The sequence below is a fragment of the Quercus robur genome, chromosome 8, assembly GCF_932294415.1.
Source record: "Quercus robur chromosome 8, dhQueRobu3.1, whole genome shotgun sequence".
NCBI lineage: Eukaryota > Viridiplantae > Streptophyta > Magnoliopsida > Fagales > Fagaceae > Quercus > Quercus robur.
The window spans coordinates 20,379,490-20,451,578 of NC_065541.1; the positions used below are offsets into that span (position 1 = coordinate 20,379,490).

At 36.6% G+C, this 72,089-nt stretch overlaps 4 protein-coding genes across 5 annotated transcripts; 2 read left to right on the forward strand and 2 right to left on the reverse strand.

The window, feature by feature from the left end:
- The first annotated feature begins 21,863 nt into the window (after window positions 1–21,863).
- On the forward strand, window positions 21,864–30,519 carry LOC126694944 (COP1-interacting protein 7). 2 transcript variants are annotated; one of them, XM_050391500.1, is made up of 9 exons: window positions 21,864–22,226; window positions 22,345–22,521; window positions 22,945–23,057; window positions 23,912–23,964; window positions 24,059–24,111; window positions 24,217–24,369; window positions 25,398–25,666; window positions 26,753–28,533; window positions 29,050–30,519. In XM_050391500.1, exons 1-9 carry the CDS (start codon window positions 22,168–22,170, stop codon window positions 30,100–30,102), a joined length of 3,711 nt encoding a protein of 1,236 aa, XP_050247457.1. In that variant the 5' UTR covers window positions 21,864–22,167; the 3' UTR covers window positions 30,103–30,519. The 2 variants fall into 2 exon arrangements, with proteins under 2 accessions (XP_050247457.1, XP_050247458.1); XM_050391501.1 differs by lacking the exons at window positions 21,864–22,226; window positions 22,345–22,521; window positions 22,945–23,057 and having other exon boundaries at window positions 24,200–24,369.
- A 570-nt stretch (window positions 30,520–31,089) lies between these two features.
- Window positions 31,090–32,032, reverse strand: LOC126693932 (uncharacterized). The gene is made up of 3 exons (XM_050389986.1): window positions 31,821–32,032; window positions 31,567–31,670; window positions 31,090–31,412 (listed from the first exon to the last, which is right to left on the reverse strand). The coding sequence occupies exons 1-3, from the start codon at window positions 31,944–31,946 to the stop codon at window positions 31,115–31,117; spliced, it is 528 nt and encodes a 175-aa protein (XP_050245943.1). The 5' UTR covers window positions 31,947–32,032; the 3' UTR covers window positions 31,090–31,114.
- A 6,960-nt stretch (window positions 32,033–38,992) lies between these two features.
- LOC126694945 (uncharacterized) lies at window positions 38,993–41,398 on the forward strand. Its single transcript, XM_050391502.1, has 3 exons — window positions 38,993–39,265; window positions 40,468–40,673; window positions 40,889–41,398. Exons 1-3 carry the CDS (start codon window positions 39,176–39,178, stop codon window positions 41,145–41,147), a joined length of 555 nt encoding a protein of 184 aa, XP_050247459.1. The 5' UTR covers window positions 38,993–39,175; the 3' UTR covers window positions 41,148–41,398.
- Window positions 41,399–67,877: 26,479 nt separating this feature from the next.
- LOC126693933 (borneol dehydrogenase, mitochondrial-like) lies at window positions 67,878–68,901 on the reverse strand. Its single transcript, XM_050389987.1, has 2 exons — window positions 68,864–68,901; window positions 67,878–68,649 (listed from the first exon to the last, which is right to left on the reverse strand). The coding sequence occupies exons 1-2, from the start codon at window positions 68,899–68,901 to the stop codon at window positions 67,878–67,880; spliced, it is 810 nt and encodes a 269-aa protein (XP_050245944.1).
- Between the last annotated feature and the right edge of the window lie 3,188 nt (window positions 68,902–72,089).

The window sequence follows — 72,089 nt, forward strand, 5'->3', positions numbered from 1 at the left end:
AGAAGAGGGCTGGACGGCTAGACATCTCGTTCGGAGAAGATGATTTCGAAGGAACCATCCAACCACACGACGACGCTTTGGTGGTGACAGCCCGGATAGGCGGATTCCTGGTGAAGAGGGTGATGATTGATCAGGGCAGTGGGGCTGACGTCATGTACCCGGACCTCTTCGAAGGGCTCGGGTTAAGAACCCAGGATTTGGCGAAGTATAACACGCCATTGGTCTCGTTTGACGGGAGAATTGTGATTCCCGAGGGGCAAATCTCACTCCCAGTGGACATGGAGGGCAAGGAGGTTGCAGTTACGTTCATAGTAGTCCGATCGTTCGCACCTTACACCGCAATCCTGGGGAGGCCATGGATTCACAATATGGGGGCTGTTCCGTCCACCCTTCACGTGAAAGTAAAGTTTCCTACTGAGTACGGAGTTGTAGAGGTAAGGGGGAATCAGCAGGTGGCGAAGCAATGCCTCATAGCCGCGGTCCAGTGGGAAAAGGAACAGCTCGGCCAAGCTGAGCACGCCGAGAAAGAGACTGCATAGCAATTACAGATACCCCAGGAAAAGGGGGCGGACGTTGCCGAGGAGGTACTGAAGGTAAGAATTCTCCCAGATAGTGACAAATACTTCCAGATAGGTACAAGCATGAATGACCGGGAAAGGGCAGAGATGTTGCTGTTCCTATTGCAGAACATAGATGTCTTCGCGTGGAACCCGTATGAAGTGCCCGGCGTAGACCCCGAGTTCATTGTTCACAAACTCAATATGGACCCATCATTTCCTCCGAAAAAGCAGAAGCCGAGAAGAGCGTCAAAGGAGCACGTCGATGCAGTAAACCTGGAGGTCCAGCGGCTGAAGGAAGCCGGGGCCATAAAAGAAATATTCTTCCCGAGATGGCTAGCAAACACTGTCGTAGTAAAGAAGAAGAGCGGTAAATGGAGAGTTTGCGTGGACTTCACCGATTTAAACAGAGCGTGTCCCAAGGATCCGTTCCCGATGCCCAAGATTGATCAGTTGGTGGATGCCACGTACGGGCACCCGAGAATGAGTTTCCTAGACGCCTTCCAAGGCTACCACCAGATTGCCTTAGCACCCGAGGACCGAGAGAAGACAGCATTTATATCCCCGAACGCAAACTACCACTACGAAGTCATGCCGTTTGGACTGAAGAATGCCGGGGCTACCTACCAGCGTATGATGACAAGGATGTTCCGGGAGAAAATTGGTTGCACGGTTGAGGTTTATATCGACGACATGGTAGTAAAGAGCAGAAAAGAGTCGCTGCATACTGAAGACCTTCGGGGAGTATTCGAGATACTACGGCGACACAGGCTGCGCCTCAATGCCGAAAAGTGCACTTTCAGAGTGGGGGCTGGCAAGTTCCTGGGTTATCTGATCTCCACTCGGGGAATAGAGGCTAACCCCGACCAAATAGAGGCAATCAATCGCCTAAAACCACCGAGCAACCCTAAGGAGGTGCAGGTGCTCACCGGAATGCTGGCCGCCCTGAACCGGTTCATCTCCAAGTTTGCCGATCGCTGCCGGCCATTCTATCAGCTTCTAAAGAAGTGGAAGGGGTTTCAGTGGGACGAGAGCTGCGATGAAGCTTTTCGAGAACTAAAGGAGTATTTGGCAAAGGCGCCGAGGTTGACGGCCCCGGAACCCGGGGAGGATCTGTTTATGTACCTAGCAGTGACCAATCATGCCGTAAGTGCTGTATTACTAAGGGACCGGGGAGTGCAAATACCAGTGTATTACGTAAGCAAAACCTTGGTCGATGCCGAGACAAGGTACCTGCCTCTTGAAAAGTTGGTTCTGGCCTTGGTACACGCCACGAGGAAGTTACCACACTACTTCCAGGCACACACAGTGTTCGTCCTCACCGAGTATCCATTACAATCACTGTTGAAGAGATCCGACTTCACAGGACGGATTGCTAAATGGGGGACTCGGTTGGGATCGTTTGACATAAGATACCGACCTAGAAGCTCGGTGAAAGGGCAGATTCTCGCTGATTTCATCGCAGAATTCACACCTAAGAATGAAGGCCAGATAATCTGTAGTGCGGAGATTCGCCCGTGGAGGTTATTTGTGGACGGCGCATCGAACGCTATGGGGGCCGGGGCTGGTATTGTCATAATTACCCCTGATGGTATGCGACTAGAACATTCCTTCAGATTGGGGTTCAAAGCCTCGAACAATGAAGCCGAATATGAGGCCCTGTTGGCCGGACTAAGGGCAGTATTGCATCTGGGCGCCAGGGACGTAGAAATCTACTCAGACTCACGGCTGGTCGTTTATCAGATCACTGGGGACTTCGAAGCTCGGGATCCTCGAATGAAAGCTTATCTGAGTATGTCAAAGCAGATTATCGGTCAGTTTGAAAAGGTAAAGATATCACAGGTGTCCCGGTCGCAGAACAAGCATGCAGACTCTCTTGCTACGTTAGCCTCATCGGCTACCGAGGACACCCCAAGGCTTATCACGATTGAACTTGTAAGGGAACCAAGCATCTCTGTACAGACTGCCCTCGACCAGGCCGGAGTAGAAGTTGCGCAGGTGGCGGTGGCCGGACCATGCTGGATGAACCCGATCATAGACTTTCTTTCTGAAGATAAAGTTCCAGAGGATGAGGCCGAGGCTAATAAGATTCGACGAATGGCTCCCAGGTACTGGTTGTCTTCGGACCGAAAGTTGTACAGGAGGTCCTTCGCGGGCCCTTACCTCTTGTGCCTGCATCCTGAAAAAGTTAAGGAGCTTCTAACCGAGCTGCATGGAGGAGTATGCGGCGGGCATGCCGGGGGACGATCTCTAGCACACAGAGCAATGACGCAGGGGTTTTGGTGGCCACAGATGCAGAAGGACGCCGCCGAGTACGTTCGGAATTGCGAACAATGTCAAAGGCACGCCCCGATGATCCATCAGCCGGCCGGACATCTAAATCCTGTCAGCAGCCCGTGGCCATTTGCACAATGGGGGCTTGACATCCTCGGTCCATTCCCCCGAGCAACGGGGAACCGCCGTTTTGTATTGGTGGCCGTGGATTACTTCACAAAGTGGGCTGAAGCTGAAGCCTTGGCCAATATCCGGGATACCGACGTGAAAAAGTTTGTGTGGAAAAACATAGTTACAAGGTTTGGGGTGCCGAATTCACTAGTGACAGACAACGGGCTACAGTTCGACAGCAACGCTTTTCGGACCTTTTGCGGCGAGCTCGGCATCAAGAACAAGTATTCAACCCCGGCGTACCCCTAGAGTAACGGCCAAGCCGAAGCAGTAAACAAGACTATATTGAACGGGCTCAAGAGAAGGTTGGATGGAGCTAAAGGAAGGTGGGCAGAAGAACTACCCAGCGTCTTGTGGGCCTACCGCACGACCCCCAGGAGATCCACGGGGGAAACCCCATTTTCTCTGGCATACGGAGCAGAAGCAGTGATACCGACCGAGGTAAGCCTATGCAGTGCGCGGGTTGTTGGGTTTGACCCTGTACAGAACGCCGACCTTATGATGGAGCAGTTGGATTGGCTAGAAGAATGCAGGGAGGCGGCGACCGTACGTCTTGCCGAGTATCAACAGAAGCTAGCGCAAAGGTACAACCGAAACGTAAGGACCAGGGAATTCAGTGCCGGGGAATTGGTGTTAAGAAGGGTAGTAGGGAACATGCGGGACGTGGCTGCAGGGAAGCTTGCTCAGAGTTGGGAGGGACCATACAGAGTCACAGCCGTCGCAGGGGCAGGGGCCTACTACTTGGAGGACCTGGACGAGAGGCCGCTCCCCCGACCATGGAACGCCAACAACCTGAAGAAGTTCTACGCGTAACCATCGATGTAAGCCAAAACTTGTATTCTATGAAGACTAAGAGTATGATGAATTTTTTTGTCTTTGCTGTTTTTTCTTTTTACCCTGTAGCCGCACACCAAGAGGATCGCCGAGCAGGTGAAAACCTTACAAACAAAATCCTAAGGACAGAAACCTGACCCTCGGCTCGATCAATATCGCCGAGCAGGTGAAAACCTTACGAATAAAGCCTAAGGACAGAAACCTGACCCTCGGCTCGATCAATATCGCCGAGCAGGTGAAAACCTTTCAAACAAAATCCTAAGGACAGAAACCTGACCCTCGGCTCGATCAATATCGCCGAGCAGGTGAAAACCTTACGAATAAAGCCTAAGGACAGAAACCTGACCCTCGGCTCGATCAATATCGCCGAGCAGGTGAAAACCTTACAAACAAAATCCTAAGGACAGAAACCTGACCCTCGGCTCGATCAATATCGCCGAGCAGGTGAAAACCTTACGAATAAAGCCTAAGGACAGAAACCTGACCCTCGGCTCGATCAATATCGCCGAGCAGGTGAAAACCTTACAAACAAAATCCTAAGGAGGGAAACCTAACTTTCGGCTCGGACAAAATCACCGAGCATGTGTGAACCCTGCAATTAAATCTATGAGGGCGAAAAAATTGATTCTCGGTTAAAATCAAACGTCCGGACAAACGGAAACTTTGCAAACAAATGCTCGAAGGACGGAAACTCAATTCTCGGTTAAACCAAAACCTGATAAAAACCTGACCTTTTTTACAAAAACAAAGTCCGAATAGCGCTCTCAAAACTACTCACAGCTCCGCACAACAGGTTCTCGGGGGTACATTCTATTGAGCGGCCATAGCATTGGTGTGATTCAAACAGGGCACAAACGGATATAATTTCATTCAATCAAATTGAAACAGGAAAAGAAAACGGACTTCCAATTAAAAGGGTAAAAGCAAATTGTTCAGTCACCACAGCCCGGTGACATGGGCAAATAAAGCCAATAAATTAAAACAAAGGTTCAATCACCACATCCCGGTGACATAGGCAAATAAAAACGAAATAAAAATAAGCTAAAAATAAAATCAACTAGGGGGTTGAGTCGGTGGTGGCACTTCCTGTTGGACGATCAGGGAGAAAGGCTGGGCCTCGTCAAGAAGTTCCTGCACGGTCGGTGTGCTCGTAGCCTCCAGTTCCTCGGGCTCAGCATGAGAGTCTATTTGCTCAACCAACTCCCTCATACTGGCCGTCTCCTCCTCATCTGGAGCAGCCGGGACGTTCTGGATGGCTGGTACAGGACTCGGAAATGGAATCTGGCCGGGGTCTCTCAGCGGCGAATCTTCAGGAACTCCCATTGCTTGAAGAGCAGCATACCACCCGGCCTCGAAACCCATATGCCGAGCCCGAGCCACCACCGGCTCTGCGGAGTTCTCGGCGTCGGCGAAGCCCACGTCGTACCACTTCTGCTCCGCGGCCGCCAAGCCCGCCCTGAGGTCAGCTATCTCCTCGGCATGAGAAGTGTTGAGACTGAGGGCTTGGGCCAGTTTAAGTTCAGTCTCATTTTGCCTGGCCAGGAGGTCAGCACACCTCTGTTCGGCAGATGCCTGGCCAGGACCTGTCCTCAAAGGCGTGCACGTCCTCGGGAAGTTGGAGAGCTCCGGCCAAGGTTTGGGCAATGCGGCCGCCCTCGCCCTTATCCCATATCCGAACAGAGGCCGTTGATGGCAATGGTTTGCCATCCAGAAGGAACTTTGGCTCCCACGCCGGAGCCACTTGGGAGGAGGATGCGCCCCCCGTGCCGGCTTCGGTCTGCGGCTCGCGGATGACAATCCCCCCTGTTGGTCGGGGAGGAGTCCGGGCAGAGGCGTCCCCCGGGGCCGTGGAATGTGGCTCGGCCACTTTCTGTTTTTTCCGGGCACGTCCGGACTGCGAGGCTGGAGGAGGTTGAGAAACTGGACCCCGACCCTGGGTAGGCGGGGGCTGGTTGGTCGGCCGGGCACCAGGCACGAACCTGTCTAGGGTCATTGTTCGCCTTGCCACCATGCTTGCACCGGGCTGGATCGCTTCAGCTAGCAGGTTAGCCGCGTCTGTCACCTGCTGTTGATGCTCGGCAGGTGGATCCTCGTGATGGGTCTGCTCTTGGGCTTGGTCCCCTTGTTGTATAGCTTCGTGGGCTCTCTCTCTAAGGCGCCGGGATACTTGCTCCGCGGAATCGTCTCGAAGGGGAACTCGTTCGTCCGCGGCAGTGAACCGCCTACCAAATTCCCTCGCTTCCCCGGTGGTAAGCTTCGGCGGCAAGAAGTTCACGTACCGGACGTCTATGTACGAGAGCAGGGGGCTGTCAACTATCAACGCTTGCTTGAATGATTGCCAAGTGGAGTAAACCGGTTCCACGCCGAGGATCAGGTGTGAGGCCCGGAGTTGCCCGTCCCAGTGCACGTAGATCTCGGAACGAAGGACGAAGTTTAAGTCGTTGACGTGGACGGCTCTGAGGTCCTGAGTAAACACTTTGCCGTCTGCAGAAGAACAAATAACGCGTTAGCTTTTAACAATAAAAGATTTTCTTTTACTCAAACAACTATAAGAAGGGGAAGGTACGAACCCACTTCACGCCGTGTGAGGGGGCAAGGGATCTCCCCGGCAAACCAATTGCCGCGCACCCTGACAAACTCCCCGGCGGAGTTCCTGTTCGAATCGGGTAGGCACGATATCAGCCGTACCTGAGCATCCCTTGTCTTTAAGTAGTAATTTGTGGATTTGCTCCCACAAAGGCTGTACATTTGGTTAATATCATGGTGGTCTAGTTGTAAGTTAAAGGTATGGTTCAACTGGCCGACACAACTAACTACCCGGTAAAAATTGGGGGGAAGCTGGTCGGGGCACAGCCCATAGTAGGTAAGTATGCTTATCAGGAGGGGATCTACCGGGAACCTAACCCCTCCTTCTAAGATGGACATCAAAGGGAAGAAGGCCGTACCATGCCCTCGGTGGAGTTCCATATCACTCTCATGGCAGTAAGCCACGTCCACGTCACTGGGGATACTAAACTTATTCCTAAAGTTGGCCAAAGCAACCGGGGTGTCTAGAAGGTAAGAATAACCCATCTATAAAGCCTAAAACTACGAGAATAAAATCAAAGAAACAAAGCTGAAGGAACAGGAAGGGAAAAAGAGACTTACGTTGGGTTCTAAGGAGGAAAAGAGCGTTGAGCAAGCAAGCACACAGAAATGTGGTCGGCAGAGAGTAGGCGCTAAAAATCAGAGGCAAAGGAAAAGTGGAGTGACGTTTGGAGAAGAACTATTTATAGAGCCAGAAGAAATGGGGAAAGAAGAAACGCTTGATCAAACAATAAATGGGCACAGCAAGCGAGCGACCCAGCAAATGCCAGGCGTAACTGATTTGCGCACCGCTTCGGTTCACGAACCGTCAGGCAATAATGACGTCTGCGCTTGGCGCCGCGGAACGGCGCGTCTTTTGAGATGGCTATTAATGAGAAATGACAGCCAGAAGTCCCAGACTAAAAGATTCCCGAGGTCAAGAAGCCCAGGCAGCTCCTTGATTCTCCTCGGCAACCGAGTATGAATCAAGGGGGGGCTATTGTACGGCACCGAGCTCCCATAGCCCATACAGGCCTTGGGCCCAGACCCATCTAGGCCCCGGGCCCAAGCCCATACCAGCCTTGGGCGCAGGCCCGGCAGATAGTTCCCGTTACCTTATGCCCTTCTTAAAACTGCCTTAGGGCCAAAAACAAGTTTTGGTTATCAGGCTCTCGGGGTTGACCGGTTAACATTTCCCGGTATAACGCGTGAGTCAATACCCGGGAAGGTCATGATATGCACGGGAACGTGAGTCGCCGAACACAATCGGTGAAAATGGAGCCAAGTTCCAAGATCATAAATGCTGCACCGCCCTCTCACCTAAAACAGCCACTTTAACCAGATAATACTGGACCTTCAATAGCACTAACGATGAACATAATCATGGTCTCCCCACTAACATTGGCTATAAATAGAGGAAAGTTGGGAGAAGAAGGGGTTCAGAAAAATGGAGAGAAAATAGTCAAGGAGAGAACTTTTCAACTGAATGTTGCTTTGAGTCTCTCTGCCGAGAACGACCCATTGTAGGAAATCCTTAAACCCACTACAAATAAATTGTGAGCCCAAGGGATCTAAGGCCCAGAGTTCTTGTACTTGGTTCTTACACCTCTCTAAGACACCATAAACCCTAAGAACTTTCCTGCCGTCACTCCGAAGGCACACTTGCCTGGATTGAGCTTTATGTTGTAGGAGCGAAGGGTCTTAAACGTTTCTTTGAGATCCCCTAAGTGGTCTTCCTCCCTTCGACTTTTCACCAACATGTCGTCAACATAGACCTGTACATTTCTCTCAATCTATTGCGCGAACATCTTGTTCATGAGCCTTTGATACGTCGCGCCCACGTTCTTGAGACCAAATGGCATTACTTTATAGCAGAAAAGGCCCTAGCTAGTGACGAACGAAGTCTTCTCCTGATCTGCCTTGTCCATTTTGATTTGGTTATAACCCGAAAAGGCATCCATGAAACTTAGTAACTGATGCTGGGCACTAGAGTCAATTAGGACGTCGACCCGCGGGAGGGGGTAGCTATCTTTAGGGCATGCCTTGTTTAGGTCAATGAAGTCTATGCACGTCCTCCATTTCTCGCTAGCTTTCTTGACCATTACCATGTTTGCCAACTAATCGGGGTAATAAACTTCTATGATGAAGTTCGCCTCTTGTAGCTTGTGGACTTCTTCGGCTATAGCCTGGTCCTATTCGGGGGCAAATACTTGCTTCTTATGACGGATCGGTGGAAAGGAGGGTGATATGTTTAATCTATGTACCATGACCACGGGGTTGATTCCTGGCATGTCTTCATGGCTCCAAGCGAATACATCCTGATTATCTTTGAGAAAAGCTGTGATTGCTTGGCGGATCGCTGGACTGGCTAGAGTACCAATTCCGGTCGTTCGATCGGGCTTAAAGTTGTTGAGGAGTATTTTTTCAAGCTTTTCGACAGGCTCATTCACTGTTCGGTGTTCCTTTATGTTCATTGCCTAGAGGTGGTCATCCATCTCCATCATAGCTACGTAGCATTCGCGGGTGGCTACCTGATTTCCGCGCAGCTCCCCTACTCCATAATCATTTTGGAATTTGATCATCAAGTGGAAGGTTGAAGTTACGGCCTTCCATGAGTTGAGGGTAAGCCATCCCAGGATGGCATTGTAGACGGAAGAGCAGTCAACCACAAGGAATGTTACGTCCTCAGTGATTTACTAGGGGTAGTCGCCCACTGTTACGGATAATATGACTACGCCAAGGGGTTGTACCCTTGTTCCTCTTAAACAACCATGCGGTGCGTTCGTCGGAACTAGTCGCTCTCTGTCAATCATCATCTGTTAAAATACTGGGTAGTAAAGGATGTTAGCTAAACTACCATTGTCAACCAGAACCCGATGTGTATAATAATCCCCCACTCGTATGTTGACAACCAGTGCATCGTCGTGCAGGTGATGAAGGCATCAGGCATCTTCTTCTGAGAATTCGATGACAGGGTTGTTGATCCGCGACATCTTTGGCATGAAACCTGTCAGCTGGACATTGTGGACCATCCTTAGGTAGGTCTTACGGGTCTTTTTAGACGACCCGACAGTCGATATGCCCCTTACAGTCATTCTTATGTCACCTAAAGGTGGTCTAGGACTCTCGTTTTCCCGTCGGGGAGCTTGCTCTTATGGTGGGTCCGCTCTCTCCTTGCTGACGAACCTTTGTAGCTTCCCTTGCTTGATGAGGGCTTCGATTTGTTGCTTCAAGTCATAGTAATCAGTTGTATCATGGCTGTGATCGCGATGAAAGCGGTAATACCTGTCCCTAGACCTCTTGTTAGAATCTCCCTTCAGCTTGCCAGGAAAAGTCAAGGCTCCTTCATCCTTAATTTGCATCAGAACTTCGTCGATTGGGGCAGTTAACGGGGTGAAGCTTGTGAACTTCCCTGTAGGGGGTTTGGAGCGTCTGTCCTCTCGCTGATCTCTGGTTCTAGCCATCTTTCGCCCCCTGTCCTGTCACGGGTCTTTCTGCCTTTCCCTCTTCTTAGGCTTCTCTTCTCGAGCCAGCAACGCATCTTCCACGTTCATGTACTTGGTTGCCCTGTATAGCACATCCGACATAGTTTTTAGGTCGTTCTTGTATAAGGAAAACAAGAACTTACCCTTCCGTAGTCCGTTTGTGAAGGCAATCACGAGTATCTTGTTGTCTGCTTTATCGATTGAAAGGGCCTCTTTGTTAAAGCGGGTGATGTAGGACCTTAGCGTCTCATCCTCTCGCTGCTTAATGTTCATCAAGCATGCAATGGACTTCTTGTTCCACCTGCAGCATGCGAAACTTCGACGGAAAAGGGAATGAAGTGACGGATGCTGTAAATGGCAAATCAGTTCGATGGACCAAATCATCGAGGTCAGTAGACACCCATCCTCTAAAGGCATTCATCACAAAGTCCATCCATTCCTTCATCATCTGCATCTCAGCTACTATATGAGGTTGAACTGTATCAATGTTGGATGGGCAACTAGTGTCCTGTCGTTCTGGCCTGCTCGGGGCATTGCTACCTTATGACTCTCTTGGTTTCTTCTCTTAGCGCTAGTGCCTTCTTGGTCTTCCTCTTGGGTATCCATCACCACATTCTTCTAGCGCAGTTGTTCCTCCAGATCGTGATTCTGCTTGGTAAGGCATTCTACTGCTACTGTAAGGGTTTAGACTTGCCTCTCCAAGGCAGTAGGTCACGGTTTTGCACCTTGAACGAGTAAGTACCATGCAACTTTTTGTCCGGGAAGTAGTGACTATGGCTTATCTCTTGATCGCGTTTCCCACAGGCGATGCCACAAAATCTCGGCCCCAATGAATATCCTCCAAGCATTGGGGGCAATTTGGCACTAGTTTGTATGAAAGCTTAGACACGTGAGGATGGTCAGTAAGACACACAGATGATGACAAGTTCCGTAAGACCTACCTAAGGATGGTCCACAACGTCTAGCTGATAGGTTCCGTGCCAAAGATGTCGCAGATCAACAACCCCATCATCGAATTCTTGGAAGAAGATGTCGGACGTCTCCACCACTCGCATGACGATGCACTGGTCGTCAGCATATGAGTGGGGGATTATAATACACACTGGGTTCTGGTTTGCAATGGTAGTTCAGCTGACATCCTTTACTACCCAGCATTTCAATAGATGATGATTGACAGAGAGCGACTAGTTCCGACGAACACACTGCTCGTTGGTTTCAAAGGAACAAGGGTACACCCCCTTGGCATAGTCACATTATCCGTAACGGTGGGCGACTACCCCCAGCAAATCACTAAGGATGTAACATTCCTTGTGGTCGACTGCTCTTCCGCCTACAATGCCATCCTAGGACGGCCTACCCTCAACTCATGGAAGGTTGTAACTTCAACCTACCACTTGATGATCAAATTCCCCACCAATTATGGAGTAGGGGAGCTGTACGAAAATCAGGTAGCCGCCCGTAAATGCTACATAGCTATAATGGAGGTGAATGACCACCTCTAGGCCATAAACATAGAGGAACACCGAACAATGACAGAGCCCGTCAAAAAGCTTGAAGAAATACTCCTCGACGACTCCAAGCCCGATCGAATGACCAGAATGGTACTCTAGCCAGTCCAGTGATTCGCCAAGCACTCACAGCTTTTCTCAAAGATAATCGAGATGTATTCGCTTGAAGCCATGAAGACATGCCAAGAATCTACCCCATGGTCATGGTACACAGACTGAGCATATCACCCTTCTTTCCACCCATCCATCAGAACAAGCGAGTATTTGCCCCCGAACAGGACCAGGCTATAGTAGAAAAAGTCCACAAGCTACAAGAGGCGAACTTCATCAAAGAAGTTTATTATCCCGATTGGTTGGTAAACGTGGTAATGGTTAAGAAAGCTAGCGGGAAATGGAGGATGTGCGTAGACTTCACCGACCTAAACAAGGCATGCCTAAAAGATAGCTACCCCCTCCTGTAGGTCGATGTCCTAGGTGACTCTACAGCCATCATCAGTTACTAAGCTTCATGGACACCTTTTCGGGCTTCAACCAAATCAGAATGGATGAGGCAGATCAGGAGAAGACTTCGTTTGTCACCAGCCAAGGCCTCTTCTACTATAAAGTAATGCCATTTGGCCTCAAGAATACGGGCACGACGTATCAGAGGCTCATGAACAAGATGTTCACGCAATAGATCAGGAGAAATGTATAGGTCTATGTTAACGACATGTTGTTGAAAAGCAAAAGGGAGGAAGACCACTTAGGGAATCTCAAAGAAACGTTTAACACCCTTCGCTCCTACAACATGAAACTCAATCCAGACAAGTGTGCCTTCGGAGTGACTGCGGGAAAGTTCTTAGGGTTTATGGTGTCTTAGAGAGGTATTAAGGCCAACCCAAACAAGATTAGGGCCATAATAGAGATGGCCCCCGCGAAGAACGTAAAAGAAGTAAAAAGTTTAAATGGCAAGATCGTTGCCCTGAATAGGTTCCTGTCAAGGGCAATGGATAAGTGTCTACCCTTCTTCAGCAAACTGAAAAAGTCTTTTGAGTGGACGGCCGAGTGTCAGTAGGAATTTGAGGATCTAAAGGTCTACCTCTCTTCCCCACTGTTACTAAGTCCTTCGCAACCGAGGGAAAAGCTCTTCCTCTATTTAGTCGTCTCCCCTACAGCCATCAGCGCAGCCTTAGTCAAGAAGACGACAAGGTCCAGAAACCCGTGTACTACTCTAGCAGGGTACTTCGTGGTACAGAAGAAAGGTACCCGCCAATGGAGAAGCTTGCCTTCGCTTTAGTAACGGCAGCTCGTAAGCTCAAGCCATACTTCCAAGCCCATACGGTGGTCGTCCTAACTGACAAACTGTTACAACAGGTGATAAGCGATTAACACTATGGGCAATAGAATTAAGTGAGTTTAACATTCAGTACCGCCCTCGTACCGCCATCAAGGGACAGGTTGTCGTTGATTTCATAGCAAAATTCACCAACGGCGAAGGCAAGGGGGCAGATGAATGTCCTCGGTGGAGCATATATACAGACAGATCGTCTAACAAAGAAGTTGGAGGAGCAGGTGTCGTGCTTCTTTCTCCAGAAGGAGACAAAATTGAATGTGTGGTTCGCCTTGACTTCCCTACCACCAATAATGAAGCAGAGTACAAAGCTCTGGTGGCAGGGCTTGACCTCACCAAAGCAGCAAGGGCTGCCAGTGTAGTCATTCATTACGACTCCCAGGTCGTCACTAACCAAGTAAACAGAGATTACGAATGTAAGGGTGAAAGGATGAAAAGATACCTAGAACAAGTAAAGAGATGAGTGGACGACCTACAGGCCAAGGTGGTTCAAATCCCCAGAGGAGAAAACGAGCAAGCCGACCGCCTCGCCAAAGCCGTTTCAGCAGAACATATGACCGTCCCTGGCAACGTACTCTCCTTTGTTCAGCTTTCTCCACTAATCGATTTCGTTGATTCGTAGGAGATAGATTCTGAAAATAATTGGACCACACCATTAGTCTCCTACTTGAAAAATGGCGTACTACTAAATGGGAAAGAAGCCGTAAGAAAGCTGAAGGTTCACGCAGCACGGTTCGTTCTAATAAAGGACGTCTTGTACAAAAGAGGTTTCTCCCACCCATACCTAAGGTGTTTAGGCACTGAGGAAGCGGACTACGTCATGAGAGAAGTCCACGAAGAAATTTGCGGGAACCACTCAAGGTCACGATCGTTAGTACACAAGTTGATCCAAGCTGGGTACTACTGCTCCACCATGCAGAATGATGCCCAGACTTATGTCAAAACCCGTGACAATTGTCAAAGGATCAGCAATGTTATCAGACAGCCGTCCAAAGAATTGACCCCGAAGACAGCTCCATGGCCCTTTGCTCAATGGGGATTAGACATCATAGGACCATTCCCGGTAGCGGCACGACAGCTGAAGTTTCTCATAGTAAACATAGACTACTTCACAAGGTGGGTGGAAGCTAAAGTCTTGGCAACCATTACAAAGAAGAACGTGTGGAGCTTCATTTGGAGTTACATCATCTGCAGGTATGGGATCCGTAGGGTACTGATCTCAAACAACGGGAAACAATTCGACAACAACTCCTTCCGTGATTTTTGCTCACAATTAGGGTTTAAAAACCACTACTCCTCTCTCGCCCACCCTCAATCTAACGGACAAGTTGAAGTCGCGAACCGATCTTTACTTAAAATCATCAAGACTTGGCTCGAGGGGGCAAAGGGTATATGGCCCGAAAAGCTGCCAAACATACTATGGGCATACAAGACAACAGCGAGGACACCTACCGGAGAGACGCCATTTCGACTAGCATACGGGAATGAGGCAGTCATTCCAATCGAGGTCGAACTCTCAAGCTACAGGGTGGACAACCACGATGAAAGCAAAAACGACGAGGCTATACGTCTATAGCTTGATCTACTGGACGAAGTCAGGGCGATAGCTGAACAAAGACTCGCACGGTACCAAGACCTCATGGCCAAGCACTACAACTCTCGGATCAAACACAGAGACTTTCAGGCTGGAGATCTCATTTTAAGGAAGGTAATGGGCGCCGCTAAAGACCCTACCCAAGGGAAGCTTGGCCCCAACTGGGAGGGACCTTACAAGTTTACGTCGTGATAGAGGAAAGGCACCTACCACCTAGAAATACTAGACGGACGGAAGTTGCACCATCCACGGAACATTGAGCACCTACGGAAGTACTACCAGTAAAACTAATGATGTCGAAAAATCAACAGGAAGTCACACGGTCCTTACGTGCTCAAAACAATACTTGCATAATACAAAAAAAGAAGACCTAACAAAAAGCACCGGTGTGGTGCCAGCTAAATACCCTCCAAAGGTCAAGTTAGAACTTCTCACAACTCTAGAGTGTCAAAGCTGGGGGTGAATTATGCGTACCTTGGTTAGTGAGGGTTTTGGGGCTTTTATAGTAGTAGAGGGTTGACATCTCTTTCTTGGTTTAGAAGTCTTTTCCTTATAGAAGTCCTCATAAGTGTATTTTGCGAAATCCTTTCCTTGTAGGAGTCTTTTTTATTAACACTAAGTATGGGGCACAAGATATTTCCTTATAGACGCATGCGTGGAGGCCAAGTTATGGTCATGTCAGAACCATCAGTCTCATGCATCTCCTTCAGCTTAGTGGCGTCAGCTTTCCATCTTCGCCCCAAGCTAATTCCGTCAACTTAGAGCTGTAGACTCCCTACTGTTGTCACTTGTCAATGGACACAAGTAAGACCGATGGGTTTGTTTGAAACGTCACTCTATACCTTTCCATCAGTGAGTGTTCATATTTACAATTTTATCCTTATTAGTGTGTGTATATATATATTAAAAAAAAAAGCATTAATTATAGCTTAGAAATTACTATATTTTATTATTTAAAAAAAAATACTATATTTTAATAATCTTAGTTTCTTACAATAGTTTTATCCAAAAAAAAATTGTATGTTCTTACACAATTATCAGAAATTATGGAGGCATAGCATTGTTGAAGCATAAATCTACATATAATAATAGAATGCCAATTTTTTTTAATGCACTTTCCTTTGCCCATCCAAAGCAAATCCTATGATGTGAACACATCACAACTTATATTTCTCCTTTATCTTTTTGAACAATTGGTTTAATTTATTCCATGGTAAGGTACTTCCAAATCCTAGATATGTACACCATGCTAAACAATGACATGATGAATTGAATTGAAACTAACAGATGAAATGCTGTTTAAAACTAAAGGTAACTCTTTAAAAAATTGCAGATTAATTAATTAAAGTTGGTTGAAGCACATGCCACATTGTAATACATACTCCTTCGGCATATTTATAAGTCAACCAGAGTTAGATGATTGCAATTATTTGGATTTTTTTTTTTATATATTCTTGCACACATGAACAGCTAGGTCAACCTTTACAACAAAGGTGGCTTTTTTTTTTTTTTTTTTTTTTTATTTTTTTTAAAGTTGCCTCGGATAAAACAAGGCCACTTACCTTGATTGTGATTGTCGAATTTTGTATATATACTAGTGACCAAGACCTATCAAGGAAAAGAAAATTCAATAATTGGAAGAGAGAGGTACATTTACATTGTAAATATCACAAAGATAAAAAAAAGTGTCAATTAAACTAAAAAACACTTGATAAAACAAGAAATTGTTAAAGAATATATGCTGAATAAAGAAAATGACTTACTAACCAATTTTGTTGACAATACCTATTAGGTGAAAACAAAGACAATCTTTTTTCTTCAATGTTTAACTCCTGAAATTGAATGATTGGATATAAGGTGCAGTGGCAGAGTCCATGTCCATGAAGGCCAAAACACTTCAGTTAAGGGTCCTCCAACATTATTATGATGCTCGAATTATAAAGATTATCTGCCTCTATATGGACCCAGTCTTAATGTCTTAATTTGTAGGGAGGCTTAATTTGTATGTCCTGTGGGTAGTAATGGTGGTGGTTACAATTTCATATCAATGTTGAACTGTGATATACCAAATAAGATAGTCATAAATATGGACCCAGTAATGTCTCTGGTGAGATGGGTGTTTGGTCATTTTCCTCAAAGACAAAATGTCATAATATATCCAGCTAAGGAGGTGAGGTAGCTTGTTTTTTTCATAGTAAGATCTGCGACTTTATCCACCCACATCCACATGAGTATGATTGACGGTAATGTTCATAACCTGACCCATATTTTCTCCCTGAAATACATGCTTTTGTGGCCTGCATGCTTATCCTTGATGTGCCTCTTCTAGATCTAGTGCCCACTTAATACAACCATGAATGAGCAGCTTTGAAATCCTAGCTAGCTAGGGTGTTTCATTAAATGTGACTCTTTTCTTCTACCCAATTATACATTTAATCTATGAGGAGCTTTGAAACCCTATATATTGTGTGTAATTATGATGCTTAAAAACTCTTCCAACTACGTCACAAGCAATCGACACAGAATAGTACTAACTATATATATGAAACTTTGAGCCCTCTTAATAGAATAATAACGTTCACGGTTGAAATATGCGCAAAAAGGCTACCTCAATTTTTGTTATCACTTTCTTAATATATTATAGGATTTGAACTCGTTAATATATATCATGTGTCATCAATCCAAATGGGTGAGCTATAAAAAAAACCAAGAGTCCTTGTAATCAAATTGGCTTCCTGAACTATTGCCGTAATAAGAGCTGTAGGTACATTTATTTGTCAGAGCAATTGGAAACTACACATGAGGAACACCATTGGAAACTATAGACCTATAGCTTAAAAAAGAATAAAAAGATACCATAACTATAGTTTAATTGCTAGCCGTATTATACCATTCTTGACGTTATATAGTATGTATACTCTGTCATAATCAACATTAATTCCAGACTTGCATGGGACCTTTATTTATTTAAAAAAGAAAATAAATTCATACTTTGATTAATTGATCCCAAGGATATGCTGTTAGCTTTGCAGAAGGTGGCTATGGGATTGTCATTAATCATTTGTTGGATAGCGTTTGAGAAGATACGTAATTAATTGCACTTGGTAGAGATCCATAATAATTGATTCCTAATTGCTTAGGAAAGAAAGAAAATAAAATCAACTTCTTCCTATTCCCATTCTTAATGATTGTCTCATCTAAGTGTGTGAAATATATCGGATTTGATTTTTAAGTACACATTTGGAGAGAGTCTTGTATGGTTCCAAATTAAGAACAATCATCAAGGGCCCTCCTCTTAAAAGGTGTGGAGTCCTCTGATAATGATTTAGTTTTTGTTTTCATAGATGCTAATTAAATAGGAACCGACAATTTTGGTGTAATATCATAGCCTTATCTGCTGGCACAAGCTTGTTACATTTTATGAGAGCATTACTCCGTTGTAAAATTTAATGCAACTAGTATTAGACAATTATAGCCATCAACTCTTTATCTTTTTGGTAACGAGAATTATTAGGACTATTATAAATTTTAATATTTCAATTATACAAATTGATATGATAGTCTAAAATTATAATCATTATAAAAATAAATGGATGTTAGGATCTTAGAGTGTGGCATATTCCATGCCAAAGTTTTATTGTAATTAATTAAGCATAAATTACCTTGTAATTTTTATTTTGTGGGTCTATGTGTATTTGGGTTGAGGTACAAGTGCTAAAAATGGAATTGTACGACAATATCCAAATCTTCTATCTCACTTTTCTTGCTCCACTTTATACTCTACCAATTAAAACTTGCCTCATATTTACCTAAATAATTAAATACTACCATTAATTAATAATTGTAGTATTTAATGGTAGTATTAATAAGTCAATAATGGTAGTATTTAATTAATTAGGTAAACATGTGGCAAGTTTTTATTGGTGGAGTATAGAGTGGAGCAGGAAAAGTGAGACAGAAGATTTGGATTCTGTACGACATGGGATTTCAGTTGAGCGAAATTAAAGATGTATCTAGCGAAATAGCAATTGAGATAGCCACTTCACGGGAGCGAAAACATGAAACTATAGAGAATTTAGTTATGAGTTCCCCTATTATTCTAGTCTTTTCCCATCTTATATATAACTCATTTTCCCATTGAATTAAACCCTAAATCTTATCTAAGGTGTGAAAGAAACCTAGGAAAATAGCCATATTTCATGAAATGAGATTAAGACCATCACTACCTTTGAGCTGTGAGTGTTGATTAGAGCTTTGGGAAGCATTGGAACCACCATAAAATAGCTAAGCAGACTTGGAGATTGCAATTGGAGCTTAATTGCAGATCTGGGAGCTAGAGTAGTGAAAGGATTTGCAGAGTCAATTGCGAGCAAGAGTTTGGAAAGCTTAAGTACGTAATTACTACTTAACTCAAAGGGTTTTGTGAATAATATGTACTGCAACTATCTATTCTAATGAATCATTTTCGACAGTGAGATTGGGAAGAGGTTTCTTGCCTAGTACTCAAGTTTTCCTCTTTGATAGCACATACATTTGTTATGGTTGTGTTTTAATTGTGTGTGTGTGGATTTAAAATTCTATTTTTACATGCTTATGTTAATTGATTAATCACTTGCGTAATTGGACTTAATTGTTAAATTAGCCTAAAATTATCTAAGTCATAATCTAGCAATACTTGACACATGTAGTATGTAGTTACACGGAGTAATCTCTTAGTATAATCACAAAATACTAGTTAAAGATTTCAAATATATAGGAACTCTTGAATGTCATGAGAATGAGATTTGAACAAAAGGGACTTAGGTTGGATAGTTGTCTTGATATGGTTTTAGGGGCTATCTTTAAATATTTGGTTAGGTATTAATAGACTCATAGAATATAGATTAACTAATTAAGGTAGTGGAGACTTTTTGTGTGTGTTTGTGTAGGGGGCAGTTGGAATTTAGAAGCCATTTTTCATTGTTTGGTTTTCTACAAGGAGAATATGGCACCATATTTTAAAGCTTTGGGTTTAAACTAGAAAACTATACTAAATTTTAATCTTGATCCTGAGACTATGATTTAAAACTAATTCGTTATGGAAACAAACATGTTCATATCACAATGTTGAGCATTTTAATATTTTTTTAAAAAAATCATTTAAGTGAATTAAGTCATTAACTTAAATAATAAGTTGGCATATTATTTTTTTGCTAATAAGTTGGCATATTAATAAATGAAAAGAAGTGCAAGTTTCATGTGCTTAATGAGTTGAAGTGAGCAGAGTCACCCAAGGCTTAGGCCTAAGGCCCCACTACAAAAAGTTTCTACCCCTTTGTAAAAAAATGTCTCACCCCCATTATAAAAAGGTTCAAAATTTTATGATGATAATTTTTTTTTGTTCTTCTAAATGGTTGTACAATTTTTTTTTTCATGAGTAATGCTAGAAATGCTACAAATTTTATTACATAAGACTTACAAACTTATGTGTCACTAATTACCAAAAAGTAATTTAAACATTCACTAATTATGTTGTTAAAGTTCACCGATCATTTACCTCAAAAAAAGAAAAGTTCACCAATCACATTCAAGGCTTCTAAAATAATAGACCAATAAAAACCTAATCCAATTGAAACCCTAAACTACTTGAAAAAACAAATGTTGTAAATGTACTAGATCATCAATGATGATTAATATCATCTAATAGCTTGAAATTTTAATTTTTGAAAACCAATATCCTACATGGTAAATTGTCAACATTACCAACATAATCTTCCCCATAGCATCACCTTATATCTAAGATAAAGTAAACATCTTTGTTTAAAAAATAATAAATTTTCATTTCTTTTTTATTAAATCTTATGCGTGAGCTATGATATCTAATTCTCTATAGGAAATTAATTTTGGTTTAATTAGTATTAATTCATCAAATAATTCAAATGTACTTAGATTTATCGACTTTTGCCTCAAATTATATTTAGCCTAACTTGTAAGAAAGGAATTAGTGTTTCAGCAAAAACAAACTGAATCCCACTTAAATTTACAACTATCCAACCTGAGTTATTAATCACTTTGTTTGGATTAAATGGATTTGATTAGATTGATCAAGAGTGATAAGTGGATAAATCTAAAATATCAAATTGGCTCCAAGCAGAGTGATTCATAACTCATAATTATTATAAAAAAAAAAATTGGCATATTTATACCAAATAATTAATAGCTCAATGGAGTTGCTATTAGACCTTTAAATGTCTTTTCATTTTTCATTTTTATTTTTATTTTTTATAATAGAAGAATAGACCTTTAAATCTAAGGTCCCAAATTTGAGATTCCTAACTTGGAAACTAAAACTTTTAAAGATAATTGGTTCGATCATCTTTATACATATTTTTTATATTTATAATTGTTTTAGTGTTTGTAGTCTATTCTATAATATCTCCTTAATATTGCATCACATAGCATATGAAGCTAGAGTTTTGTATGGAAGTGGAAAGCCCTCATTTGGACTTTGACATGTCTAGCTACCACTTCCGTTTGGATTTTCTTTTATGCTTGGCTGAATCGAAAGATAGCCTTTTGTGGTTGGCTGATAGGCATGGTGTTATTATTCTTTGCCACTCCTCCACTCTTCCATTCCACGTTGACAATGACAAGGAAGCTAAGAACAAAAGCAACTGAGAGAGAGAGAGAGAGAGAGAGATCCCTTTCTGCTCTCTTGGATAACAAGCTTACATAATATGGTAAAAGTGAACAGAAAAAAGAAATAAAACGACCTCTCAACCACATACACCCAGACTAAGTCCTGCACCACTCATCATCATCTTCTTCTCTTTCAAGCACCTTAGATCCATTCCCTTTTGAGCTCTTTTAAACGAGAGCTTTATATATATAGATTTATTGGCCTTAAAATGGCTAGTTAGATATATTTAAGAAAAGTTCCTCAAAAAAGAAGATATATTTAAGAAAAATGCGAACTTTAAAAATGTCATACATTTAAAAAAAAAAAAAAAAAAAAAAACCTAGATAAGTTTTAAAATGTTATATTTATAGTGTGAGTTTGTCAACTGATTAAAAACTTGTGTTTTTGCTTAAATTATTTTCTATTGGTTGCATATTTGTTTCTTAAATAATCTAACTTTTACTTTTTTTGTTTTGTCTCAAGCTATGCAAATATAAGCTATTAAAATTAAGCAATACTTAATCGGACACATAGAGTTAAATATTAACTCTAATACCATATTAAATATGTTAAAATAGAAACTTTTAAAACTAATATATCTCGAATAAAAAATAAAAATAAAACTAAATTAACTACAAGTTAAAATAACATAACCAAACTAAGTACTACTAAAATGAAAAATTTAACAATGACCCCCAAATGATATATTTATCTTGAATTTACTAAGGAAAAGGGATAATTATCTTTTATTGTTTTGGTAATACAATCATACAGTGAGATCAATTCAATTGGTGAGTTGAGCATGGAAATGACTGCACCTACTTTTTTTTTTTTTCCTTTTTATGTATGTTTCTGTCTGTCATGTAAAGAGAAAGAGAGATGTAAGTGTCGGCATGTTAGAATGGAACCCACATCCTCAAAAGAGGACATAAAAAAATCGCCTTCTTCGTTCCTCGTTCCTCACTAACACTTGCACTCACTCTCATCTCAGCATCCCATGTGCTCAGCTTCTTCACCTTCTGACTGCCACTCTCTGTCTCTCTCTCCAACATCCATGTGCAACATGAAAAGAAACATAGTACTAAACCTACAAAAATTTAATGCTACAAACCAATGTGCTATGAACTAAGATTATGACCTACTGAACTTCATTCTCTCTATAGTCTCTGTCTCTATCTTTCACTCTTCTCAATGGACTCCAGAACTGTTCTTGACCATGTTCTTTTCCAACTAACTCCAACCAGAACCAGGTACTCTTTTTCTCTTCTATTTTCCCTTCTACGTTGATTGATGTGTGTTTACTTTATGATTGAGAAATGAATTATTGTCTTATCGTGCTCTCTCTATGGTTTCCATAATTTGTTGAAGATGTGATTTGGTGATTTTCTCTGGACCTTTGAACGAGAAGTTGGCATCAGGGCTTCTTGAACCCTTCATTTTGCACCTTAAAAGCGCCAAAGATCAGATTTCTAAAGGTGGATATTCCATCACTCTGCGCCCAGCTGGCTCTCATGCCTCTTGGTTCACCAAAGCCACTCTGCAAAGGTAAATTAATTCAGTTATACTCTATATGTATGTGCTTGTTTTAATGGTTCTTAGCTCAACCAAAGTCACTGCTGAATTGGGTATGTAAATTTGGTGGGAATTTGGCCTGTTATGCAAAAAGATTTGTCATGGGATTCAGGTTTTAATTAAGAATAATTAAGCATTTTGGGTACATTTTTTAGTATTCCAACTGAAATCATGGGCAGTTTGAATTTAAATGGAAGTTTTGGAATTTGGAGTATTTTTTTATTTGAACAGTTTTTATGAGTAAATCCCATAAAGTTGTTCTTGTTAACTAGTTGGCTGTTCAAGAATTTTTGGTTTGTGAATAAAAAGTCAAATAGTTGCAAATCATTGGGAATTTGTGTAACACTTGTCTTTTATTTGATTGATTATTTTAGTTTGTTTCTTTGTATGAAACAGGTTTGTGAGATTTGTTAGCTCACCAGAAGTTCTTGAGAGATTTGTGACTATAGAGAGAGAGCTTGTGCAGATTGAGGATTCGATTCAATCAAGTGAATCGATAGAGGCAGATGGTATGCTTAGAGATCGATCTCTTGTAATTATTCTTTGGATTTCTTCATGACCAGCGAATCAAGTGGATTCCTATTATCGTACTTTTTATTTAAATGTCAAAGTCAATTAGTCAGACCTTGAACTTCATTGAAGTCTGGTTTTGGTTGATGCCTTTGCTATTCTGTATTTTCACCAAATATAAGGAGGCATATTTGATGCTTGGGATATTTTCTAACCAGATCTATTGACGTAGACATCCTATACAAATATTGGAGGAATTTCTTGTTCGTTTTGTAATTTTCTGAATTTACTAGAAATGATTTCCCCCCCCCCCCCCCCCCCCTTGTTTTTGTGTATTTTCAGGAATATTTTAGTTAAAATCGAATGGTAAAATATTGCTTTGGATCTATCTAAAAATATTTTTTCTTGGAAATTAAGTGTTTTGGAGCCTTTAATTTGGCCCCTAACTTGTAAAAAGAATTTGATAAGTTCACTATCAATAAAATTTTCAGTCTTTTGTTCTGTATTTTTCTGGTAAATATAGGGATTAGTAATGTACTGAACCTTTTCTGGCTATCATCTGAGTCATCTATAGATAGTTTTTTTATTAAACTAGGTTATCTTGCAACATTGATATTTTCAAAATTTGGAAAACTTACTGATAGCTATTATGGATGTCACAACTTATTGGATATTAAAATATGGTAATTGTTTTTAGATTACAAAATGTAAAATTTGCATTGGAATTCATTGCAGAATGTTGGAGGGAAGCACTTTAATCTGATATCAAAATATGAAACCTGGATTATATTTCTTTAACCTGTAGATTGACTCACTGTATGAATGATTTTATCTACAACCTTGTAATTGACAGGAAATGTGTCAGCTGCTGATGGGCATTCCAAAAGATCAAATGCCTACTCCAATGTATGTCATCATTTTTATATTATTGTAAAATGCATTGTTTATCCTTTGAAGTTCTTACAAAGCATTAACCTTTTATTGTGATGGTGCATCTTAGTCGAAAGGTGAATCCAATGGAACAGGCGATGCTGTACCAGAAGAGAATTCCAAGTAATATATCTGGTTTCTATTGGTCGCATATAGTTATTCTATGTACTTAAATTACAACACATTATATTCTCATGCATTCATTGTTCAGCTGCTGGTAATGAACAGGATTCGTCTTCTACGTGTTCTGGAAACTCGGAAGGCAGCGCTCCGCAGAGAGCAAGCAATGGCTTATGCCCGTGCCTTAGTTGCTGGATATGAGATGGACTACATAGATGATCTTATTTCTTTTTCTGATGCTTTTGGAGCTTCACGTTTAAGGTATGACGAATGCCAAAAGGTGACTGAATCAAATAAATATCTAGAGATTAAACTGAAGGAAAACTGCTTTGTCACAACATATAAAAGAGGGAGCATTAGCAATTTACCACCTTTCATTGGAAAATCTTTCAATTCAATGCCTTCTTCTATTTTGATAATGATTTTTACATTAGATATTGACTTCACTTTTAATTGCATGGTTGTATTACTGTTGATTGTATTGTTAGTGAACCACTAATGCCTTGCAAATGGACCTTTTCATTCAAGGTCTGAAATCTTGGTAGCAAAGCTGACGTTGGCTGTCCCCTGTGTCAACTTTCCACTATTACAGGATGTTGTTTCTTTTGATCAAGCATCCTGTCTTTTCAATTATTAGAAAAACATTTGTTAAAGAGCAACCAAATCTTGTGCCCCCATTATTGACGTGATTTTCAGTACACCATGTAAGAGGGTCAATTTCCCAAAGCGGAATTATACAAAATTAGTCTAGCCTACTACGGAATTTGACATGGAGAGCCTCACTGGCTTACAGTTGACTCAGAAATAGTTTTCTTTTTATTGTTCATATTATTCAGGCTTCTTTGCCTTATGAAGGTGTAGGAGATTGGAGAACCTGGACCATTTTTTCCCGTAGAATGTAGTTATTGTTTAGTAGTATTTTGGATCTCATACAATATGAATTACAATGTTTCATTATCAGTTTTCATTTGCTCAATATTATTTGTATCTATCTTATTTTCTACTGTCATACTTCGGTTTTCTAATACAATTGGTTTAGTTGATTGTTCTGAATGATGCACTAAGGAGGTTTCTAGATATTTGTCAACCTTCTAATGATTATTTTCTCCTTAAAGGACAGTTTTATCTTCTTAAGATATTTTTCCTCATTGCAGAATTCCTGTATTTTCTATTTTAAATTGTGAACATTTTTTTAAAGTTTCCTTTCTTTTTTATTTTTTATACTTTTTGGGGGGAATAGCATTTAAAATATTGGTTAAAGAGTGTAATCTGTGTCTGGTTTCATTTAGGGAAGCGTGCATAAATTTCATCAATCTATGCAAGAAAAAGAATGAAGATAGGCTTTGGGTAGATGAAATTGCAGCAATGCAGGCATGCTCTCAGCAAGAATTTCCATACTTGGGAACATCTGGGATCATACTTGCTGGTGAAGATCTTGAAACTAGTCAGAATCTTATGATAAATGTTCACCCAAATGGTCTCTCTAATGGAAAACAGAATGGCTCCATGGATGCATCTGATTCAACTGCAAGTCATGGAAGTTTGGACAATAGCCAAGGTATGGTTGAATATCCAATCCCTCATTATTCTTGGAAAAAAACTTTCAACTTGTGAAAGAATGCCGTAAAAAAATTCTTAACAAGTGAATATTTCATAACACTAAAAAGAAATAAAGAAAAAGTTAAAATTCCAATAACACGTGAAACATGGGTTAATTAAGGCAGTCAGATTTTTGCAGTGACCCTCCTAAAATTGATTTGTCATAGGTTCAGACAGAGTGCAGAGATTAAAGTATGAAAATTCAGTTGTGTCATGCCCACAATGGCTATCATCATTGTCTAGAATGTAAGAACACCTTTAATCCTGTTTGGACAAGCCACAATCATTTGGTTATATAGCTATGGTACAATTGCAATCTATCCCTAAATTTCAAAACCGAGCAGTGGGAACCCTTTACTATTGGTATAAGCAGTTTGCCCCCTGCCATTAGGATTTTAGTCAAATTTGATGGAAAATTCAAATTTCTAGGGCATTGTAACTGCATCATAGTTTAAGAGGGGAAAGTGAAATCAACCCTTAAAAAAGAATGAAATTCCACTCCACCCCGCTTCTCTCTCTCTTGGATAAGAAACTAAGAACATTAATTAATAAAAGAGCATGAGGAATATTTATGCCACTGTTCAAGCCTCAACCCTGTTTTCTGTAATTTAGATCTACCATAGACTTAATAGATTATGAATTACACTTACTGACATGAAGTTTGTAAGAAAGGAATTTATTCCATCCTAATGCTGAAATATATTTATGCCACTGCTCAAGCCTCGTCTCTATTTTTCTATAATTTAGAACTACATAGACTTGATTGATTATGAATTACACTTATTGACATGAAGTTTTCATGAAAAGAATATATTCCAGCCTAATGCTTATCAAAACTTTATCATTTCCAGGTCCAAGCAATTTTACTTTTAGCATTATATTTATGAATTTGCATTCTCTTATCAATTAGTTTTACCTTTGCCATACTTTGTACAGAAAATGTTTTTGACCATAGCTTATGTTTGAATTGCTAATTACAAAGATACTAGTAAAGATTGTTCTCCTTTGTCGGTAACTGGTACATCTTTGAATCTGAAATATGCAGAAAGTAGCTTGCCAACATCATCTCAAACACAATCAACAAATGGGAGAATTCAAGCACCGATGACATGGCCAAACCATGTTCCTCAGTACATGCACAACTTTCAAGGTCCTGTATTTCCACAAATGCCCCCATATCCAAGCTACCTTTTTCCTGGTATGCAACAACATGCCTCTTCATATTATCCAGGCAATATGCAATGGCCTTCAAATGTCGAAGATTCTGGTCATGTTCTTGATCAAGAACTAGATGGACATCGGAATCACAAATCATCTAGGAATAAAAAGAAACATTCACACGGAAAAGTACTGGAAACTTCAGAGCAAGATCGCTCCACCGAGCCCAGTGACTCCAGTTCTGAGAGTGAATCAGATGAGGATTTGGAGCATCACAAAAATTCTTCTTCAAAAGACAAGCCACACAAAAAGAAGCATGGGAAGAAGTCCTCAAGAAAGGTTGTTATCCGCAATATCAATTACATAACCTCTAAGAGGGATGGAGAGGATACTGGCTCAGAGGGGAATTCATCTGATGAGGATGAATTCATCAATGGGGATTCAATCAAGCAGCAAGTAGAGGAAGCAGTTGAATCATTGGAGAGAAGGCATAAATCAACCTCACGTCGTCATAAGAAACATGGAGGGGTCAAGCTTCCTGGCATTGCAGATGGTCCAAATGATGATGCTGATCAGGAAATTAAGAATGGTGCTGCAATTAACTCTGAGGGAGGAAAAAGAAATGACCCCTGGGGTGCTTTCCAGAATCTTCTTATGCAAGAAAAAGAGTCAAATTATTCTGGTATAGAGCCAAACTCTGTTGATGTTCAGGAGGAATATTTTACAAATAAAAACTCTGAAGAGAGAAGTTCATTTGCCTTCAACCTGGAACAAGAGAAAGTTACCAAGCAACAAACTATATCGAGTGATTCCTTTGTTGTAACAGAGAGGAATACTGGAGTGGAGGGGAAAACTCACATTGGGAATTTTGAAGTTGACGAGAATGCAACTATTAGGAAAGCAGAAAGCACATATGAGGAGGAGTTATTTTCACACAGAATTGAAGAATCAGGGAATCGTCCCCATGCTGTTATATCTGATAGTGCTGCTGAATTTTCCATAACCAAATGTCAAGAAGAAGGAGATTGGTTCCTCAACAGCCAACCAGATAAATCAGCACATCAGGATGCAAGCAAAGATCTCAAGATGTTTGATGGTGTTTATGCTTCTTCAGTAGCTGTTGATGTTCATGCTGGAAAAAATAAAAGCAATGTTTTAGCTGATGACTCTTTCATGGTTCAAGCTCGATCATTTGATAATCAACTTGATTCTCAGTTAAGGACTGACATAAGCATGGTTCCAGAGATTGTTGGAGATACTCAATATGAATATGGACCACCAGAAATTTCACACAATAAGCCTGAAGTCATTGCTACCCATGAGCCAGATGACCTTTACATGATGCTTGATCGTGATTCAGCAACTGACCATGCTGGGGCATCATGGACTCCAGAAATGGATTATGAAAATAGCTTATTATCAAATGAAGTCAATAACAGGCATTCTGACAGTGAAACAGCTGGTGTTGTTGATGATAAGGTGCCTCCTAATAGTAAGAATGCAAAAGCCAAAAATAGTGGAACTCCTGCAGGAAAAGTTTCAGGTAAAGAAGCAAGGTCGAAACTTTTAAACGGATCCCTTGGAAAAAGCAAATCTGACATCTTATCAAGGAGCAAGAAACCAACTACTGTAAGCAGAACAACAGTTCCAAAGAGCAAATCTGAGAAGGTATTTCACAAACATTCAAGGTCCAATTGGTTCCCAGACTGAATGAGAGAAAGAAAGGAAAATATGACAGTTTCCTTTGTTTACTGTAACTTTTAAGCTTTTCCTTTCTTTTGTTTCATTTATTTCTGGGAACCAATGTGTACAGGAGCTCTAAATGTCCAATAGAATTTGAAATTGCTGATAACGTTTGACATGGAATTAGCCCAAGTCCATTAAGCTTCTCTTATCATTTGGAATTAATTTCTTTGGGAAGATTTTCCTAGAGCATGGAGATAATCTTTGAGGAATCTCATGAAATATTGTTTTTCATTACTAGACTCCAGTCATTTTGGATATGGCTTGGATATTTGTATAGCCTCGTGTCTGTGGATATGTTCTTTTAAATTCCACAGAATGTTCCATTTTCTTGAGATTTATTAAGACCTTTAGTTACTTTTGATTATTATCATTTAACTTGTTCTTTCCCTTTTCTTTTATAGTGATTTATTCACTCTCTTTTTGCCCCATTTCCGATAGGAAGAAGAGAACAGGAGGAGAATGGAGGAGTTAATGATTCAACGCCAGAAGAGAATTGCTGAAAGAAGTTCTTCAAGAGGATCTAGTACAGAAACAACCAAAAGGACAGCTACAGTGAATAAAACTGCAGTGACTTCTGTGAAGAATGAGAAACCTAATACTCAGACCCCAATCCAAGAGAATAAGAAACCACATAAGCCAGTCCTAAGGAGTTCCACCATAGATCGCCTTGCAACAACACGAACAACTCAGAAGGTCTCATTGACTCAATCAAAATCGGACCAGCCCAAAAAATCATCATTGAAGGCAAATGGTGTAGCTGCAACTAACTTACCAAAGAAGACTGCTGGTGCTGAGAATAAGAAACCAACTCCAAGCACACTCAAACCTTCAGATGAGAAAAAGGACCCCAAGAATTTAAATCAGATGCTTTCTTCTGACACTGATGTCCAAGCAAAGGATGGCATGGATTCTGTAGCTGAATTTCCAGTGAAGTCATCAGCTGCCCAGGTAAATCAAACTGATGATGCCCTTGATCTGAAAGACATTAAGGAGCTGCACGCTACTGCTTCTATTGAGAAGAATGAGGAAACTGTGAATTCACATAGGGATATCTTGGATGATGGGAACTGCAATGGAAATTCACTCAACATGGCCTCATCTGTGCCTACTGAAGATCATATTCTAACAGTGGCTCAGCAAGAAGGTAATGTTGACAGATCATCTCATGAATATTCTGTTCAAACTGAAGGAAAAACACTTTCTGAAGGTCCCCATGAAATAACTATACATCCTATGCCACCATCACCTGAAAAAGTTTTGATTGCTTCTGCTGAGAATCTAGAGGCAAACGGTGCAATAAATGAAAACTTTCAAGTTACACCTGAAATTTCAGAGATAGAGATCTCAACTCCACCACCAGGTAATGGAGCAGTTTCAGAGTCAAACAATTCCAGGAAGAAGTGGGACAGTGATGAGAATTCTACTAAAGCCACCAAGGGATTTAGAAGGCTTCTTATGTTTGGAAGGAAAAAGGCTGAAACTCACTCATGAACTGAACATATGTTTTAGTCAGATTTGAACTCTTTGCTTGCGGCTTTCGTGTTCATATTATTCCCCAATGCCTCTGGTTTAGATTATTGGTTATTCAAGAGCAAGAGGTAACTTACAAATAGAATTTTGTTTGATCATGCACAGCTGATGTGTGCCATGCAGCTGTTGAGCAGAAGAATGTTGATAGCATAATAATAAGGCTTCGGGTTTTGCTGCCATTGGAGGATTTGAAATGTTATTTATCCAAATTTGTGTAACATAAGGAGGGAATAAACTGGTAACCTCTTAATTTGGTATACCTTTTGATTTTGCTTTGATACACGCTTGGGAGTCTTTTTTGTATTTGTTTTGATTTTATTCAAAATTCTGTTGTATGTATTACAAAGTCTTGTAATGAATCATCCTTGGCATTCTTTATTCCTTTAGTAATTACTATTTGTTGGAAGAATTTATTTTGTCATTCTTCAATGCACTTATCAAAATGATTTTGTCCATCTGAATGTGTTGGGTTAAAATGGGTTCATTTTTTTTTTCCATATATAAATCTCAAGTTAAAGGATATATTTTGTCATTCTGCAATGTGTACTTACCAAAATGATTTTGGCCCGACGTAGAACACATTACTACTACTCATGCTCATCATGACATTCTTCTTGAACCACCCTCTTCTCTTCAGTGTAATCCAAACAGTTCACCTTAAAATTCTCAAACTTTGTAAACAATGAACAATTGTAAATTTAAACCCTAAACATTCCCTTTGAAAACACTAAAAGATGCTAGTTGAGCTAAAAAGACTCTTGGTTTGTAAGTCTAAAGAAAAATTCATTAAATTCATCAATATAAACATATTAAGAAATGAAAAAATAATGAATAATTTTATATTAACCAAAAAATGCTAATAAAAAATTTTCAATACCAGAGTCTTCATTTTAGGCTCTTCATACAAAATGCTAATAAATTATTAAAAAAAAAAAAATTGTTCTATGGTGTAAACGTAGCATTGCATGGTGCACTAACTTTGTTCAAAATCCCAAAACTTCAAATCAAGTGTGTGTTCTTTAGCTATTTCACTTATCAGTTGGAGCATCTCATCATAAGATATTACAAGTTTGCATAGGTTCTGCTTTATCTGAGAAGTCACAATATTTTCATGTCGTAATTCAACATTGGTGGTCTCAAATTCACAACCATAACGAGCTCTAAAAAAATGCCGCAACAAATTTAGCTCTGGCAACTCACCACATCTTGAGGCAGCAAATATCAAATTCGCCAAAGCTTGGCGAACATCAATTGGCAAAGATTGTACGTCCCTGCATTAATAAATCAAAGCCTTAGTCACACAATTTTGGGGTCGATTTTCAACAAAATTAATCCAAGGTATATAATTGAAGAACCTGTAGATTGAGAGAAATCCAATGTACCTCTACAGTTTAATAAAGTGAAGTCACAGTCATAGATAGGTACCTTTGTTCGCAAAGATGGGGGAAATTGGTGAAGATGCATTCACAGAAATCATTAATTTGATCATATGCGGCTAATAGATTCTGATCCTTGAACAGTCTCTCAACCTAAATATAAATTCATAGAAAAAAAATAAAAAATAAAGTATAATTTTCTTTTTTAAATTGCAACAATATAATTCGAAAATAAAGAATAAACAAAAAAATAAAAACTTAAGGTTACTATACATAATAAAATATTTTTTTTAAAAAGGGTACCCTGGCAAAGGCTTGATCTAGCTGGCCAATCTGGAGGAGTTGAGCAATATCAGCGCGTGATTGTCTTATAATTGAATCATTCCTTTTCTTTTGGATGGTTATACGAAGTTGAGCCTTCTCTATCATATGCTTGCTACAACAAAAGCATAAATGTTTGTGTTTTTTAAAGACAAGCAAAAGAATGAATCGAACGGAAAAAAGATCAAACTGCAGTGCTACTGCTATTAAAACAAATATTGATCCCATCAAAAAAAAAAAAAAAAAAAAAAAAAACAAATACTGAAAGAGGTTTAAATACCTTTATTTGTCAATAATAATAATAATAATAATAATAATTAGTAGGCCTAAATTACATAGTGTCATATAAAGTTAAGGCTTATTATTATTATTATTATTATTATTATTATTATAGAATTGTGATTTGACAAATGTCAAAACCTCGCCCATGATTTGGGGGTGGGTGACATAGGGGTGGATTTTACAAGTGTTGAATTAATCTTTATGTTAGTAGAATATTGTATATCCCGATGATATAAAATACCCACACCACCTAATGATCCAATTAAAAAAAATAGTGTTTGCATATACAAATAAGAAAGAGAAAGAAACTGAGAGTCTAGGACTGTAGGGAATTAACCCGAATTTCCAACCTATGAGAAACAAAAATAGAGAAAACAAACGCTAAAGAAAAACAATCATATATACAAAACAGTATTTACGTGGTTCGGCAATTTGCCTACATCCATGGAGTTGTAGGGATTTCACTATTATCAAGAAAAATTACAAAGTGTGGCTATAATTTTTCTCTCTCACAAAACACATCAGCAACACCCACAATAAACCCTAATCACCAAAGTCGGTTTCTATATACAAAACGGGCCAAAAAAATTTTCCCGGGGGCGTTGCCTTCGGACCCCCAGGAGGCTTGTCTATGAGCGTTTCAAATTGGGCCTACCGGTCCAAGCCTCCGCTCCATGGACTAAGCCTCAGTAAATCTCTCATTAAAAACAACGTAATATTATTCGGGTCGGGTCAGGTCGTCGAACCAGATCAAACAAAACTAAGCTCCACAAATCCCAACAAGGACAACAAATGTGAGAGAGAAAGTGGCGATGATGTCTGGTAGGCACTAGATAATCAACGGATGGCTGGGTGCAAAGCGATTTGTGGCTTAAGTGATGGTGATGTACCAAATCAAGAGCGAGAGAAATAGAGAAGGGAAGAGAAGTGAGCACAAGTGAGGGATGTGTGAAATTTAGGATTAATTTTGAAGATGATTCTGATTTTCACTACATAGTCAGGTGTGATCCCGACCTGTTTGTGTGTCCGAATCGTGTCCGTACTGTATCCAAACCAGAAAATTGATTTTTGGCTGCTGGATACTACTTGACACAATTGTGTCCGTGTTGGCACTATATTCGTGTCAAACACAGTACGTTTGTAAGATTGCCGTGTCCGTGCTTCTCAAAATACATCCAATGAATTTAAACCAGATTCATTATTTACAGAAAAAGAATTCTCATTTGAACTAGAATTCGTTGACCATCCCCAAAACATTTTTATACAAATATGTTGTAAAAAGTAGTAGTAGTACCAAAACTATTTTCAATAAGTCAAAAGATGCCAAAATTTTTTGTTTCACAATTATGAGGTGGTATGATGTGATTGAAAAAAAAAAGAAAAAAAAGAAAGAAGACACCAATCCATGTAAACGTGATTTTGCTCATCATAACCCACCTTATCAAAAGTTGTGCAAAAGAGTGAATTTTTTTTCCCCATGACATTACTACCACTCGAGATGTAGTTCACATTACCAACATGGCATATTTTCTTCTATTTCAAATATTAATACCTGGAAAATGCTTAAAACATACTACAAGTTTTAAGTACATTACATTAAAATTTTCAATTAAATTAAAAAAATTTAGACCAATAAATAAAAAATAATGTTATTTTTTTAGTGACAATAAAGTATTTGAATTCAATTAAAGAATCTAATGTACTCTACATGAGGTACTTGACCTAAATTTTATCAATTTTCTAAATATAAGGTTGACAAACTGAGGTGATAAAAAATGTGATTATGAATTTTAATAACATAAGTACTGAATATTTGAATAACTTATTTCTATTTAACAAAAATTGTAATATATCTAACATTGCTCTTAAAATCCACCGACTAATGGCTTGTACATTTGGTAAAATAGGTTTGTGTAATTAATTGATCTAGAGTATATATATATATATATATATATAAAAGAAAAAAGGATTTAGATGGCTCCTAGTCCTAGCGCAAGGAATTGTATATACAAGTTATAAAACAAATGCTCTAAAAAAAAAGCCATAAAATATATAATGGTTTTAAGCTCTCCTTGTATACAACAGGAAAGACTATCCTAAATTCCTAAGTCAGTAATTACAACAGTCAACAGGAAACAGGATTTCAGATTGTCTGTATATAACCATGCACATGGGTTGGGTGTAGAAGAGCAGCAAAAAAAAAAAAAAACATGGGTTTAGGGTAGGTTTGGGCATAAGTCATGACATTTAATTCCTAAATCTACCAACTTTGGACATGTGAATATATATAGTGAGTAACGACCAAAGAAATCAATGTGGTTTGGTTACGATTACTCCAATATATGTAGTTTGGTAAGAATTAGGAACAGCTTTAAGGGAGTGGGGTAAGGCCATAGACTCATACTAGCTAGGCTTGAGGAAACTTTATGAACTCATCTACATCCTACTGCAGAGTGCACATTAAATTTATCTTAAGAGTTCGCTAGACTTACTCATAAGTGGTTTTGATGAGCTCTAGATCCTGGATTCAGCTCTCACAGTACAAAGAGTCTATGAAGTACGGATTATTGGTGAAACATTGAGACCCTCGTGAGATTGAGATAGCCACGGTTCATTAAACCTTATTGGTAAGATGCTATTATGGTCACGTCTAAGTAGAAAAGTCACATTCAATCCTTTTCTCCTATCTTTTTTTTTTTATCATGTAAAAATTAAAATTAAAAATTAAAATTCTTATGCATTCACTCTATGAAATAAGTACTCTCTTACCCTAAAGAAAGAAAACCATATCAGAGTAGCATCTTTAAGTTTAGAATCATGTGAAGTCTCATGAATAAAAATTAAAATAACAAATAGAAGGATCAAGTAGAATTATTTTACCACTTGGAGGCTTTTTTCCACCTTGACGCTTTGGTCCATAGAAACGCCGCACAAAGCACACGAGACCACATTGATTTCTTTGTTTCTATTCGCTTAACTCAACTAAATTAAGGAATAAAAAAGATCATTGGTCCCTCTTCGTTTCAGCAAAAGAAGGAGATTCTTGGTTTTTCTTCGCTGTACACAATCAAAGGACTTATTAAGAAGAAGAAGCCGAATATGTTTTTTTTTTTTTTTGAGAAAAACTTTGAGATTTTGTTCTATATTTTGTTTTTTATTTGGAGAATTATTATAAATATTATCTTATTATGTCATTAGAATTTTAATTCGATTATGAATCTAAGGAAATTGCGGTGATGTGGCAATTTATTTTCGTTGTACCATTACCAAAAAATTCCATTTGATCAATTGTTTCCATGTTAGATTTTGGTTCTTACGTTTGAGCACTTATTGATCATGCAAATAAGGTAAGAGAATATTTGCAATATTTACAGGAACATTCTCCTTGATCTGCTTAATTAAGGTCAAAGAAAGTCCTATATTGTGTGAAACTTTGGCATCAAATCACCATATTATTTTGAGTTTGATTAGGATTCTAATAGCGGATTAGGATTCTAATAGCGTATTAAGATCAGATTTCGTTTATTCTTTTCCTTTTGTCTGAGCCAATATAAACATAATTCAAGGTTAGGTAGGGTTTTGACTTTTGAGTCCTTTTATTCTTTGGCAGGGAAAATCAAACAAACAAAACAAGATCAAAAAAAAAAAAAAAAACTCAAAACGATCTTTTGCACGGTATGAGTGCGAAACTTTTCTTGTTGAAAAATCTCTTTGTTTGGTTTTTTAATAATTTGATTAGTTTAATAATTACGATTAATTTTTTAGAACTTAAAAAATTTTCTTGTTCCCTTGTTTGAATATGAATTTTATAAATGAGCGTGTTGAGTCTAGCTTAGATTAAATAGGTTGGGTTAATAATGGGTTTAAATTTTCTTTTTTTTAAATGAGTAAATAAGTAATAGGGTTTTACAAATGTATATCCTTAAAGCATATATTAGTAAAACTATGAGTATGTCCTTAGAGCATGCATTATACATTAGGAAAATAAAAAACTAATTGATTTTCAGGATAACTTTTTCAATTTTCTATAAAAAGTTACCAAAAAATGGATGATTAATGTATATATGCCCTAAGTAATAATATACCTAATTCATTTATGACTCGACTCAAAATTTATCTAACCTCGATGCAATTCATTTTTCTATGAGTATTGTTAGGATCACTGAATTTGATATAATTTTATGCCACAACTCGAGACATAACAAATTATAATTGATAAATGTATGAATGTGTGATAGTGGATCATGTAAAGACACACTGTTACCAATCACACGCCAAGTAGAAAATTATGCTGAATTTGGTGGTATAAGTGTTGGTTTGGATACACGTCTGTGTTTTCAAACGCGCCTTTTTTTTTTTTTTTTTTTAAGCCACAGTTATTGACTTTCAGAGACAAAATTCATTGTTTATGAACCGTGCATGCACTGTTCACGCACTGTACATACACTGTTCACGCATTTAAAAATATTAAAAATAGGTTTCACGGTACTATTTACACATTTAAAAATTATTTTACTATAATATTTTCAGTTTTCAATTTCTAGTTTCAGTAAAAATAAGTTGTATCTAATCGGACAGTAGAGTGTGTTTGGATAGAACTTATTTTGCTGAAACTGAAAACACTGTAGCAAAATAATTTTTAAATATGTAAATAGTACTATGGGACCCATTTTTAATGAAAAAATTGATAAAAAATGAAATTTGTGGGTCCATAAATAGTACACGGCCCACTGATGGACAGAAATGTCAAAAAAAACGGCCAAACAGTATTAAACAGTACTCCTGTCCCCTGAAACGCGTGTGAAAAAAAAAAAAAAAAAAAACAAAACAAAACAAAACAAAACAAAACGCAAAACGCAAAAGCAAAACTCAGGAACCAAACACACACTAAGCATTGCTCTTTTTCTATGATATGTTCGGTCATTTGCAGATCTTTGTTGTAACTTGCAAATGTCCAAAATAGGTCCCCATCACTTCCCAACTCTTACATGGCATCATATGATTGGAGGAAATAGGGACCAATGAACTGTAGACAGACTGGTATTGCATGCATGCCAACGATACCCAAAGTTTAATTAATGACAGGGAAAGCCAACAAGAAGCAGCTGTGAAAGTCACTGAAAGCAAGGTTCCTTCTTCTCCTTCCAACCCCTTTCCCTCCATCACACGCATCCATCCATTAAACCCTCTCACTCAGCCCCGCCGTTGGATCTGTAATCATAAAATTAACAAATGCATTAAAATTTAATAAATAAAGAAAGCTGACCACCTTTATGAGCTTTACCTTAAAATAAAATGAAGCATCAGATCCCAACTCTCTTCTGCACTACTCTTATGTCTATTTTTGCTCCACCGACACTCAATAAAAAGTCATATCTTTTTTTTTCCTTTTTTTTTGGTGAGTGGACAACCAGTCACATCTTTACCAATCCAGCAATTGATGTTACTTTCTGGTGAATTATTAATTCGTTCATGTCAAATTTGCTAAATTGCCCTTCCATCTTACCGCTGCCTCTTCAAATATCTATAATACCCTTGCAACTAAACACCCTGCATTCTTGTCATTTTATTCTTGTGCTCCTTTTTTTTTTAATAAAAAAATATTTTTGATGGAAATCAAATCTTGTTTGATTTTATTGTCACGGATCTTTTGGATACAATGAAACACACTTGAAGTACAAATGATGTCACTTTCCACTAACTATTATTTATCTTTATTAGTTACATGTATCAAGGATTTAAATTTCACACTTCTAGTTAGAATTTTTGGTTGAATTGTATATAATAATTTTATAACCATATTTTCAAGAAACAAAATTGAGATGGGCCAAGTTTTAGGGAAAGTTTGTCATTATTTTTATTTTAAGTGTGCTTTCATTTCATCCAAAAGATTCATATTTATATATTATTGTCAGTTTCTTTAAGGCTATTTTTTTTTTTTTTAATGTATGTTAAAAATACTTAGTATCCTAAAAAAAAAAATATTCATATCATTCAAATATTTTTAGGCCAAATTGTCACTTTTTCTTTTACTATATTTGAACCTTAAATCTTTTTGTTAAACTATAAAAATCTTGCATAAAAACAAGAAATTAATTGTTTTAAAATCAAATTTGAGTAGCTAAGTAAAGTACAAAAATGTATCAATAATTTTTAGTTTTTCTCAAATAAGGAGCATTAACAAAGATTTTTTTTTTTTTTTTTAAAGCAACACTATTTTTAATTGACATAAAAAAAAAAAAAAAAAAAAAAAAAAAAACCAACAACAACAACAACAACAACAACAACTTAAACCTAATATGAAGCATAGAATAGATGAGCAATGCTAGTATCACGATATTTTATATAATTTTTACTATAACTTACCACATAACGAATTTTGAGTGGTAGGTGGTGTTTGGATTTAACATTTAGGAGCTATGTTGTGTTTTTTTTTTTTTTTTGGAGTCGTGATTGTTGACTTTTTCAAGTGAACAGTACACATCAATGGGTCCATGCACTGTTTATGAGACTCACAAACTTAACTTTTCAATAAATTTTTTATTAAAAATAAGTTTTACGATACTATTTACATATTTAAAAATTATTTTATTATAGTATTTTTAGATTTCAGTTTTCCAATGTATCCAAATGATTATGAAGAAAAAAATAATGGGTTTATCTAAATTTATATTCCGCTATTCTTTTTTTTTTGATGAATATATCCCGCTATTCACAACATGTGACCTAGTAAATTGCGTCAAAAATGTTATAAAAAGATGCTACTTGCCGTGTACGGTAAATTGATTGGACCTACTTTTGTCTTTGATGGGCATTTTGGGATTTTCAGTTTTGCAGGTTAAATGTCTACTTTCAGGAATTTGGTGTGAAGTTATTTTCTGTTAAAATAGAAAAACACATTGGCTTCTTCTTGAACACATTTCCAGTGAATATTTGTATATTAGAGATAGAAGCAGAGAAGGAGAGAGTAAGAACCAGTAGAAAAAGAAAAAGAGCAAAGAGCAGAGGTAGATCTGGTTCTAGTTGAGTTTTGGATTTGTTGAAGTTGTATATCCATGGCTTCCAAGTTGGTGTTGATTTCAGTCTTCATCTTGGACATCATTGCTTTTGGTTTGGCCATTGGTGCTGAGCAGAGGAGAAGCACTGTGAGTATTACTATATTTTTTTTTCATTCATTTCACTGTCTTTGTCTGTCTTAACTCAACTACTTTTTTGGTTACTTTTCTTGCTAAGCCATTGCAGTCTTTTTTTTTGGTGCCAAATTGGGTTGTGGATGCTTCATTGGTTTCTGGGTTTGTTGAATTTTGGTGATTTTCTTCGTGGGTTCTGTTTGATTGCTAAGAAAATTACAAGAAAATAAAGTTTTGAGTTTATTCCCAAAAGAAAATAAATAAATAAATAAAATGGCATTGCAATCTTTTTTGGTGTCTAATTGAGTGAATGCTTCTTTGGTATCTGGGTTTGTTGAATTTATGTAAGTGATTTTCTCAATGGGTTCTGTTTGGTTGCTAAGTAAACGTAGGAAAATGAATGGAAATGAGAATAAAAAAAGAAAATTTTGGTTGATTGAAGATTATTAAATTAAACCTGGCCTGCTATAATTATTTTATTTGTTACATTTTGTTGATTCCTTATGGTAGATAATTCTAATGAGAATTGAATTGTCTGAGTTATTTTGGACTTTAAGATATTTAATACTGTTTTCCCAAAGTTCTATTTTCCTTTCCACAGTTTCTCAATAACAAACAGCAGGTTGTGATTTTCTTGGCTGTTTTCTTAAAAAAAAGTATAAGATCTGGTAATCCAAATGATGTTCTCAGTCTGAACATTTTATAGAAAATACTACATCTCTCCTTTCACTCTCACACACAGACTCAGAACAATGAGACGAGAATTTTTCCATTTTAGTAATAAATCAAACATGTTTTTTAGCCTAGAACTCTACCTCAAATTGCTTCTCATAAATAAATAAAAAGAAGAAGAAGAACATGTTTTGGGGATTCTCTTCGCAGAAACTGAATTATGGTTTGAGAATATAAACTTGTTTGTGGTGGGTGAATAGTATTTTTCAGAGTAGTTGGGACTTAATGTTTAACAACCAGTTTAGTTAGTATTTAATGTTCTTATGGTTCTTTCACATGATGCTTATGTAAGTCATCTACCTGTCAAACAGATTTAATTCAAAGGTATGTATAAAATAAAAAGATACTGAAAGTACCTCCCCCAAATCAGAATTATAGGATCATAAGTTTTTCTGTTGCACTTGAAAATTGGTTTGGGTGAATGATATTGTTAATCTCAGCAGCTGAGTTGTTGGTTCCTAATAATAATAAAAATTCCTTGGCAGGCCACAATTGTCAAAGATAATCAACAAGACTATGATTACTGTGTTTATGACTCGGACATTTCAACGGGCTTGGGTGTGGGTGCGCTTTTGTTCCTCTTGGCAAGTCAAGCCCTTATAATGGTGTCAAGCCAATGCTTCTGCTGTGGAAAGCCTTTGAGTCCTGGAGGTTCAAGAGCCTGGGCAGTTATTCTCTTCATTATCTGCTGGTATGTGCCCATACCAAATCAAACATTTAATATAGGATCTCAAATAGACTTGACAATGTTCATAGGCACTATTAGCTGAAATGAGGATCATAATTACAGCAAAACTTAAATTAAAAACCCATATAAGTGTTATATCAAGCAACTAGCAAATTAAACTTCTGCTTCTTGCACTGTATTACATTGATGAGTTTATCTTATGAACTTTTTCCTCTCAGGTTGTTTTTCTTGATTGCCGAGATTTGCTTGCTAGCTGGCTCAGTTAGAAATGCCTACCACACAAAGTACAGAGGAATCATAGGTGGAGATTCTTTCTCCTGCTCAACCTTGAGAAAGGGAGTTTTTGGGGCAGGGGCAGCATTCATTTTCTTCACTGCCATAGTGTCTGAGTTTTACTATGTTTTCTATTCCAAGGCCAGGGAAAGCTTCCAGCAATATGGTAGAGAGCCTGCTGTCGGTATGGGAACCTACAAATGAGCTTTGTTAAGGTCATCAGTTCATGATCGTTACTTTGCAAATAGATGTGACCGTGTGGGCTCTTTGATTTGCACAGTCCATTGCCTGTGTTTGAGTTTCATCTCATGTAGTAGGTGTTCAATTTAGTTGGATATAGCTTGTATTCTAAGTTGATTTTCACGATATTTTTTCCCCTTGCATGCTGCGTATTTTTTGGACTGTCATATGCATATATCAATAATAGAAAGCCATTGCTTGTGTTCACATGTCAATGAGATTTTTAATGAACCATCAAACGGTTTAAATGCTGCATTGTAATTAAACAGTGTGAGATTATAATGATCATTAGAAGAAGAAATAGATTGTTTCTTTCACTATTCAATAATACTCTTGTAGTGATCACAGATAAAAGCTGCTTAGAGCATAAGTTAAGTTAAATGTAGGCAAATGATGAAACTAAAGAATGCCTTAAATTTTGGTTAAAGACAAGGCCAAGATATCTGTACTTGAATGGAAAGGCAACATTCGAAGCTAGCTTAGGAAAAGTACAAAACATATCAGTTAGCCTTTCAACAGGCTTCAAAGCTGCTTTGAGCCTTTGAGGCCTCAAGGGTTATACCCACGTCAAATTCAAACCTCTGCTCGGTTCACCTATTGAAGTGCATAGTCTAATTCTTAAATGATTTCTTTCATCTTTCCCTTCATGGGTCTTATTTAACCTAAACGAGTTTCCCCACAATTTTAGAACAAAGAGTCATCCATTCTTTCATTGAATTTCGCAGTTCCACCAGTTGCAGAGTTTATACAAAATATAACATAATTAGGCTGTTAACAAAAGAGGGATATTCTCTACTGATGCCCCAACCCATCATATCTAGCAGCGCAGCTTGTTGTACAAAAGAGAGACAATGAGTAGACTCTCTTATTCTATCTACTTGAACTTTACCCCTTTTATAGCGGTATACATGTTGCTGCTGAACCATCCATTGCCTCTCTAGTTGGCTCCTGCAATCTAAAACAAGATAAGACATACCAACCAAAGCAAAAGAGTGAGAGGTTTGGAGATATGTTTCTAGGTTAATAGATCAAATAAATCCAAGATCCCATGCCATTTGGAGCCATATCTAAAAGCCCAAAATGTTGCAATATTGTTTGAGGTGTAGCCAAATTAAGCCATCCTGATTTGGCAATAAACCCCTAGCCCATACTTTACCAGGATTATCTTGGGAGCTTCCATATGTGATTAAGAGTAATGAAAGGGAATCGAGGGGGATATGGTAGAGTATTGCTGTATTGGTTGAATGCAATCTTAATTGATTGTGTTTTGGTTGCCCAATTTAGGATGACATTGATCTATAATAATAAAAGTCATTTCACTATACAAAACTAGGTAACTAAGCAAAGTTCTTTTAATAATTGTAAAGGGTTCTTTTTACGTTTCTTTTTCTAAGAAGAAAGTTGGGCCTGGCGCTCCACAGAATGGGCTTCAAAGTACCATTTTGCCGCTACCAGTTTGTGCACAAACGTTGAATCCAAGTCCAAGGGAAGATGCTGCAAAATGGGTTTATCCTCTGTTTCTGCCGCAAAAGGAACTTTTCTCCTATTTCTGCCGCAGAATGAACTTCTACTATGCAATAAAACTTCCTGTTATGCAATAAAACTGTCTGCTGTGCAGTAAAGCTTTCTGCGGTGCAATAAAACTTTCTGTTGTGCATTAAAGTCTTCTGTTGTACAGTAAAGCTGTCTGCTATGCATTAAAGCTGTCTGCTGTGCATTAAAGCCTTCTGCTGTGCATTAAAGCCTTCTGCTGTGCAATAAAGTTGTCAGCTATGCATTAAAGCCTTCTGTCGTGCAATAAAGCCTTTTGCAATGTAAATGACTACTCTTCATTTTTTACTGCAGAAATATTTTTCTACTTCCTGCACATAAACAAATTTAAAATCCAAAGAAAATACCAATCAAGCAAATATTAGCTTACATGGGTTAGCATATTCTCAAATATATACATACACATATTGGTAAATATACTAATACGTATTCACATATACATCTATAAAATATATTTTGCAGAAAATGAGAAAGAAGATATATGTATATATATATATATATATATATATATATACTTATGGCAGGATAATGATTAGTTTGTATCAAAAGTAAAACACGTAATAACAAATAAATAAGAAAGCTTCAGTAGAAAAGGTTTAGCTAGTATAATAGCTAACACGATAAATATAATGAAAAGGTGTTACAGCAGAATAACTAATACAACAAGTAAAGATACCATAGTAGGACAACTGATGCAGCAAACGTGATAAAAACGTGCTACGACAAAATGACTAAATACAGTAGATATAATTTATAATGAGAGAAATCAAATATATTTGTAATCGAAATCAAGTATTGAATCTTCCCATAGGATAAGTAAACCAAAAAAGAACTCAAACCCCAACTTGAACAACTTTGTCATAGGCTTTTGTCATCAAAGTTGTGCATTTTGGAGAATAGGCCTAAATGGTTACTAGCTATTACTTTTGGGGACATCAAAGAGTAGGTTTGCTAAGAGGGAGGGAAAAGATGGTCTATTGATGCATGCCCCTATTCTTGTCGTTTTGTTAAGAGGGAGGGAAAATATGGTCTATTGATGCATGCCCCTATTCTTGCCGTATTTTCTCTTTTTTTTTTACCACTTTCTTTCTTTCACTCTGTTCTTTTTTTACTTTCAGTTTCTTACTACTCTCTTGCCGTGGGTTGTTCCCCATTTAGCCTTTTCTTTTCTTGGGTCCTTCTCTCTGGGTGACTCTCTCTTTCTAAGTGCCTCCTTTAGGTGCCTCCCCCCCATCCGGTCCTCCATTTTTTTTTTTTTTTTTTTTTGTCATGGTTACCTATTCCTTTTATAGTGAACTAATTCAATGAGATTTCTCCCTTTTACCCCTAGGGTTTCACCTACTGTTTTTGGTTTGTTGTGGACATCCCTTCAGGACTACCCACCAATCCATTGGTTGCCCCGACCACTGTCATTACTCAGAATACGTCAACTGCACCATTACTTCTTTCACGACAAAATTCCATTTTGTTTGTTCCTGCCGTATACCTCTACCTCTAGGTGACTAACTAATAAGGATTGGACTACCTCACTACCTAGCTCTATAGCATGCATCAGATGGTCCCAACCATCTATTACTTCTTTTGGGTAAGATACCATCCCAGCAAGGTATATTCCCAAAAGAACTCATGGCAGGAAACCAAATATAGAACCCCTTTTCCCCCCACCACCAAACTACACCCTCTAAATCCCCTTGACCGTGGGCCCACCTCCCTTGTATTGGCTAGGACAGATTGGTGGTGCTCCGGCCTTTCTATGCTTGCTCCACTGTCTTCTATTTTTGTCTTCTTTCGTTCCCACGCCGTTTCTGCCGTAACAGATTAGTTTTGTTTTGTTTTGCTGTGTGTCTCTGTCTTATTTCTTCACACATTTCCTACTGTGTTTGTCATTTCCTTTGGTTTGGCCTTTCTTTCCTTCACGTGATTCCTGTTGCTGACACTTCCTACTATTCCTTGTTTCTTTTCATCATGCTTTTTCATATAGTTTTCACACCTATCCTTTTATACAAAAAGATTTGGGCCTTTGTGAGCCAAATAATGTTAACTAGATCAAAAGGGTCTTAGACCCAATTTGTCTTGATCTGCCGAAACTATTCTGCTGAAGAACTGTATTCTACGGCAGATCTGTATTCTGCTGCAGATTTGTAATTTTGCTGTAGATCGCTTTCCCTTGCACTTCTTTCTTTGGACCTTTCTTACTCTTCGGTCTTCTTGGTGGGTCTTTGGGCCTTGATTTTTATTGGGCTTTCTTCCTCATAGGCTTTTGGATATGAATTTGCAAAAATAGGTATCAACAATAATATAATTTAGTTTCCTCAAATATATTTAGATTTAAACTAAAATTGTCACTTAAAGTAATGATTTCAGTTAAAAACCAGTGGTGTGTGTATAAGAATAATTTTCCATAAATTTGACCATATAGTTGCGTTGACTAATAAGTCACATGGTTGAATTTAATTGTGTTTAAGGAATGAAAACATTGTTTATATTATATTGCTCAATGTAACCAAATGGTTGAATTTAATTAGAAAACCTAAGATATAATACCTAAGAAACAATATCTAATATTTTCCCTTATTTCACATTTACCAGCTCTTTTTTTTGTTTTTTTTTGGAATCGTGCAAGGATTGAAAATTTCAGTCACACCATACCTTAGCTTTTCACTAAAGTTATGCTACACGTCCAATCCACACATATAATTGAGCTACAAGGTTAATTAAGAGAATAGTTAAGGTGTTCAAATAGCGAAACCTTCATTTCTCTTCTTCTTCTTTTTTTCTTTTTTTGAAAAACAAAAAATTCCCAGACATAGAGATTTTAGTTTTATCCCATCTGTCCATCAGTTATGCTGCCTGATCAATGAATATATCCTTTTATTTTTTCTTTTTCTTTTTTTTTTTTCTTTTTTTGAGAAAAAGGTGAGTGCATGGTGCATACAACTAGCAAGGCTAAGAGCCCATTTGGTCATGGATTTCAAAATTTTTTGTTTAAAATGATGTGAAAATTGTGATTTAAAAAGTGTTGTTGAAATACGTGTTTTTAGTGTTTAAAAAATAAATAAAAAATGTGTTTGATATCATAATTTAAATAACATGTTTCAATGTTCAAAAAGCAGAAATATGTGTTTGGTATTTGTGTTTGATTTAAAAAAATAAAATAAAATAAAAAATAAAAAATAAAAAATCTGACCAGGTGGACTTTGGGATTTGGCGTGCAGAGACTTTGGGATAATTGTGAGAGGAAGAGATGAGACATACCTGACCAGGTGGGCCGTTACCATTTTCAAGATAATTACCCAATTACCATTGAGAACCCTTGTTTTGTTGTTTAAAAACAGGCCGGAGGTGATTTCAAAACTATGTGTTTGAAAACCGGTTTTGGAACAATGTTTTCCAAACCACCTGTGTTGAAAATGGATGACCAAACACGTTTTTCTTTTGGCATAAATGTTCTTTTCGTCCCTACATTTTGGGGTCATTTCTATTTTGGTCCCTACATTTTCATTTTACCACTTTTAGTCCCTAAACCAATTAGCGCGTGTCATATCAGTCCTTGCCGTTAGCCAACTAACAGAAAAAGCTGACGTGGCTGACGGCACAATTAAAATAATAATAAAAAAAATTATTTTGACATTAAAAAATATCACATCAGCATTTAAATTAATTTAAATTAAATAAAAAAAATTAAAAACAGAAAATTACATGAAGTGAGATCTAAGAACATAAGAACATAAGAACTTGTTCTTTAATGTTCTTCTTAAATCAAGAAATAAACCCAGCAATGACATCAAATCCAGAATCAAAGAGCAAACCCAGAATAAAAGAACATGAACATCAAACCAATAGGAAAAAAGAAACATGAACATCACCAAATCAAAAAGCATGAACAAAAGCAAACACAGGAAAATGAAGATTGACACAAACTTGAGAAGAACATAGAAATCCAGTCCTAAAGAACATAGAAATCGAAACCCAGGCACGAGAAGTCAACTTAGAGAAAATCAAAAACCCAAAGTACAGAAACCACAATCCAAACCTACAGAAAATCAAATAGCAAAAATGAGTCCACAAACCCCAAATTTATGAAACTGAACTACAGAAAATCAAAGAGCAAAAATGGGTCCACAAACCCCAGATCTAGGGGATCACGAGGCCTGCGATTCGTCATTTGGCTTGCAGGGGTGGAGTGAAGCGTATCAGCGGTCTAATCTACGAGGAGACAAGTGGCAACCAGTTACAGATTTGAGAAGGGATTGGACCGGAGATGGAGCTATTGGAGAGATATAGGGTTTGGAGGCTCCGGCAATACTTCAAACTCTCCGGAACCTCGCCGGAAAGTTGTATCGTCGGAAGCTGAAGGCTGATGAGCCGGTTCTTCTTCTCGTTCCAGCACACAACTCCTTGGAGCTTGCAGATTGAAGCGACGAACAAGTTCGTGAAGGTCCATGAACTCAGTTTGTTGGCCAGGTCGGAGAGAGAGTTCTCCACGCCTTGCAAGCACATCACATCGTCTTCAATGGAATTGCTTAGAGAAAAGCAGAAGATTGAAGCTAATGAGAGATCAGAAAAATCTTCATAGTGTTTTAGAGTCAGCGTTTTGATTTCGATTTTTATGTTTTGTTTTTGTTGTTTTTAGTTTGGGTTTTTGAGAGTGAGGTGGGTTTGTTGGGTTCAACTTACTTGAGATGGGTTTTTCTGAGTTTGAGATTTTTTTTGTTTGGATTGGTTGTGTTGTATTTTATGGATTGATTTGGTACTTTGGTGCTTTGGGATTTGATGATTTTGCTGGGTTTGAGAAAATGGTGATTTTGAGATTTTTTAATTTTTGGATTTTAATTTTTGGGTTTGTGTTCTTAGATCTGAATTTGTTCTTGCTTAATCTTGTTTGTTTTCTAAGAAAGAAAAAAAAAAAGAAAGTGTCAAATAAAGGAAAATTTTCTTCTTGTTCTTAAATATGGATTTGTGTTCTTATTATTCTTGTTCAAGGCACTCTTAAATCTCAATTCATGTTATTTTTTGTTTTTAATTATGTTTTTAATTTTTTTTATTTAGTTAAAATTAATTTTTAATTTAAATGTTGATGTGGCATTTTTAATGCCAAAATAATTTTTTTTTTTATTATTTTAATAGTGCCATCAGCCACGTCAGCTTTTTCTGTTAGTTGGCTGACGGCAAGGACTGATATGACACGCGCTAATTGGTTTAGAGACTAAAAGTGGTAAAATGAAAATGTAGGGACCAAAATAAAAATCACCCCAAAATGTAGAGACGAAAAGAGCATTTACACATTTTCTTTTTTTGGACACATATGTTCAGTGTTTAAACACTGAACGCGTGTGTTTAAACTGATGACCAAACGGCCTCTAACCATTAGTACTAGCATGTATGTATGTTATTTCTTTTTTAATTTCCGTGCAAAACATGTGCATTGTATTATTTTTGTTGAAAACGATATATTTTAACTTGACGACTGGCCCAATTTTAAAATTGGGAATTTTTAATTGCATTATGGATAATATTCTGTTGTACTCTACCTAATAATAATAATAATGGAATTTCATCAGCGCATGCAAAGGGAAAGCCTTGCAAATTGCAATATAAATAAATACAATAAGCCTTTATATATTGTACCTATCAAGTGTCAAGTGTGGAAACTCGAAAAAGACCAAGGGGTTGTAATGATGCCATCGTTTGCATTTAATTATATCTTTATCATTTTTTTAAAGTCGCTTCAATGACTTTGATTTCTTGAAAAAAAGAAAAACGGGGCAAGTTTGTACCTATCAAGTGTCAAGCATGGAAACTCAAAAGACCAACGAGTTGACTAAATGATTCATAAGGTCTCATAATATTTATGAGAATTTGAAATCTCTTACCAACATCTTGGGATCAACTCTAAATACATTCGTTTCTTAATAAATAAAAAGTGTCCAGATTGAAAAATTTTCTTCAAATATTAATTTGACTTGAAAGGTCTAACCAATAAAAGGGACAAATAAGTTTTAATTAGATTTCCATAGATTTGATTCTCAATAATAAAAAATTTTAAAAATAAAAAGAAAAAGATTTCCATAGATTTTTTGAATATCTGCTATGAGTAAGACCATGCCCATCACTTCAGCCCCATAACCCATTGTTTGCAAGCTCAGCTCACTATTTTTTTTTTCCTTTACAATTATTTTTTGTTCGGTTTTGCCTATTACTGATGGAAAAACCTAGTATTTAAGAGGCCCATATTCCTCAGCCTTTCGGTCTCTGAAAAGGCCCAAATTACAAATAACTTTGATTGAAGACAAACTTATCAACATTTTATAAAATGTTGATGCGGTGATTGATTATTAATTAATAAATAAATAAATAAATAATGTTATTAGTGGGTTTAGATGAGAACCAGTAAGAAAATTGACCATAATAACAGTTTGTAAAAATACTGAATAGTAGTTTGTAAAAATATTATAAAATAGTTTATGACTTGTAGCATTACTTGCCACTATATGGGCCCAAAAAACACTCATTTAGTAAAGGAAAATGTTAGAGATACAATTTTTTTTACAAAAATGATTACAAACTGTTGAGAACCAATAAGAAATTGGCAACAACAACAGTTTGCAAAAATGTTATAAAATAGTTTATAACCGTAAGATTACTCTTTAGCAAAATATCTTAATTTAATATGGAATAAAAAAAAATGGATTTTATTTCGAAGAGGGTAAAAGGATAGAGAGAGTATCACCTCCTATTTATGTACCCTAAAAGTATAATGGACTTCCAATCTTTAAAAAAAAAATTAATTGAGAGTTTGCTGAATTCTTTTTCCAAAAATTATTTTATGGCACCTGGAATGCAAAAGTGCTTGAGCAAACTAAAATTTTAACTTTACAAACTTGTTTATAACTCCGCAATTAAAAATCTCAACAGTGAAATACATATATACCTAATAAGCAATAGTCTGTATACATTCATAATATAACTATAAATTATAATTTAAGTCTTTTTTATACTTTTCTAAATTTAGATGCATAAATTCACATGTGAACACATCATACACAAAATTATTAGAATATAATTAGGACACTTAGCATAAAATTGGAAGTATAATTAGAATCTAAATTAGATTCTTGATCGAACTTTCTCTTTAATATATTATTAGTAGTTCATCATTGTTATGTACACTAAAATTTTTTATATTAACGATATATATTCTAAAGAATTAAAAAAATATGCAATGTAATTAAAATATAATTTTTATTTTAAGAAAAAGATCAAATGTAATTTAGTCAAAATTTTAAGTATCCTAATCCAGCACCAAGACAGTGGAATTTGGCCCTGGTGCACTCTCTGTTCTTACCTCAAGAGGCCTCAGCAATTAAGAATATACCCCTTAAAACCAAAATAGAACAAGCCAAACCATGTCGCACACCCATCAAAAGCAATCTTAAATGTCCAAGAACCAAGTCCCACATGTTGAATATTTTTTTATCACTAGGAAACGATTATCTATATTTTTTTATAGATTTGAATTGCTAGGTTGTTCCTTTAGAACTTACTATTTGTTTTGCTGCTATTGGAACTATAATTTTGATCCATGTTTTGGTACAGTGCCTTTTTTACTTTGTACTCTTTTTTTGGGTAAACAAGATCTGGGGGGTATGATAGATGCTGAGAGAAATGTTTTGATTCCAACATATCAAATCGAGCAAAAGATAGTAAATGTGCTTGACTGTGTAGATAATTATGAAAAGCTGGAACTAAAATTAGTCCTCGCAATGACAATGATACAAACCTTGATATACATAGTCAAATAAATGATGCAAACCTAGGTAACTAGGTAGAGTTGTTTGGACACTGTGCTTTAGATTTCTCAAATAAATTTAACCATGTAGTTGCATTGACTAATGAGTCACATGGTTGAATTTAATTGTGTTTAAGGAATTGTTGGGTTATAGATTGATCCTGGTTAATTAATTCAATTATCCAAGTTGATTAATTAGATCAAATTACATGCAAATTGTGAAGGCACCAACAAATTGCCAAATTAACTTAGTGCAGCAGAAAATAAATAACACGGTGATTTGTTGACCAAGAGCATCCACATCAGTATGTGCAAATTTTTTTCCATTTTGCACATCTAAAACCAACTTTTTCTATTTTACACACCTATTTTTACAAAACACTCACATCAGTTTGTCTATTATACACATTTATTCAAATAAAATATTTATTTTTTAACACTATGAACAGTAACCGTAAAAGGAGAGAGAATGGAAAAGAGAGTGAGGTGAAGAGAGGAGAGAGAAAAAAAAGAATAAAAAAATCATTTACACGGTGAACAGTAACTATGTATATATACACGATTACTATTCATTTGCAAGATCATTGTGCATATTTAGACATTTTTACAAAGACTAATGTGGGGGGGGGGGGGTTGGTTTGGGTTAAAATGTGTAAAATTAAGCACTTTTTTGTATTTTACAAGACTATCCATGAGCTGGTGTGGTTGCTCTAATGGGGAAAACCTCTCATAAGGCAAAAATCTCATCGAGTAAATTTCAAGTCACCACTCCCAAGAATCTATTAATCAAGAACAAGTGATTACAAGTATAAGAAATCTTACCACTACCTTGGACTATCCCAAAATACCAACTTACAATTGAACATTTGCTCTAATACCCAATTGGACTTGATCTTGTAGAAGGCTTCTTCGCATGCACAAATCCCAATACATGACTAACTCTTAGCAACTAATTAATTATTGTTGGCTGCAAAGTTCTTCACTTCAAAGCACGTTGAAGATCAGGAAGCACTTAGTTACAAAATCCTAAGGCGCACAAAACACAATAGCTTCTCACAGAGTGTATATGAGTTCTCTAATTGAGTTTCTGTGTCTTTGATGACTTTTAAAATAAATCTTTTATATAGTCTAGGGTTGTAGAGAGAGAAACCCTAATCATCCAAGTCATCATGAGTCAAATTTCAGATCTGAGAATTCTGAAATCGTAAATCTCTATAGAGCAAGCTTGTTTCGGGCTTTTTCATTAAATCTCAATAGATACTAGTGTCGAGCTTTAATGAAATAACTTTTCTTCACTTGTTTCTTAGATCAATCTTCATGTCTTTAATGATACCACTTGATATGTTTGAGAAACATTCTTTTAGTTATATTAAACCCAACTTAGATTTACTCAATTACAAATAAGTGTATTTTGTCAAAGGATAAGCCAATACATAGAAAATATGACCCTAACAGGAATGATAACATCATTTATATTATATTGGTCAATGTAGCCAAATGGTTGAGTTTAATTAAAAAACCTAAGATATAATAGCTAAGGAACTATATTAGATATAGTCTGTATCTAATATTTTCCCCTATTTCACTGTTATAGGCTCTTTTTGAATTATGCAAGGATTGACAATTTCTGTCACACTATACCTTAGCTTTTCACTAAACTTATGTTACACTTCCAATCCACACGTACGGTTGAGCTACAAGGTTACCCAAGAAAATAGCCAAGTGCTTAAAGAGCTACACCCTCATTTTTCTTCTTCTTCTTTTTTGGTTCTTTTTAATCTCACACACAATACTTTTAGTTTTAGCCCATCTGCCATCAGTCATGCCGCCTGACCAATACATACATCTTTTGTTTTTGTTTTGAGAAAAATATGATTGCATAGTGCAGACAACTAGCAAAGTCAACCATTAATACTAGTATGTATGTATGGGGTATGTTAGTATCTTTTTTATTTCCGTGCAAAACATGTGTTCTGTATTATTTTTGTTGAAAACGATAAATTTGAAATTGATGATTTCTGATAAATGATAATTGTCACTCGGGCCCCAATTTTAAAACTGGGTAATTTTAATTGCATTTTAGATATAATATTCTGTTTTACCTGATAGATAATAATAATTATGGAATTTGATCAGGACATGCAAAGGGAAGCCTTGCAAATTGCAATATAAATATTATACAGGATCGTAGTTGAAATGATGCCATTGCCACCGTTTGCATTTAATTACTATATCTTTATCATTTTTTTAAAGTCGCTTCAATGACTTTCATTTCTTGTTAGTGATCATCTCAGCTTGAAAATAAAGAAAAATGGGGCAAGTTTGTCCCTACAGTCAAGTGTCAAACGTGGAAAATTTGCTTCAAATATTAATCTGACCTTAGAAGGTCAGTCCAATAAAAGGGACAAACAAATAAAGCTTTAATTAGATTTCCATAGATTTGATTTTCAAAAATAAATAAATAAATAAATGATTTCCATAGATTTCTTGAATATCTGCTAAGACTATGCCCATGGTTTGCAAGCTCTGCCCATGGATTTGGCCCTAGTGCACTCTCTGTTCTCACCTTAGGAATCCTCAGCAGTTATGAATATACCCCTTAAAACCAAAATGGACAAAGACAACCATGTCACACACCCATCGCAAGCAATCTTTAAATTGTCCAAGAACATTGGTGATCCTCTCCAAGACCTGATATTAGTTGGCACCCTTCAATACCTCACATCCACAAGACCTAATATTAGCTTTTCAGTCAATAAATAAGTTTGTCAATACATGCAACATCCAACGGCAATCAAATGAATCCTTTGATATTTAAAGTTCACTATTGATCAATGATCATGGACTGCTGATTAAGCCTTCTACCAACATCCAACTCTATGCATTCACAGATGTAGATTAGGCTGGTTGTCCTGATGATCGCGGCTCTCAAAATGGCCACTTTATCCATCTTGGTCCCCAACTTATTTCTTGAAGCTCCAAAAAGTAAGCCACCGTTTCTCTTGGCAAGCCACCAATCCTATGGTGTGACAATCTTGGTGCTGCTCATCTCACTGCCAACCCAATATTGAAATTGATTTTCAACTTTGTCCATGAAAAAGTAGCCAATAAGGACATTGATATTCCCCTCATCTCATCTTGGGATCAAACTGCTGACAACAGCACTAACCCACTTGAAATAGCACGACACACATTTTTGCGCTACAAGTTCACCACCGTTGGGCTTAAGGGGGCCTATCATAGCTCACAAGTCCAAATCACATACTTGGGCTGTAATAGTAACCATTCCTCAAATCTCTCCTCCGTTCAAATCTGAATTTGAATATGCAATTACTCCTATAATCTCTCTCCCTAAAATCTCTCTATTCTGTAATTAAACACTCCTATAATTCCTCTTCTTATGTAGCTATAAATTGATGTATAAGTTCTCTTATAAAGTAGAAGAAGGATAATACTAGAATTCAATTTTTACAATTTTTCTCCGAAGTTAATGCAATGCAATGATATTCTTAATATCTGCAATTTGTTTGACTGACGTCCAATGAACATCAGTTGGATGCTACATGTATTGACAAAACTTTATTGACTGAAAAAACTAATATCAGGTCTTTGTAAATGTGAGGTATTGAGAGGCACCAACTAAGCTTTGATATAAGGTGACATCTTGGAGGGGATCACCAAAGTTCTTGGACAAATAAGGGTCTATTTAGTATATCAACTTAAATACATGCTTTCAGTTTTTAAAAAATATTATACGTATTTCCACACACTTTTTCACCCATACGTATTTCTAATAAAATTGAAAATTGTTGTTTAAACACAAGTACCAAATAGGCTCTTAAGATTGCTTGCCATGGGTGTGCAACATGGTTTGGCTTGGTCCATTTTTGTTTTGATGGGTATATTCTTAATTGTTAAGGCTTTCTGAGCTGAGAACAAAGAGTGCACCAAGGTAAAATCCCACTATCTTGGATCTGGATTAAAACACATAAAATTTTGATTAAATTACATTTTATCTTTTTCTTAAAATAAAAATTCTATTTTAATTACATTGCATATTTTATATTCTTTTAATATATATAATTAATATAAAAAATTTAGAGTACATAACAATGATCAGCTGCTAATAATATATTAAAGTAAAAGTTCAATCATGAAACACTTGTATATTGACCATATACTGCAGTTTTAGTTAATGAGATACGCTGGCCATTTTTTTTTTTTTTTTTAAGATGAAAAGATATTCTGAAGTCATAAACTTATATATGGGCCAATGAAAGAAAATAAGGTGAAAACATCCATTCATATTATTCTTGACAATGCATCATGTCTTTAATTTACAAGGTATCTCGCTGGAGGTAGGCAATTGTAGCCAAATTGTGTAGGGAATTAATCCGAAATTCTCAAACCTTTGAGAAACAAAAAATAGAGAGAACACAGGCCAAAGAAAAACAATCACACACACAAGACAATATTTACGTGGTTCGGCAATTTGCCTACGTCCACGGAATTGCAGAGATTTTACTATTATCAAGGAAAAATACAAAGTGCGGCCGTACAGTTTTTTTTCTCTCTCAAAAAACTACAACAACATAACCCTAATCATCAAAACACATTTTCTACATCCTGCGCACAGGATTCACAATGGGCTACAAACGGGCCAAAATATTTTTTCCCGGGGGCAATGCTCCAGCTTCGGCCTATCAATCCAAGCCTCCGCTCTATGGACTAAGTCTCAAAAAATCTCCCATTAAAAACCACACAACATTGTTTGAGTCGTGTTGAGTTTTCAACCGGATCAAACATAACTAGGCTCCAAAAATCCCAACAATTTGAGTATTATTGAGGGCAATTTTTGTGCATAGCCACGTGTCTTCTACTAGAAGTGTGACTTTGTTAAGCCTGGATTTGTTTCGGGGAGTTCAACCCAGAACTCGACATTGGGCTGCATAAACCAATGGCTTCTGGCGTATTTTTAAGCCTACAAAATAGATAAAACCCAAAGTCTTTGAATCATGATAATGGTTGAAATAAATAAATAATATACTTAGCATGATAGCTTTGATTAAATGGTGAGTTGATACGTTATTATTTTGTATATTAAGTGATGTCCAATATTAGAAAATAATTAATTGGGTGTCAAATGTCCAACAATGGGATAGTCCAATAGTCTATGTCTAGTTGCAGTTCATGGTTCATGTTCAACATAATAAGATATGTCCGATAATGGTTCATGTCCAAGTAATATATATCCAATGGTAGTTCATTTCCAAAAAATATTTGTCCAATGGTGGTTCATGTCCAAATAATATATGTGCGATGGTGGTAGACGATTTATTAATATGTATGTTCATTAATGAAGTATTAGTGAGATCATATTCATTAAATAGTGAGATGATATTAAAATAACTTGCATCCAGCAGTAAAATAATAATGAATTAACATATACTTAATGATGTAATTTCAAAGATGGAGAAAGATTGACTTATCTTCACAGTTTGTAGCTCCAACCGTAGAGTAGCAGTGGACTTAACATTTTAGCAACATTAAAAAATGAGTCCAGCGCTTCATATTTCGTAACTCCAGCCGTATCACATCAGTGGACTTAACATTTCAACAGCATGATGAAGTGAATCCTTTCATGGTGACTTCATATTTGAAAGGGAAAAATGAGTGCAACTGGAGGGAGAGAGAATATGTCCAACCGTGTGCATAGGTTGGTTAAGTTCATCCTCTTTATCATACACTTAAATCATTTTCCCCATATAATACTCTTTTAGTTTTTTAGTCAAGTATGAATGATATTGCCTTCCATAAGAAGGGCTTTTAGCATTATAAACATATGTCTTCCATAAGAAAGGGTTTTTGTAATGTGTTTTTGGAAGAGTGTTTGATATGTTTTAAGATGTGTGGAGATGGTAAGAAGCATATATATATATATATATATATATATATATATATATATATATATATATTGTGAGATATGGTGTTTGTAATATGTATAGGAATTATATGTGGATACTTTGTTGGACATGGATCTTGTATATGTATACTATGTGAGACATGGAGTTTAAAGATATATAAGGAGTATGTATGGATATTTTGTGAGGAATGTGTTTGTAAAATATATGGAAGTGTGAGATAGATGATATGGAGGTTAAATATAGTAAATACATAAGATTATAACTGCTGCTGGAGTGGTTTTTTGTGTTATGTCATGGGTTATGTTGCTTTCTAAGAGTTTGAATGAAAAATAAAGAATGAGATGGAGATATGTTTTTGGGCAACAAAATGATGAAGTTTCAGAATATTAAAGTGTGGGAGAGATGGAAAGTGTGTAATGGTGTGCTCTAAGAAGAAATATTTTTGTAAGAGAGATGGAGAAGTATGGAAGAGTTTAAAGATATATGCAGCAAAGTGAAGTTTCAGAAAATTGGGGATGAGAGAGGGATCCCCCCTGGTGTGTGGCTTGGTCCTCTTTATATAGAGCCAAGCATGTAACTAGATTAGAACTAGTTGAAGGGAAATTTAGCAAATAAGGAAAAATCTTTGACAAAGTAAGTGGTTTCATTAACGGGTTTTTGTTTTTTAGCCAAAAGAAGAAAGTTAGAGACTTAATAGTGCTGTCACAGTTGTTACAACTGTTAGCTATCAAATGATGCCATCTGAAATGAGATCTTTTGCTTTGAGGGAAAATATTTGGCATTAAGTTCATGGTTTGGCTAAAAATGGTAAGATAATCTTTATGAGATACTTCTATTTTTGGTACCACAGTTGGAGCCACTGTAGAATGTGCTGGAGCTGTTGCAGCTTTTGCATAAGCTGTTTCTACAGAAGCTATTTCTATAGAAGTTGTTTCGGCTTCTGCTAGAGCTGTTTGCAACTTCTGCTAGAGCTACTGTTGGTATTTTTGGCTAAGTTTCTTCTTTTAGAGAATTATATGCTTTGTCCATATATAATTTTGGTAAGCAATAGACTAGTTGGTTGATATTTGATGAAGTTTTAGAGATGCAATTATGGTCTTTTTGTATTTTAACCAAATCTTGGAGAGTAAGGAGAGCATTTTAATGCTAGATATGAGATATTAATATATATTTAGCCATGTGCTTGGAATTGATTTAGATGATAACAATATAATTTACATGAAATACTATAATTACATTTTTAAACTTTTATTATATGATGAACATTAATTTTTATGTAAAGAGCATGGGGGAGTTTTATCATTTTAAGTGTTATGTGATATGAGAGGCTTACCAAATGTTACCTATTGCACACTGATACGTCAGAGTTCAGGGAATTGGGGAAGACATGCCAAGCAACATGCTTTCCTTTATCAACTTTGAACCACTAGAGTTTTACTGAACACTTCTTAGCCCTCCAAACCACGACTCCCAAAATTCCTCCGATGAGACTCATGAGCCCGGATCATGAGCCAAAAATGAGATGATGTGCTATGAGTTTGAACCATGGGCTTTAACGCCTTTTGTGTAAATATGGGCTCTTTTGGGCTTTAAGAGAGGTTTTTCCCAAAATCAATGATAATGTTGATGTGGTACAGGTCGTCAATGAAATGAACCCATGTGGTGTGAAAAAATTGTCCTCAACAAGTACAAAAGTAGACAATAAGGAAAACTACAACATTGCATTGATCTTTCTCTATTTCAATCATTATCCATTAGTTTATCAAATTAAATTTCTATTGTATTATTGAATAAATAGGGCGACCTTGTAACCTAACATAAGACTTATTTGAAGGACTTGGAGTTCTTCTCTCTAGTCTGTTGCCCCTGTTCCTGCCCCATTTGGTTTGCTAACTAACAAGGCAAATACAAGAAGAAAAACTCTAATCTATACAGCAAACCGGTCATGCTTTTTTGAACACTTGTACTTAATTTTGGTATGTTCCCTTTTGGAATCACAATCCTCATGATATAGACTTTATTTCTGGGCTTCCTCTGCTCTAAATTAATCGTCATTATTGTTACCATATTCTAGTGAGAGCACAAATTGTAGTTTGCTTCTCCATTACTTGAGAAGCTGATCTTCAAGTAATGCCATGGTATATGGTGGTGAGGTGAAAAAGAAATCGTCTGCAACTAGTGGAACCGTGAAATTCGATGAAACAGTAGCTGACTATTTGGTCTAAAATAGTGGCGGAAACTGTTTAGGTTAATAAGACCCATGAAATGGAAGAGGAGAGAAATCATTTAAGACTATGCACTAGAAATAAATAATAGGACTTGTAGTTGCTTCAATAGGTGAACTGAGCAAAGGTTTGAATTTGACATGGCTATAACTGTCACGCCCCAAACCCAATTATAAAGATAGGCACATGACAACCATCGCACGCTTATAAAGTAAGCACCCTACAATTGTGCAAGGCCTTCTTAGCAACTAAAATTTATCCTCAAAAATTAAAATCAAATAAATCCAAAATACCTCAACAATTTCTTTATGAATAGATATCCAATAATTTAATAGAAACAAAATCCAAACCTCATGTACATAATGCCATTTGGCCAATAAATATAAAACTATTAGAAGACCATCCAATCCCAAAATCACTAAACTTCTTTTCCTGCTCACAACACAACATCAAACTCACTTGGTATTCTTCACAATCTGAAACTAAAGGGGAAAAAGGGGTGCGCTGACAACTCAATAAATAACCAAAATCCTAATAAGTTTTATCAAGCAATAGATCTGTAAAGTAATAAGATGTAATATGAGTTTTCAAAAGTTATAATATACTATGGGTTTTAAAAAATAACTAAAGAAGTTTTATAGTCTTAAAATAATAAGTTGCAAATAGATCGCATACTTTAACCTTACAAATATATATCATAGATGGTTTAGAAAATAGTCAGTTTTCCATATATCAAAAGCCATAACTTACAATAGGTTCCAAAAATACATAAGCAGTTTAAGTGACTCAAAATAGTTCAAATACTCAAACATTTCCAAAATCACATATGTAGTTTTAAGGACTCAAAATGGTTCAAATACTCAAACGTTTCCAAAATCACATATGTAGTTTAAAGGACTCAAAATAGTTCAAATATTCAACCGTAATTCATATTCTTAACAATCTTATAACTATGGTCACTATATCCCCATGATTGGGCATCAAAGTACCAATGAATAACTCTCATTGGCTGGATATCAGAGTACCAACGAATAACCCTCATTGGTTTGGGTATCAGAGTACCAATAAATAACCCCCATTGGTTTGGGTATCAGAGTACTAATGAATAACCCCCATTGGCTGGGTATTAGAATCAATTCATAGTCAGATTGTTCATAATCATATATATGAAATCATAGTTTCTGACAAAAATATATCTTATTCAAGCATGTATATAAAAATCATATACTTAGTATTAAAATATATTTGTAATAATCCTTTACTTGAAATTAGTAGTACTGAAAAAAAAAAAAAAAAATTCTAACAATTATGAACAATTTTCAGTAGTTAAAAATACATTAATATAAGCAAAATAAAACCCAATTATGATAAGGTTACTTACCTCCAAAAGCTATTCCAAAAAGAACTTTTCCCTAACACTTCCTCTAAAAATCCTTAGATTTCACCTTGTGTTCCATTGAATTGATAGTGGTCATGATGTTGATCTGTGAATCATTGTGCTCTACTTGATTTCTGAGATTCCAGATTACTTCAAGTGTGAAAGCAATTTGAGCAGTACATTGTTCTTGTAAAGAATTTGTAGGAGAATCTAAATTTGGAAAGACTATGGGGGTCCAGTAATAGCTTCACAATATCTTTATTTTTCGAAATAGGTAGAATCTCAGATCTCAAAGGCCCATAAGCTTCCAAACCAAATATCCCAGAAATTGCAATCTTAGAGCTATGTTCTGTTTTGGGGGTAGGATGCCTGTTGGGATTTCCATAGACTTTTCCAATTAACCCGTGCTTACATTTATGATTTACCCTTTGGTCTTGACTTGTCACATTTGCTGATATAAAACAAAACTTTCCTTTGGGTCTCTAATTGATATCAGTCAATCTTGTCTTCGTGAGGAAGAGATGACAATCTTCTTGTTAATAGCTTCCACAGATTTAGCATCAAATAGCTCCAGCAATCTCTCAATGTTTACAATCTTGAAAAAAGAGAGGCTTGATACCATCATGGGATTGCATATTATGGAGGTATGTTTAAACTTTGTTTTGTATCCATTAGCCCATGGGACCCAAGGATCCTTCTCCACTTCAGTCATTTGAGTAGTCTTTTCTCTTAAAATATCTCTTCATATACGTTGACTTAATAAGCTTATATATATAACTAGGGTTTCAACCTTATTTTCTAAAAACTCCCTTATAATTATGAATTATAAATTGTAAAATTGACCCCACAAGAGATTTACTTAAATACCCTTCTTTTTAATTTTTTTTTTTCCAGGTATTACAATAACTCTCGGTCTCAAAGGCTCAAAGCAGCTTTGAAGCCTCTTGAAAGGCTAATTGATATGTTTCATACTTTTCCCAAAGCTAGCTTCGAATGTTGCTCTCCATTCAAGTACATATATCTTGCCCTAGTGTTTAACCAAAATTTTAGGAATTTTTTAGTTTCATAATCTACCTGTTTCATTTAACTTATGCCCTAAGCAGCTTTTATCTGTGATCACTACAAGAGTACTATTGAGTATTGAATAGTGAATGGGACAACCTATTTCTTCTTCTAATCTAGATCATATGAATTAGTATACTAATTAATTAGTGTTATTTTATCTAATTTTGGAATTAAATCAACAACAATAATGCACTCGCAGCTCTTAAATTCTTGTGGGATCTTGTGCAATCATGGTTTCTGATGAGGTCTACATAAGTAATAGCTTTTAACTACACGGAAGAGATTCAACAAAACTTTTTTATGGTGTTTAGTTTCTTGCTATTGGCATTAATTGATTAGTTGTTAATGCAATGAAATTCTCAAAAGTTAATGCAATGATATTCTTAATATTTACAATTTGTTGTTTCGCAATGCACGAGGCTATATATAACTTCATGAGCAACACTTAAGTACAGTGCTTAGGTGTTAACCCTTAGGTTTTCATTTTAAGATTATCATGTGGATTTTTTCTCATGAAATGGAAGTGTATTTTTTAGTTAAGTAATCACATGACTGAATCTTAAGAAGTGAATTTAAGAAACAGCACCTAAAGTATTGTACCTAAGTTTTGTCATAACTTCACATAAATTGTCTTGCCCAAAACACAATCACAAGAGTAAAAAATGAATCCCCTAGTCAGAAGTCACAATGTTATTTGCAAATTCAACATTCACTAGGAAGCCATCCCACTTTGTTATATTTTCCTTGCCAAAGGCAATTGAAGTTCGATTTTCTTGGTTATGGGATTGACATCTTCACCAAGGTTTTCAGACTCGAACCTTTCATTGAATCGTAAAAGGAAGAGGTTCAAGGTTTTTGAGGTCGAACCGAGGTCGAACTGTGATGACGTCATAATTAATTTAATAATTATTTTAAATATAAATTAAAACATTAAATTAATAAAAATAGAAAAATTAACTAAAGTAGTATAATTTAATATAGAGATATATCTTTCAAATATTTTTTATATCATAACTTTTACAAGACAAATAAGAAATGTCAAATCCTAAGCAAATATAAATAAAGTATATCTTTATTTATTTACATGTTAATTAGTAAAACTTGTGATAATAGTAATAATAATGATAATAATAACAATAATATAATAATTATCTATATATATATATATATATATAAAACCGAAACTTCTGAAACTCTCACAATTTTCCACATGAGCACAATATTTAAATAAAATTATTTTTATTTAGTCCAAACTTAACAAAGAGTGAAACTCTATCTCTCTAATAAGTTTAACTTAAACTCAAACTCATTATTATCATTTTTTTAAACAAAATTATTTTTGTTTAATCAAAACTTAACAAGGAGTGAAACTATATCTCTCTAATAAGTCTAACTTATACTCAAACTCAAATGTTGATAATCATATAAAAACAAAAATTCTGATAAGAAAAAAAAACAAAAAAAAAAATCTGATAAGCCTGCTCCTCTCACGCTACTATTTCTCTCTCTTTTCCGTTTATAGTCTCTACCGTAAGTATTAATTGTCTCTACTTTCTCAAGCGTGGTACTTTAAAAAAAATAATAATAAAATAAGCTTTTGCATTGCTACAATTGTTGTAGAGGATCCTAAAGAAGTATATGTGAAGCCCTAGAAAGCCTTGACATCTAATTATGTATATTATGCAGTTATGATTACGATGCAATTCAGATCTTAGTACTAAAGACCAGCATTAGAGCTATGCTTGGTTTGTATCAGTTTTATATAATTATTTGCAGTTTTGATATAGGAATTTGAGTTAGAGAACATGCAACCCTTTAATTTTAAATTAGGAATTTGCTTTTGATAATGAAGTGTTCTATTCATATATCACCGTTGTTTTTTTCTTTTCCCTCCTTAAAACCTTAGCAATTATTAAAACCCTAAACTTAACTTCACTTTAGGATTTTTTTTTTTTTTTTTTAAACGCAAGCAATCTTATTCAACTTTCTTTTTTGATTAATGAATTTTATGTCGAATTTGTTTATATTGTTATTATTAATAAAATTTCAATTCAACATATGTGGATATTTGTTTATATTTTTATTAATGAATTTTATCTTTTATGTCAAAATTTTTATTTGCTTTCATATGTGCCTGGAATTTTCTTTCTATCTTATTCTTTTGTTATGTTTAGAATTGATTTTCTTTTGAGTCTTTGGGTTAATTTCCATATTTATATTGACATTATTTTCATGGGTTTGGTTTTTGGATAGAAATTTCTACTAATTATTTTTTTTTATTGTACATGGCAGATAAAACATCTATATTTTTTTGGAGAAAAATCAAAGCTACAACCTATGTCTTCCTGCCTAGGAAACTATAAATTTTTATTTGGTATGTTATATATAAATTTGTTGAATTTGGTTTGGTTTTGAATTAGAATTTGGGGATTCTATAAATTTTACAGCTTTAGTCTTGGGGTTTTTGGTATTTGTGTTTTAGTAGGTTGATTTTAATTCTTCACCTTAAATGCTTTTTATTTAGATTCATGTGATTTTTTGTTTTCTTATTAAAAGCTATGATTTTTGGTTGATTAATTATTTGTTTGGATTAATTTCAATTAATTATTTTTTTGGATTCAACATAAAAAATAATGGAATTAGGTATTATAATTTTGATATTGTTCCATGTTTTAAATTTTCTATATTGTTATTACTACGAGAAAGTCATATTGTTACTCAAATTTGAAACTTGGTGTGTCTTCCTCATATAATGGTATTTGTTTATATATTTGCAGTATATATTAGTTTTGAGTGTGTGTATATATATAATTATTGGGAGTTTTGTTTTACTGATTTAAGAATTGTAAATTACTTTGTACATATCGGTAACTATGCACTTGCAACTCAATAATGTTCAATGTTAGACAACACTTCTAAACTATAGAAAAGTATAGAAGTTAAATATTTCTTCATTTTTTCGAAGTTAATAGCTTTTTCGTGCATTGCGCGGGTTAGCGACTAGTTATAATATAAGAATGAGAAGGACACTTACCTCAAATAAAATAAAATATTTAAATTATCTAATAATTTAAATATTAAAATAATTATTTAATAATTTGTAATTATAAGTATAAGTATATTTGTATGGACCAAATTTGAAACCCAACCCAAGATCGAATGTAGTCAGGCCCAAAAAGCCCAAAACAATGAATTTATAAAGAGTGGGTTGTAAAACTGGGTCAGAGTGAATTGGATCGCAGGTGAAATAGGCTCAACTCACAGGAACTAAGAAGATGGTTGGATTGAGTTTAGAAAAACAGTCCTCGGCACGAGTCCGAGGAGGTTAGCTCTTATATATTCCTTGCAAGTATGATTACAGGTTTGATTATTAATTGCTACAGTATTTCTCTCTTGATTTCTTCCGTCCCCCTTCTATGGGGAGTTTCTCCTATTATATAGTCCCCTTCAAACAACCTTGGCCTTTCACTCGTTGGCCGTACGTTCCCTTACTTGAGTGCCTGTCCCATCGAACACCCCTTCAGGCTACCTTGTGCGTTGAGATGGCCTACATAGCCCTGTTCAAGGGTCTTCTCCACATTAATGCAGTTAGAAAGTTAGCTGCAGAGCCTTAAATGCAGTGGCAGTGGATTTCTTCTCAGATTTTTTAGGGCTTCCGTCCGTACTTTGTTTTTGCAAAGCTTGTCCGTGCTCGCAGAACTTTTGGGAATACCTCTTTGGATGGCAGACTACCTATTCAGACCTCGACATAATCAGTCCGAGGTGACATCTGTCCTCAACCTACCCTCTTGTGCCATTATGGCTAAAGCTGACCTCATCACCCATTAGCACGGGTCCCCTTGATGGTGTTCACCCCTCCTCGAATGGTCTTTAGTCCTTGGCTTGGGCCTTGGGCCTAAGACACACATAAACGACGGTCTCCAAGGCCCAATGCCCCCACAATATCTATTTCCCAAAAAAACTTTAAATATTTTAGAAATACCAGTATTATAATATTTCACACAACTTTTGCTACATCATTATATGATAAGTTGTGAGGAGTAAAAAAAACTGTGGATGTATACGAATTTATATTTTTATCACTCACAACTTATGACAAAAAATGTTTAAAATATTGTAATATTAGCATTATTCTAAATATAAATTGTTGCAATACGATAGCAATCTGGCAATACATGTACATTATGTCACATCACATTGGCCTCAAAGGCCAAAGCTAAAAGGCGTAAATGCACTTTTAGTCCCTACATTTTGGCTTTTTTCCATTTTAGTCCCTACATTTTAATTTTACCACTCTTGGTCCCTAAACCAATTAACGCGTGTTATTTTCGTCCTTTCCGTCAGTCAACCAACAGAAATAGCTAAGGTGGCAGCCGGAGGAATTAAAATATTATAAAAATGCCACATCACCTATGACACATTAGCATATAAATTTAAAAATTAATTTATTAATTTTAACAAAATTAAAAAACATAAAAACAAAATTTAAAACATAAAAATATATTAGATTTGAATAAAAATAAACAAGTAGATGAACCTAGATCACAGGAACACAAGAACATGAACCAAGATCATAAGAACACAAGAACATGAACCCAGATCAAAAGAACACAGGAACATAAACCCAAATCATAAGAACACAAGAACACGAACCCATATCATAAGAACATAAACCTAGATAACAAGAACGGTACGCAAAGAATTTCTATTCCAAAATTTGTATACATTCTTCTAACAAAAATCAATTGTAAATTAAATAAAAAATGGGTGTTGTATTCTTCCACAAAAATCAAAACCTAAACCATCAAACCCAATGACCACCACTACAATCTACCACACTAACCCGTATCCACCAGCACCAAACCGGAATGACCTCCAGCACCACCACTGCTAGATCCATCACTACCAAATCCTAGAATCAAATTTCAACCACAACTCAAACATATTTTGAACCATTGAACAACCCAAACTCCCCACACCATCACGGATCAAAGAAAGAGGCATCGAGTGGATGAGTCCAAGAAAAGAAGAGATAGAGGGAGAGATCAAGGAGGCTACCTTGATGGTGGCTAGTGGCGGTGAATGGTAAGGAAGGAAACCACAGCCACCACCACCGATCTGAGTTTCACAACACACACAAGGGGGAGATGCCGTGTTGCCCATCATTTTCTCCTATCCATGCTGCCCACCAAGCATTGAAGCCTCCATGATCAAAACCCAAAAGAGGGATAAGCAGATCTGCTCGTCGTTGGTTCTGGCACCGAGCGAGTCCGGCAAGATCGAGATGTACTCGTTGGCCTTCTACGCCGCCTGTACCGCCGGCAGTATTCTCAGCTATGGTCTCACTCACATGGCCATCACCCCTCTCGATCTCGTCAAGTGCAATATGCAAGTCCAATTCTTCTAGATCCCTTGCTCTCTTTCGTTTTCAGCTTCTTTTTCTTCGATTTGATTCTACTTTACATTTCTTTACTCAGATTAGCTCTGTGTGAGAGGAGAGAGAGCTCGGGTATGAGCCATGAGAGAAGAGAGAGTTTGAGATGAGAGAATAGAGTTTGAGTTTGAGATGAAAGTTTGTGGCCGGTTTGAAAATAGTGTTCAGGTTTGGATCTTATGTTAATTTTTTGGGTTTTAAAATTTTTGGGTTGTTGTTCTTGTTCAAGAAACTTTTAGATCTTAATTCATGTGAATTTTGGTTTTAAATTTTGTTTTTATGTTTTTTAATTTTGTTAAAATTAATAAATTAATTTTTTAAATTTATATGCTGATGTGTCATGGGTGATGTGGAATTTTTATAATATTTTAATTTCTCCGACTGCCACCTCAGCTATTTTCGTCAATTGACTAACAAAAAGGACGAAAATAACACGCGTTAATTGGTTTAGGGACTAAAAGCGGTAAAATTAAAATGTAGGGACTAAAATGGAAAAAAGCCAAAACGTAGGGACTAAAAGTGCATTTACGCCAAGCTAAAAAGAAGTAATGGAGAGCTTTCACGTGGAGCGCTCATCTTTTATTCAAAATTTAAAAGCTTTCAATATTTCCAATGCTAGGCAGCTAGTGTCAGTGTAGTCATAACAAATACAAAGAAAGAGAAAGTGAGAAACCAGACCACATACATAACAAAGTTCAGCAAAAAAAGGAGAGAGGGAGACAGACAAAGAAGAAGAAGAAAAAAAAAAAAAAGAAGAAGAAGAAGAAGAAGAAGAAGAAGAAGCAGTTCCTTCATGGCGCCACCCCTACTTCGTCGTCGTCTTCTTCCTTTTCTCCTTTTCTCTGTGTGTGTGTGTGTGTTTTTTTTGTTAAGGTTCAGATTCAATGAGAAGTAGGGAACCGTGAGAAGCGGTCTAATCACAGTTCTAAGAATCGTGAGGTTCGACCGCGATTCACACGGGTCCCTGCTTTTTTCCCATAGAACGATTCTTGAGGCTAAAAGAACGCAAAAATGAACAGTTCGAGGTTTTTCTGAACGGACCAGACGGTCCGATCTGGGTTTCAAAACCTTGATCTTCACATAAACTTAGACAAGTAGGCAACACTTTAGAATCCTCCATTGAAAAAATTGAAATAAAGAAATACAAATGATTTATTATATAAAATAAAGGAAGAGCCAATGAACATTAGCATAGTGCTTGTAAAGAGGCTAATTTTAGCTAAAATCTTTCTACAAGCACTAAATAATACATGGGAAATTTATTATAGCCTCGCAAACATTCATTTTTGGTGAAATTTCCGGTGCATTTAAACTTCCCATTTTATTCTTTATTGTGGATACATACAAAAACCTGAATTCACAACGTTAAAGCCTCCGTCTAGAACAAGATTATGTCCACTCACATATTTTGAGTCATCACTTGCAAGAAAGAGTGCAGCGTCAGCCACATCCTCTGACTTGAGAAATTTACCCTTGAGGTTGGAATAAAGACGGGAAGCTCCATCCTCATCCAGATTCATTCCATCCTTAGCCATTTGTGTAAGAACAACGTAGGGTGACACATTGTTCACACGGATGCCAAAATGTCCAAGCTCCACTGCTGTATTTTTCATTAATCCATCCATAGCATGTTTTGAGCTTGTGTAGGCATGCGGTCCAACTGCTCCTATGATTGAGCATACGCTAGCAGTATTGATTATACTGCCTTTGCGAGTCGGGATCATCACACGGGCTGCATGTTTGGTACCAAGGAAAGCACCTACCACATTGATTCTAAGCACATGCTCAAAATCAGCCTGGGTGTTGTCAAGGATGTTGTATTTGACTTCTCCACTAATACCAGCATTGTTATGCATAATGTCTAGCTTGCCGTACGTGGAAACAGCATGGTTAACAGCATTTTCCACGTCAGTTTCCTTGGAGACATCACAATGGACGAAGGTTGTGGATTGAGGATTTAGTTCTTTGCATATAGAGTGACCCAATTCATCTTGGATGTCTGCGATTATAACTTTAGCTCCATGTTTGGAGAATAGTCTTGCGGTGGATGCACCAATGCCGCTAGCCCCACCTGTAATTACTGCTACTTTTCCTTCTAGCCTGTCACATTTTTACAAGATATTATCTCACTTTTATTAGTCAACAATTTGGATATGACATGTCAGTTTGTAAAAGTTATGTGGTAAAATTTGTATTATCCCTAACATTATTGATGCAAAAATTATTTAGTTGGAGAGAGAGGATATTTTTCACAAAATATTGTTCTCTAACAAATTAAACATACAGTGGCGAGGTAACAAATAAATTTTATTACCTTCTTGCTGCCGGTGGGAGTACTGAGAAACTTCCCATGGTCGATGGAGTTAGAATGTGTTGGAAAAATGAAAATGAAACCCAAAGACTATCACTAAATCTCTTTGTGATCTCTCCTCTAATGTAAGATGTAACGAACTTATATAGAGGCCATGTCAGACCCTCTGCATTCCCAAAGTGTGACATAATAACTGTTTGTTTACTTCAAACAGCATTGCTTCCCACAAGAATCGATTCACATCAATTTTGACTAATTTGGGCCATCTATTTGACTTATTATATCAAGGTTTGCATCATTGTCATTGCGAGAGACTAATTTTAGTTCCAGCTTTTCATAATTATCTACACAGTCAAGCACATTTACTATCTTTTGCTCGATTGGATATGTTTGTATCAAAACATTTCTCTCAGAATCTATCATACCCCCAGGTAAGGCCGTAGGGATGGCAATAGGGCGGGGTGGGGCCGAAGGATGGGATCTTCGCCCCCGCCCCGCATGGATTTTTCTTGCCCCATCCCCGCCCCGCCCTGCATGACGGGGAAAATTTCTTCCCCCATCCCCGTCCCTTAAGGCCCCACGAAGACCCGTGAAGCCCCACCCTACACCGTTAAACTTTATTTCTTGTTAATTTTCCTTACAACTATTACCATTTTTTCAAATAAAATTACATGTTTCAATAATAAAAATATACTTGAAATTATAAATAAATTTGTCCTATCAAATCAAACTAATTTTTAGCAAATACTAAATAATATTATCTAAATGTTTAACAAGATAATATCACAACAAAAATCTCATAGTATGACACAATAAAATAATCCAAACTCCTAATACATAACAAAATAAAAATTGCCTAGTTCTTCAAAAAGAATCTCCACTTAAATAAAATAAGATGATGATTTTTTGTTTAAATAGTAGGGTTTTAGGGTATAAAAAATTACCTTTTAACCCTTATTAATGCGGGGCGGGGCGGGGTAGGTCTAAAAAGTGTAAACCCATCCCCGCCCCGCCCCGCGGTGCGGGTCTAAAATCTTGCCCCATCCCTGCTCCACCACCTTTGCGAGGCGGGGAAAACCCGCACGGGGCGAAGTGGGGAGGGGCGGGGCAAAATTGCCATCCCTAGGTAAGGGTGGCCATTTTTATCCATATCCATGAACCTACCCATTATCCACATAATTTGGATAAATCTTGACTCAACCCATTTGAATATTTGAGTTAAATGGATAAAAACCCATTAGGTTATTTAATCTATATATATATATATATATATATATATATAAAAAAAAAAAAAAAACCGAAGCCTTTGACCTCTCCACAATTTTCCACATCAGCATTATTTAAATAAAAATATAAAAAACAAAAAATCAGTAAAAAAAATTACATAACCTACTAAAACACTACTAATCACACGTTTAAACCTCTTTGCAGCTTTGTTACCTATCCTACTAAAACACTACTAATCCAGAAAGTATATTGAAGGTTTTAACGTATGAGCCATACTTTGTTCTCTATTTTCTTTTCTGTTTTTCTAACAAATACAATCAACAAGAAAAACGATTGATCTAATATTGTTTGACTTGGAAGATTTTTCATAGTATCAAAGAGGTTTCAATTCTATTCTCTAACACATAATTTTGTTGTACGCAAACAATAGTGTTTTTTCGAAGTTCTACAACTAATGATGAAGGTTGATTCTAAATCTTCTAGACTATCGTTTTGAGAAAGCCCTCAAAAATCCTACACTTTAGGGTTTGTGGACACAATCCTACACTCCATGGCTGCATTTTTTATGCTTCGAGGCGTGAATGGAAGAGTACTAAGGTGTTTAAATTGGGTTTGTTGATTTACTTTTGATATTGAGTTAAAGTTGTAACGCCTACAGTTCCTTATCCCTCCCGTATTTGTGTTAATCCTTCCTTGCAACATCAAAGGTTCTATGTAAAAAAAATTACATAACCTACTAAAACACTACTAATCACACATTTAAACCTCTTTGCAACTCTGTTACCTATACTACTAAAACACTACTAATCAAGAAAGTATATTGAAGGTTTTAACGTATGAGCCGTACTTTGTTCTCTATTTTCTTTTCTGTTTTTCTAACAAATACAATCAACAGGAAAAACGATTGATCTAATAGTGTTTGACATGGAAGATTTTTCATAGTATCACAAGAGGTTTGCAATTCTATTCTCTAACACATAATTTTGTTGTACACAGACAATAGTGTTTTTTCAAAGTTCTACAACTAATGATGAAGGCCGATTCTAAATCTTCTAGACTATTGTTTCGAGGAAGCCCTCAAAAATCCTACACTTTAGGGTTTGTGGACACAATCCTACACTCTGTGGCTGCATTTTTTATGCTTCGAGGTGTGGATGGAAGAGTACTAAGGTGTTTAAATTGGGTTTGTTGATTTACTTTTGATATTGAGTTAAAGTTGTAACGCCTACAGTTCCTTCTTTCTCCCGTATTTGTGTTAATCCTTCCTTGCAACATCAAAGGTTCTATTCTTAATTTTTATTCTTCCATTCAGTTTTGTTTAGATTTAATCTTCTTGATTTTTGTTCTAGAGATTGGGCCTCCTGCCAAAAATAAATTCAAGCAAGGTTAAAGGTATGCTAATTTACAATTAAAATTTTCCAATTTCTTGTGTTTAGATTGTCAATTTTTGTTTTCTGGTTAGAATTTTTTCCTGCTTGGCAAATTTTTTTTACTCTATTTGAAAAAAGAAAGTTCCTTTTAGGGTTTAATCTAATTTAGAATTGTAGATTCTCACATTCTTTAACTTATGTTTGTTCCTCTTCTTGGCATTTGTGAATTAAAGATTTGAAAAAAAAAAGTTTGTAGCTGATATTGGATTATTATGTGATTTTGTTTGTGTGCATCTGTATTTTTATATTATATCTAGGTTTCATTGATTATTGTTGATAAGTTTTGGCTTTGGGAGAAAAAAATTTCTATTATAACAGTGTTCTTTTTTTTAGACTTCAAATCCTACATGAAGCAAAAGTCTCTAAAAAACCAAGAAAACAAACACATCTTCGATATTGTTCTCTCATTGCCACAATACATTGGCTCCACTATTGCCACAGCTATTTTCACTATGGGTAGCCAATCTTTTTGTTATATTTCTCTATTGTGAATTCATATAGTCTTTTGTTTTGTTTCAATAATTTCTAGGTTCTAAATCATCTAATTTATTATTATTTTTTTTGGACTTTTG

Excerpts from the sequence above, each read along its gene's own strand:
- LOC126694944 (XM_050391500.1), top strand. The coding sequence starts at position 22,168 with ATGGACTCCAGAACTGTTCTTGACCATGTTCTTTTCCAACTAACTCCA. Across the intron at positions 23,058-23,911 it reads TGAATCGATAGAGGCAGATG|GAAATGTGTCAGCTGCTGAT; the intron begins GTATGCTTAGAG and ends TGTAATTGACAG. Across the intron at positions 25,667-26,752 it reads AAGTTTGGACAATAGCCAAG|AAAGTAGCTTGCCAACATCA; the intron begins GTATGGTTGAAT and ends TGAAATATGCAG.
- LOC126693932 (XM_050389986.1), bottom strand. The coding sequence starts at position 31,946 with ATGATAGAGAAGGCTCAACTTCGTATAACCATCCAAAAGAAAAGGAAT. Across the intron at positions 31,671-31,820 it reads TAGATCAAGCCTTTGCCAGG|GTTGAGAGACTGTTCAAGGA; the intron begins GTACCCTTTTTA and ends ATTTATATTTAG. Across the intron at positions 31,413-31,566 it reads CCCCATCTTTGCGAACAAAG|GGACGTACAATCTTTGCCAA; the intron begins GTACCTATCTAT and ends TTATTAATGCAG.
- LOC126694945 (XM_050391502.1), top strand. The coding sequence starts at position 39,176 with ATGGCTTCCAAGTTGGTGTTGATTTCAGTCTTCATCTTGGACATCATT. Across the intron at positions 39,266-40,467 it reads CTGAGCAGAGGAGAAGCACT|GCCACAATTGTCAAAGATAA; the intron begins GTGAGTATTACT and ends ATTCCTTGGCAG. Across the intron at positions 40,674-40,888 it reads ATTCTCTTCATTATCTGCTG|GTTGTTTTTCTTGATTGCCG; the intron begins GTATGTGCCCAT and ends TTTTCCTCTCAG.
- LOC126693933 (XM_050389987.1), bottom strand. The coding sequence starts at position 68,901 with ATGGGAAGTTTCTCAGTACTCCCACCGGCAGCAAGAAG. Across the intron at positions 68,650-68,863 it reads CTCCCACCGGCAGCAAGAAG|GCTAGAAGGAAAAGTAGCAG; the intron begins GTAATAAAATTT and ends AAAATGTGACAG.